Raw genomic sequence first — 72089 nt, forward strand, 5'->3', positions numbered from 1 at the left:
CTTGGCCCTAGGGAAAGGCTCCACCAATTCTGTGTCCCTGAAATACAAACCCATGAATAAGGCCAAGTAAATCAAAGACAGTTTATTCACAAAGTGCATTCTTTATATAGTTTCAAATAAAGCCTAATAAACTAAATAGCAATTGGAGTTTCAGAAATGTTAAAATGGACTATACTAAGAAACCAAAACCAACCTTTTAAAATCATTAAATAAAATAAAATGCCATTAGCTATTTTACTTACACATTTGTAGCTTATAGGTCTGTGAATATCCTGTCTTCTGCCAAAGTGGACACTGTTATGCCTAGCCACCATGGATTAAAGCCTAAAGTCTTCACATTCTTTACCTTAATTATGAGTAAAACCTTTCTAATAATTTATTGGCTTTTTAATATATAAAATTCCAATGACTGAATCCCAAAATAAAAATTATTTATCATACATAAACTCAACTGTTTATATTTTAGTTTTTATTAAATTTCAGCCTTTTGGCAAAACTTACAGAAGTAGACACAGTAAAAGTGATTACATTTCTGTCCAATTAAGCTGATAATAATCACTTCGAATTCTGATACAATACCAACCATACCCCCAAATTTCCTAGGCTCCTAACAAATCAATAACAGTCTAAGTCTAGAAGACGTAAAAATCTATTTGTGGGCTTCCCTGGTGGCGCAGTGGTTGGGAGTTCGCCTGCCGATGCAGGGGACACGGGTTCGTGCCCTGGTCCGGGAGGATTCCACGTGCCGCGGAGCGGCTGGGCCCATGAGCCATGGCCGCTAAGCCTGCACGTCCGGAGCCTGTGCTCCACAACGGGAGAGGCCACAGCAGTGAGAGGCCCGCGTAATGCAAAAAAAAAAAAAAAAAAAAAAAAAAAACCTAGTTGTGTTCATTTAAAATCAAAAAGACCATTCCATTTCCTAACAAAGAGATAAGCTACCAAATGATTTTATAGAACCTCATTTTATTTTTCATGATTAGTCTACTCCTTGTTTTGAAAAAATCTTTTATATGTTATACAAGAATTCTTTTCATTTAGGGTTATAGTTTTTGTTTAGCTTACACACTGAAAATTCTCACAAGCACCTAAGAAAAAAATCCACAATTAGTGCAAAAAGAGGAAACAATGTTTAAAGCATTCCTTCCCAGTACAAACATAACTAAGGTTACTAAATGCCAAATTTTACGTAAATATATAATTTCCTACTTTGCTTTCTGAAAGACAGCAAATACAAAAATAGTTTAACGTTAGGTTTAATGAGATTTATAGCACATCTATTATTAGTCTTATTTTAACTGCAAAAATATTTTAGCCACATTTAGAAAAAAATCAACTCACAGAGAATGTAACTGTATTTCTAAAGGCCAGATGCAAGAATACTGATTCTTTTCCTTAGAAGTAGAATACATGCCATAAAGCTTATGGAACAGTCACTCTGTAGGAATGAATACATTTAAAAAATCCTGGTTAATCTGTGGGGAACTCCACATTTGCCATTTAATAAAATTGCATCCATCTGTAAGGCTTTGGTATAGACAATTCACAGCACTTCTATCATTTATCTTTCTTCTTTGCCCCATCCTTCTCTAGTGCCTCTCCCTGTTCATCTTTCTCCCCTTTCATGTTTACACTTGCGCCTCCTCCTTGATTTTCCCCCTTAGAATCATCAACAATTTTATAGTCCTCAAGCAGCGTGTGTCCCGTTTGTTTTGCAGTTTTCTTCACCATTGCTTTGATGCCAACGTTGTCAATATTATAGGCAGTTACACCAACATTGATGGCAGAATCTACTGCATTGTGTGTAGCTTCTCCTGCGGTATGCCCATATCTTTAAAAGAAAGATTAGAGAAAATACAATGAAATTACAAATATAAATTAAGATCTTCTGAATTAGTATTAAATAGGTGACATGATTAGCATGTTATCCAAAAGCAAAATCAAAAGTTAGGTTTCAATTTAATTAATAACTTAAAACACAGTAAAGAATAAAATCACACTGTGCCAAGGCTGTTATTTTCTCCTTTAGCAAAAACACTGTGAAAATAAAGTGAGGCTGAGATTAATGTAATAGACTGTTTATGCTGAAGAATAAAATGTAAATTATAATAAAGGTTGTTAATCAGTCAATATTTCCTTTTTTATCTTCTTCTGGAAATATAAGAGAATTCTAACTGAAACAACTATAGGTCACTATAAATGGTTTTGAGTTCTACCTTAACTAGACTTTGGTTAAGTCTTTCAAACTACTGGAATCTGAGTTTGTTTCTAAGCAGAGATTCTACAACACCCTTCCTCACTCCACTCCACCCCACTGCAGACTCACTGGCCTTCTTTCCGTTCTTTGAATCCACCAAGCACACATGCGCCGCCCTATGAACTTCGTACTGGCTGGTATCTGCCTAGACTACTCTCACCCCAGATATGCATGTGGCTAACTGCTTCACCTTCTTCAAGTCAGCTATTATCCTCTCAGCATTTAACCTATTTTAATTGCCTTATCTCACATGCCCTACCCCACTGCCAATCAATCTCCCCCTTAAACTTCTTTCTTCTATAACTTAGTCTGCTACATACTATAGAATTTTTTTACACCCATTGTTTTTGTTTTGCTTACTGTTCGTCTCACTAGAATATTTTTTGTTTGCCTTACTGTAGATTATAAACCCCATTAGAGAAAGATCTCTTTACTTTGTTCATTAATGTATCTTAAGTACTTAGAACAGTGCCTGACATCTAATATTTGTTGAATGAATTAAATGAGGAAGTCCTGCCCTATCCATCTAAGAGTTTCTTGAGTTCATATGTATAGCAAAGGGCTTGGGAAATTACAAAGCATTACACAAAAGTAGCTATTCCTGACCATAATCAATACCATTGATGGTGTTTAATACCATTTCCATAAGAAAATAATACAACTTGAGGTCTTATACAAGGACACTAAAACTTATCCTATTTCTTGTTTTACTCTTTACCTTTTTTTAAGTACCAGGCTTTTAAAGCTTTTCTTGTCCATACATTTCCCCAAGTAGAGGATTGCTTAAGCAACATACAAGAAGAAAGAGGCAAAATTTTACAATTTTCTCCAGGACACACTGAAGTTTCCTAGATGCACTGAGACCCAATATCTGGACATCTTTTCTAACACTGGATCTGTCCTCTGAATTAACAAGTACTCTATTACTATTAGCCTGGCCTGAAACAGTGGCTTGTGATTCTATTGGCTTATTCATGCTTGTCCTTTTTTTCAACTTCAGTGTAGAAATATGAAATCATCTTATTGTGCTTCTGAATGATATCTCATTCTGTCCTTTGCCTAATGTTAATCAGAGCCAGGGCACAGCAGAGCCTACAATCTGTCAAACCTTATGTTTCTCAGCAGTTGTGTTTATTTTTTAAGTATATCCTCACTTATTACCTCTGCTTCCCAATATGCCCTAAAACCAGGATTCCTGGCAGGTACCTACTCTCTTCTCTTGCTTGGTAAATAACTGTTCAGTTCCTTTCTTTATTCAGATTCAAACTACACAGTTAAAGACTCCTAGAAAGCCTATCTCTAGCAAAAATTTAAAAAAATAAAGCTTATTTTTTATTCTTACTTTTTCAAGTTAACTATAATTAGAGCTTATTAAATTAAATTTTATATACTAAGTAATCTACCAATTTAAGAATAAAAAATGAATATAAAGAATGCTATAAATAAGTCAATGGAATTCAATTTTCAATTTGAATGAGACTTTTCTGAAATTTCTCCAGTGCATTCAGTAATGTATAGCAAAACAGCATACTGGCAGTGATTCCAGATTTCACTAATTATAGCAAAATTTCAATCACAACTTTCTAATAAATCTGCCTAAAAGTCAATTTACATGCAACCTTCAAAACTATTCTTAGAAATATTAACCTTAAATATTTAAAATAGACATAGCTTCTTATTAGTCTATCCATCAAAGGCAGATGGGTTATGAAGGACCTTGTAGGTGAAGCTAAGGAGTTTAAACTTTATCTTGAAATCAATGGGAATGGCATGACCAAATTTATGTTTTAGAAAGATCTAATACAGGTTGCACTGTTAACTGTAAAGGTTTAAGACTGAGGAACAAGTTAGGAAACAAGCTGTGAGCTGGATGAAAAATGATGAAAATCTATTCTAAGGTAGTGCTATGAGGCTGAAGCGAAAGGGATGAATATAAAAAACAACAAGACTCAGGGACTGAATGGCTGTAGTGGTATGTAGTTGGGATGTATGAGCCTGAAGATTAAAAGTTAAGAGGAAACATAGATTTGAGAGTTGCTGAAATACAGGTGGTAATTGTAGCCACAGATATAGACGAAATTCACAAAGAGCAGAAAAGAGAGGACAGAGTAAAACCTTAGACAGAAGCAATATTTAATGAATGGGGGTGGAAGACAACCACGCTAAGAAGTATCTAATAAGACAAAACTGAAAGATGAGAAATGACAATACTGTTAGGAGATTTGTAGACAGCTGACCCACCAATCTCACTAAGCATTAGGTCTTGGAGAAAGATCAGTCAGGAGGAAAGGCTACAGTAAGCATGTGAACAGATTTTATCCACAAAACATTGTGGAAAATATCTAAGATGTAAAGAAGACATGTCTTTCAAATCTACAGGTGACACAAAATGGAAGGCTAATATGACACACATCAAAATCTGAAGCCAAAATTATAGATTTAATGATGGGTCAAAATCAACAAAGTGCAATTAAGAATAAATGTAAACTTTTTATTTAGGTACAAATATCAATTGTCCAAAAATAAGACAAAGGTCCAGATTTTAAATAAAAGGTTCATTTTTTAAAAATCCAAGTTTGGACAGAGGTCCTGAACCAAGATGGTGGAGTAGAAGGACATGCTCTCACTCCCTCTTGTGAGAACACCAGAATCACAACTAGCTGCTGGACAATCAGCGAAAGGAAGACACTGGAACTCACCAAAAAAGATACCCCACATCCAAAGACAAAGGAGAAGCCACAGTGAGACCGTAGGAGAAGCGCAATCACAGTAAAATCAAATCCCATAACTGCTGGGTGGGTGACTCACAGACTGGAGAACAATTATACCACAGAAGTCCACCCACTGGACTGAAGGTTCTGAGCCTCACATCAGGCTTCCCAACCTGAAAGTCCAGCAAAGGGAGGAGGAATTCCTAGAGAATCAGACTTCGAAGGCTAGTGGGATTTGATTGCCAGACTTTGACTGGACTGGGGGAAACAGAGACTCCACTCTTGGAGGGCACACACAAAGTAGTGTGCATATTGGGACACAGGGGAAGGAGCAGTGACCCCAGGGGAGACTGAACCAGACCTACCTGCTAGTGTTGGAAGGTCTCCTGCAGAGGTGGGGGCTGGCTCTGTTTCACCATGGGGACAAGGATACTGGCAGCAGAAGTTCTGGGAAGTACTCCTTGGCATGAGCCCTCCCAGAGTCTGCCATTAGCCCCACCAAAGAGCCCAGATAGTTTTCAGTGCTGGGTTGCCTCAGGCCAAACAACCAACAGGGAGGGAACCCAGCCCCACCCATCGGATAAAAATTTTACTGAGCTCTGCCCACCAGAGAAACTGTCAGCTCTACCCACCACCAGTCCCTCCCATCAGGAAACTTGCACAAGCCTCTAAGACAGCCTCATCCACCAGAGGGCAGACAGCAGAAGCAAGAAGAACTACAATCCTGCAGCCTGTGGAACAAAAACCACATTCACAGAAAGATACACAGGATGAAACGGCAGAGGGCTATGTGCCAGATGAAGGAACAAGATAAAACCCCAGGAAATCAACTAAATGAAGTGGAGATAGGCAACCTTCCAGAAAAAGAATTCAGAATAATGATAGTGAAGATGATCCAGGACCTCGGGAAAAAAATGGAGGCAAAGATTGAGAAGATGTAAGAAATGTTTAACAAAGACCTAGAAGAATTAGAGAACAAACAAACAGAGATGAACAGTACAATAACTGAAACGAAAACTAGACTAGAAGGAATCAATAGCAGAATAACTGAGGCAGAAGAACGGATAAGTGACCTGGAAGACAGAATGGTGGAATTCACTGATGTGAAACAGAATAAAGAAAAAAGAATGAAAAGAAATGAAGACAGCCTAAGAGACCTCTGGGACAACATTAAACACAACAACATTCGCATTATAGGGGTCCCAGAAGGAGAAGAGAGAAAGCACCTGAGAAAATATTTGAAAAGATTATAGTCAAAAACTTCCCTACCATGGGAAAGGAAATAGCCACCCAAGTCCAGGAAGCACAGAGAGTCCCATACAGGATAAACCTAAGGAGAAACATGCCGAGACACACAGTAATCAAATTGGCAAAAATTAAAAAAAAAAAATTACTGAAAGCAGCAAGAGAAAAATGACAAATAATATACAAGGGAACTCCCATGAGGTTAACAGCTGATTTCTCAGCAGAAACTCTACAAGCCAGAAGGGAGTGGCATGATATACTTAAACTGATGAAAGGGAAGAACTTACAATCAAGATTACTCTACCCGGCAAGGATCTCATTCAGATTTGATGGAGAAATCAAAAGCTTTACAGAAAAGAAAAGCTAAGAGAATTCAGCACCACCAAACCAGCTCTACTACAAATGCTAAAGGAACTTCTCTAAGTGGGAAACACAAGAGAAGAAAAGGACCTACACAAACAAACCCTGAACAATTAAGAAAATGGTCATAGGAACATACATATCGATAATTACCTTAAACATGAATGGATTAAATGCTCCAACCAAAAGACACAGGCTTGCTGAATGGATACAAAAACAAGACCCATATATATGCTGTCTACAAGAGACCCACTTCAGACACAGGGACACTTACAGACTGAAAGTGAGGGGATGGAAAAGATACTCCATGCAAATGGAAATCAAAAGAAAGCTGGAGCAGTAATACTCATATCATATGAAATAGACTTTAAAATAAAGAATGTTACAAAAGATAAGGAGGGACACTACATAATGATCAAGGGATCAATCCAAGAAGAAGATATAACAATTATAAATATATATGCACCCGACATAGAGCACCTCAATACATAAGGCAACTGTTAACAGCTATAAAAGAGGAAATCAACAGTGACACAATAATAGTGGGGGACTTTAACACCTCACTTACACCAATGGACAGATAATCCAAAATGAAAATAAATAAGGAAACAGAAGCTTTAAATGACACAACAGACCAGACAGATTTAATTGGTATTTATAGGACATTCCATCCAAAAACAGCAGATTACACTTTCTTCTCAAGTGTGCACGGTGAATATTCTCCAGGATAGATCACATCTCGGGTCACAACTCAAGCCTCAGTAAATTTAAGAAAATTGAAATTATATCAAGCATCTTTTCTGACCACAACGCTATGAGATTAGAAATGAATTACAGGGAAAAAAACATAAAAACACAAACACATGGAGGCTAAACAATACGTTACTAAATAACCATGAGATCATTTAATAAATCAAAGAGGAAGTCAAAAAATACCTAGAGACAAATGACAATGAAAACACGATGATCCAAAACCTACAGGATGCAGCAAAAGCAGTTCTAAGAGAGAAGTTTATAGCTATACAAGCCTACCTCAAGAAACAAGAAAAATTTCAAATAAACAACCTAAAGGAACTAGAGAAAGAATAACAAACAAAACCCAATGATAGCAGAAGGAAAGAAATCATAAAGATCAGAGCAGAAATAAATGAAATAGAAACAAAGAAAACAATAGCAAAGATCAAATAAACTAAAAGCTGGTTCTTTGAGAAGATAAACAAAACTGACAAACCATTAGCCAGACTCATCAAGAAAAAGAGAGGACTCAAATCAATAAAATTAGAAATGAAAAAGGAGAAGATACAACAGACACCACAGAAATACAAAGCATCCTAAGAGACTACCACAAGCAACTCTATGCCAATAAAATGGACAACCTGGAAGAAATGGACAAATTCTTAGAAAGGTATAACCTTCTAAAACTGAACCAGGAAGAAATAGAAAATATGAACAGACCAATCACAAGTAATGAAATGGAAATTGTGATTAAAAATCTTCCAACAAACAAAAGTCCAGGACCAGATGGCTTCACAGGTGAATTCTATCAAACATTTAGAGAAGAGCTAACACCTATCCTTCTCAAACTCTTCCAAAAAATTGCAGAGGAAGGAACACTCCCAAACTCATTCTATATGAGGCCACCATCACCCTGATACCAAAACCAGACAAAGATACTACAAAAAAAGAAAATTACAGACCAATCTCACTGATGAATATAGATGCAAAAATCCTCAACAAAATACTAGCAAACAGAATCCAACAACACATTAAAAGCATCATACACCATGATAAAGTGGGATGTATCCCAGGGATGCAAGGATTCTTCAATATATGCAAATTAATCAATGTGATACACCATATTAACAAATTGAAGAATAAAAACCATATTATCTTCTCAATAGATGCAGAAAAAACTTCTGACAAAATTCAACACCCATTTATGATAAAAACTCTGCAGAAAGTGGGCATAGAGGGAACCTACCTCACCATAACAAACGCCATATACGACAAACCCACAGCAAACATCATTCTCAATGGTAAAAAACTGAAAGCATTTCTTTTAAAATCAAGAACAAGACAAGGATGCCTACTCTCACCACTATTATTCAACATAGTTTTGGAAGTCCTAGCCACAGCAATCAGAGAAGAAAAAGAAATAAAAGGAATACAGATTGGAAAAGAAGAAGTAAAACTGTCACTGTTTGCAGATGACATGATACTATACATAGAGAATCCTAAAGATGCCACCAGAAAACTACTAGAGCTAATCAATGAATCTGGTAAAGTTGCAGGATACAAAATTAATGCACAGAAATCTCTTGCATTCCTATACACTAATGATGAAAAATCTGAAAGAGAAATTAAGGAAACACTCCCATTTACCACCACAACAAAAAGAATAAAATACCTAGGAATAAACCTACCTAAGGAGACAAAAGACCTGTATGCAGAAAACTGTAAGACACTGATGAATGAAATTAAAGATGATAAAAACAGAAGGAGAGACATACCATGCTCTTGGACTGGAAGAATCAATATTGTGAAAATGACTGTACTACCCAAAGCAATCTACAGATTCAATGCAATCCCTATCAAACTACCACTGGCATTTTTCACAAAACTAGAACAAAAAATCTTTAAATTTGCATGGAGACACAAAAGACCCCAAATAGACAAAGCAGTTTTGAGCGAAAAAAACAGAGCTGGAGGAATCAGACTACCTGACTTCAGACTATACTACAAAGCTACAGTAATCAAGACAATATGGTACTGGCACAAAAACAGAAATACAGATCAATGGAATAGGATAGAAAGCCCAGAGATAAACCCACACATATATGGTCAACTAATCTATAACAAAGGAGGCAAGGATATACAATGAAGAAAAGACAGTCTCTTCACTAACTGGTGCTGGGAAAACTGGATAGCTACATGTAAAAGAATGGAATTAGAACACTCCCTAACACCATACACAAAAATAAACTCAAAATGGATTAAAAGACTAAATATAAGACCAGACACTATAAAACTCTTAGAGGAAAACATAAGAAGAACACTCTTTGACATAAATCACAGCAAGATCTTTTTTGATCCACCTCCTAGAGTAATGGAATAAAAACAAAAATAAACAAATGGGACCTAATGAAACTTCAAAGCCTTTTCACAGCAAAGGAAACCATAAACAACACGAAAAGACAACCCTCAGAATGGGAGAAAATATTTGCAAACGAATCAACGGACAAAGGATTAACCTCCAAAATATATGAACAGCTCACGCAGCTCAACAGTAAAAAGAAACAAACAACCCAATCCAAAAATGGGCAGAAGACCTAAATAGACATTTCTGCAAAGAAGACATACAGATGGCCAAGAAGCACATGAAAAGCTGCTCAACATCACTAATTATTAGAGAAATGCAAATCAAAACTACAATGAGGTATCACCTCACACAGTTAGAATGGGCATCATCAGAAAATCTACAAACAACAAATGCTGGAGAGGGTGTGGAGAAAAGGGAACCCTCTTGCACTGTTGGTGGGAATGTTAATTGATACAGCCACTATGGAGAACAGTATGGAGGTTCCTTAAAAAACTAAAAATAGAATTACCATATGACCCAGAAATCCCACTACTGGGAATATACCCAGAGAAAACCATAATTCAAAAGGGCACATGCACCCCAATGTTCACTGCAGCACTATTTACAATAGCCAGGTCATGGAAGCAACCTAAATGCCCACAGACAGATGAATGGATAAAGAAGATGTGGTACATATATACAATGGAATATTACTCAGCCACAAAAAGGAAGGAAATTGGGTCATTCTTTGAGACATGGATGGATCTAGAGACTGTCATACAGAGTGAAGTAAGTCAGAAAGAGAAAAACAAATATCGTATATGAACGCATATATGTGGAACCTAGAAAAATGGTACAGATGAACCGATTTGCAGGACAGAAACTGAGACACAGATGTAGAGAACAAACATATGGATACCAAGGGGGGCAAGCCGCAGGGGGGTGGTGGTGGTGGTGTGATGAATTAGGCGATTGGGATGACATGTATATACTAATATGTATAAAATGGATAACTAATAAGAACCTGCTGTATAAAAATAAATAAAAGTAACAAAAAACCAAAACCCAAGTTTGATATGGGCCAATAAAGTAACAGCTACTATAAAGATATACTCTTTTGTCTTCTGTGCCACGTTTATCACATTCTAAATATGACCAAAACAAGAGAGGCAACCCTACTGTATTTAATCTGGTCACAAGACCTTTGGAATATTAGATTCAATTCTGGGTTCCATATTTTGAGAACAACACTGATGAAGGAAGGATCTGGAATTCAAACTATATATGGAATTGTTAAACTGGGAGTATTTAGTAGAGAAGAAAAAATAAGCGAAGATATAATGATTGTGTTCAAATATTTGTATAGTTACCATATTGAAAAGATTAGACTGATCCTATATAACTCCTGAGTAGATGTTATACAGAATTCATTTTGGGTAACGTGACATCTGCCAAAGGAGATACCCTCAAATGGATTTGAATTTGCCCCTTCACCCAGTGCAAATTTAAGGGGAATTTTAATTAAAGTTCATTAAATAAACCAATAAAATATTATACCTTATAAGAGTAAATTCTTATAGGAAAATATTTTTACTAAGCTTATTCTTCACAAATGTGTTCTAAGATAAAATATTACTGAGGGGAAAAGAAAAATGCACCTAACTTACTGACGTTATATTATTTTCCTCTAAACAATTTAAAGTGGAAAAAAAGGAGCTTAAAGGTGAACTTTAGAAGCTATGTAGAAGAGTGATGAATTATTTAATAGATACTATACTGCAATTAAATATAGCAGGTTTAAAGTTACTTAATTGCTTTTCATTGTTCCTGTAGGTCTTCATGTTCCTAAATCTAAAACAGGACAAAAGTATTAATGTAACCAAAAAAATAAAGTCTTAATAAATATTTCTTATACATTTACCTTAAAAATTTAGGAGAGTAATTAATTATATAGATCTTTAGGTAAATCATTCATAATCAATGAACACAGTCTTGAATCATAATCAAAACCATAAAAGGCATGGAGAGTATACTTCTCTAATACAAACTGCCTTTAAATAGCCTAGATTAAAACAATAATCCTCTGTATTGGCTTATACTACCAGAAATCAGATAAAGAAGTTTATATAATATTGGGTTGGCCAAAAAGTTCGTTTGAGTTTTTCCATAAAATGTTACATGACTACTTGGGGGAATAATTTCTCACAGACAATAAGAATACACATTTTCCAAAAATAATGTTTTCTTTACTATATACCATCAGTTGGATGAGAGCAGAAAAACACAAATGCTCACTCTATCAAATAATTTTCAGTGTAAATAAATGTAAATTCATAAATGTAAATAAATATAAATTTATGTAAATTATTGAGAACTAAATTAAATGAAAGAACAACTAGCTTTTCCAATTCTTGAGTGATAAATATCACTGAGTTATTACTGGTTTAATACATGCAGTTTCTTCCCCTAAAAAGCAATTTCTACTTCTGAGCCAGATTATTCATAAGTGAGAAAACAGTATTACTTGGACAAAACCTGTTATTCCCCACTGTCCCTCCCATCTTTCCAAGTTTTCTGATTAAGTTACTGCTAAGACTAAAGTACCCTTATAACTGGAAATACAAACCTACTTAACTAAATTCTCACCTGCTTTTTTTCACTCCATGAATCTTTGGAGGAAAGGATAAAACTAGCAATGTACACCATAACAGAAATCAATTAGCTCAGAACCACTGTTAAAATACCCTATTTATCATATTAAGTTCCCCTCACTAAGGACAAGAAATACAAAATCTACACCAAAACCTGTACTTCCTCGTTATGTGAATCTCAAACCTTTTAACAGGGCTCCACTTAACTGTACTTAGGTAAGCATTTTTTCTTTTCATTCAAGTAGGAAATGGACAAACCCAATAAAGCACTTCCTACTTAATCATATGACTGCCTATTTATCTGTGCTAACATATGATAATCTGCAAATAACCCACTTTTGGTCTAAAAGACACTTCTGACTTTCTCCTACTCTTGCAACAAAAGAAGAAACTATTTTCCTAATTAGGACTCATCCATCAATGTAACCTGAAAGGCATAACAAAAAGAGTGTTAGAGGTCAATGCCACAAGTAGCAGGAAGTGAGCTGGGAGACTTGAGTTTTACATCTCCACCAAAATTTCAGATCTACTCTGCATTTTCTTTTCCAAATCCTTTGGTAAAATCGGCACTCCAAGATGATATGGCTGTGTTGCTTTGATTCTAAGGTATGCATGCCCCAGACTGAGCAGATAAGATCAACTCAGGCTGGAAATTAAGTTAGTATTTCCTAAACCAAAGGTAATTTATTGTGGTGGGAGGGAGTCTAAACACATGCTAGGTAGTGTGAGAAAATAACTCTAGATACTAAACTTGCACAGATATCCCATTAAGGGCAGTGTTGGCCCAGCACTGTTCTCTGACACTGCATGACAGAGGGACCTGGCTTACATCCCAGCTCTACCACTTACTAGGGGTACAATTCTTAACAAGTATTTAAGGCTCTATGCTTTTGGTTTCTTCATCTGTAAAATGGAGATAATAGTGTTAAAGATTAAATAATACACATGGAAAGCACTGAACAGAATGTCTTATATATAAGTATGAACTCAAATGCTGTGAGTAAATAATTAATACAAATAACCAAGAGTTCAGAACACCATTATTTTTTTTCTTCTAAATAAAATTAAATATTAAGATCTAAACTAATTCATAGCTAAGAAAGCAACTCAGGTCCTTCATATTAAATTTAAGTTTAGCCCTCTAGTACTTATAAAGACAGAAGAGCTAAAATCAGAAAATCCTGTTCTCAAGTCTTATCTTTAATACCACTTATCAGATAAGCTTGAATAAATCATTCATTTCTATGTTTGTCTATTTCTTAATGGTATATCTTCTCATACCATCTGTCTATTCCAATACAGATGCACAGTGGTAGATTCATAAGGTGTGAAAATTTAACATTCTTTGTATATAGAAGGGGCTAGTATTAACAAAGTACAATAGTTTAATTATAATTCAAGTTTTCCCCGTCTAAACTATAGGCAAACATCACCCATCAAGAACATGCAGTTAATAAGGCATACAGAAATTCCAGGCATTAAAAAAAAAACTTAAACCTATTCTTTCCATTAATGATGAACCAGTATTTATAACAGTAATATAAGGCAAAGTCACAGTAATACTATTAATTTGCTAAAACTTTATTCTTCTCCCTACTTAAAAATAGCAAGTGAAAAAAACTGTTTTATCAGATACTTAATAAAAATAACTACACAATCATTTTAACTGTCCTAGAGTTTTACAAATGCTACAAGAGATTTCATCATTAAAATGATAAAATTCAACTTACTTGTATCTGACAGTTTGTACAGTTTCTACTGAAACATTATTAACAATGCATTTAGCTGCACATTCCAATCCTTGCCAGACAGTTGAAAATCCTGCAAATACATTTAAAAGTAAGTAAAACCAGCCCTCAGCAAAAAGATCTTCCTCAAGTTTTAGACCTTTATGTTACCTTGAACACTGCTTGCTGCTACAACCATAGCACCGTCCAGGGGAGACTTCCCATTTTTGTCTTTTTTAAGAGATTCTGGAACAAGTTTGCTTCCATGCTTCTTGACATGTGGAGCTAATTCCTTTCCAACACAATTTGCTACAGTACAAACTCCGTCAACTAATATAACCATAAAAAAACAAAAACAAAAAAACTTAGCAAAAAGTGTATTTTTCCCTTAATTTTACCACTCTCACTTAGCAAAATTCTTCCATGAGCATCTAAAGTTGTTTTACTGTATAATGTTACCATTCCTATTTAAAAAAGAATGAAAACAGGGCTGGTTACTTTTTAAACAAAGGCTATTGCTTAGTTTAAGGATGTGTTTGTAGAGATTATTGACTCTTAAATATAATGTTCTTTTTGGCAATTTGCTTAGAAGAGAACCATCCACCTTTTCTATCTGCAATGCAAGACTGGTAGGTCCAACTATCATGTTTTCCAGCTAAGCATATTCATACTTTTTCTCCCTATCAGCAAATACTCACTGAAATAGTAATAAAGTATTTAAGTCTATGTAAAAGTAAACAAACCAAAAATCTGACTCCAAAGAATATCAAATACCAAAAAGATAGTCTTACTAGATTTTATGACAATCCTCTAAGGAGCTATCTGACCATCTTAAAATACCAAACTTTAGAGCTGTGATCCTCAAAGGAGAGGGGTTTAGAGGCATATTACTAGGGAAGGCTGACACCAGAATCACTAAGTCAGCTTTATTCAAGACAATACATCCCTCACTCTTGACTCTCAACTGCTTATGCAGTGAGTTGTCCTTAAAAGAATGTGTCATATTCAAGGATAGCAAATACATTCCTTTTCAAATGCACAGACACTCCTCTCTCCAACACAACAAAACAACCCCTAACCAGTGTTTCTCAGACTTTAATATGCAAATAAGAATCACCTAAAGATCTTATAAAAATGGAGATATTGAATCAGTAGGTGTGTCAAGTGCCTGAAATATTTCTAAGGCTCTCAGGTTGATGTTGCTGGATTACTGATTCTACCATTAGTAGAAAGGCAAAACTGCTTTGTCCTAATTCTTTACTCTTAAATTTAAAACATTTAAATGAGATTTAGATTAACCTGGACTAAGAGATTATTTTTATTTAACTGAAAAAAAGTAAAGGAATCTAAAGTTACTGTACCCAGGAACTGACTGACTTTCGCTGCTCCTCCGGTAGCCTGCTTTGCTATATGAAGTCCCTTGGTCACAGCTGGACTAACTTCTACTGGTTTTTCTTCTGGTTGAATCCGTTCTCGCAGTTTAGAAGCGCCTTTCTGGATGGCTTTGCCAGTAAACTCAGCACCTTTAACCAAACCCCAACTCACCCAGGAAGCACCTTTTTAAAGGAAAATTTTGAATTGCACAAAATTAGGACTGATTATACCTTTAAGCCCTTTAACAAATAACTGATCAACAGGAAAAAAAAACCAAGGAGTTCAATATTCAAATCCCAAACATGCCATAAATTTTCAAGCCAACTTTGTACTTGTAGTGTTCTGCCTGTAATATATACCTTTTCTAAGTAAATTTGTCTTTCAATACTTAGGTCATATATCACTCAACAACAGTTCTGTATTACTCTATGCTGTCACTACAACTTGTAGGCATCTCTATATATTACTTACCACAGTATACTACTGTTAGGGACTAATTTTGGGTTTTGGTGCCATTACGATGGTATTTGGCTAGAAGACCCAGTATCCTTGTTCTTTTTGCCTTAGTCCAGGCACCACTTTTCCCCCACAAAGCCTTGAAGCTGACAGATACACCAACAACCTATATCTCAAATACCAAGGCAGAACTTTTGCTTGTTTCCTTGGGGCTAAAGACATAAGGCAGGGGGTTCTGCTCCTTCCTCAATCCCAAATCCCTTGATCTCAGCACCTTTTAATTTGCACTTTAAACCTGAACGACAAAGACATGAGAACTCCCAAAAAGTTCAGGAGAAGAAAAACTCTAAAAGAAAAGAAGATTGAGCTATTTCTAGCTATTTCTCATGAGACTAGGCCCTAGCCTTTTGCTTTGCTCATGCTTCTTGCAGCAAGAATGAAAGAAGCAGAGATTGTCAGAGAGAAAGCAGGGTGACAGAGACTTCTATAGTGAAAGGAAAAGGCCTTGAGCCAGACAGCATGTGGGAAAAGGAGAAGTGGGAAGGAGATGGGAGAACCAAGAAAACCAACACAAGGAGAACAGTTTTCCCTAAGAGGGGGAGGAAAGTGTTACCCTCCCCTGGGGAGAGTTACAATTTTAAATATCTCCTCCTTTTTGGCTATACCCTGAAACAATGAGCTTTTAAAAATACTTAAGTATGTTTTCCAAGATCTGTGCCATGGTTTTTATATAATTACTTCAGCCCATTAGTAAGCAGGCATCCAATGATGTGAAAACCATACCCATTTATTTAAAAATGCGAATGAAAAGTACCAAGTAGTAATTGATTGGAAAAATTGATGTGTTTCTCTTCCTGTTTCAGACAACATGTCCACTTCCGGCTCCAACCCTATCCCCACTGTCCTACCCTTGGCGGAGGATCAGGGCTCAAACCCAGGCAAACAGGTTCCAGCCAGGAGTTCACATAACAATAAAGGGACTGAAGATGTCTAGTCAAGAAAAAAATTATGTGTTTTTAGAGTTAACTGATAGATTGAAAAGTGTTAGGTGAAAAACAGCTGAACTTGAAGTTAAGGAAAACTAATCATAAAATAAATGACAATGAACAAAGGAGAGCTCAAGTAGACTATAATCTTACAAAGAAACTATATCAAACAAGGGGGATGGAGTCCATCGATGACTTTCAGAAAAATAAGTGGAAGTGAGATAAATGAAAAGTCACAGGACTAATAAAGAGAAAAACTAGATGTTAATTAAAAACAAGACATCACCACGGAAGAGATAATTAAAACTGTAGAGGCTGGGACTTCCCTGGTGGCGCAGTGGTTGAGAGTCTGCCTGCCGATGCAGGGGACATGGGTTCGTGCCCCGGTCCGGGAGGATCCCACGGGCCGCGGAGCAGCTGGGCCCGTGAGCCATGGCCGCTGGGCCTGCGCGTCTGGAGCCTGTGCTCTGCAGCGGCAGAGGCCACAACAGTGAGAGGCCCGCGTACCGCAAAAAAAAAAAAAAAAAAAAAAAAAAAAAACAAACTGTAGAGGCTGCAATAGAAGATACAGAAATACAGTATTTCATTGGTAGCTATTAAGATCTTTTAAACGGCATGTGTAATGCCAGATATAGATTTATTCTATCCATGTCTGCGTCCTACATATCCAGTTAATGCTGAGATATAGCAGGCAGTGAATGAATGCTGAATAAATACGAGGTTGGCAGATGACATACAATGACCTAATTCAAACCTAACCCAGTGGGGCCACTATTCAGTCCACTGCCACCAATCTTCTACGTCCTCCCAAATTAGCTCATTAGACTCCACTCCATCTAAAATGTGTGGCAGCTGCCTTCTTAAAGTGTAAGTCTAAGCTTCTCAAACCAATTTTCTACATGTGTAAATTTTAAGCAGTTTTTTTTTTTCACCTCTTACATTCATAAAGTATAAGACTATAGCTTTTACTGATCTTTACTCATCATTGGGCTAAGGTGAATGAGCTCAGTTTAGATCCCTGGTTACTCATCTTTGTACAGAACCTACATGAGTCAGGTAGAAATAGTTTCTTGACAGACCAGATAACTTTTTCTGCAGTACATCTTGGATATTTCTTACACCTTTCTCTGTAGCTTGTACCTTAAGTATGCAGTGAGCTAGCTGTTTTTCATGCTACCTATTAAAAAGCATATAAGGAGACAGGTATTCTGATTGGCAGTTAAATAGTTTTAATGTTACTCTTAGGGCTATTGCTAGAACTCTAGCCCTGAGGATACAGGATGAAAAGGAAGAGAGTTACAAGCCTGAAGACACTAAGGTCCCAGTAGTAAAGAAGGTCTCTCAGTGTTACCAGAAGGTAGTTTGGGCTCGTTTTCAAATGATGCACTGCCAACAGTTCTTTTGAAATCTCTGGAGAGATCTCTCCTCAGCGTTAGCTGGCTCTCCGGATGACCTACTGCTTCGAATAGAACCAGTGTGTGGAATCTGTATGGTATCTAGGAGTCCTAAGATTTTGTGGCCCGTGGTATTTTCCAAAGATGGTCAAAAACAGTATCTCCTATTCCACATATTCTTTCAACATGACCTTGACATTCTTCCCATTGAAAAGTGGGGTCTACATCACATTCCCTTGAATCTGGGCAGGCTTGTTACTTGCTTATAACTAATGATGCTGGAAATTTCCAAGAGTATGTCAGAAATGGTAATGCAGCTTCTGCCTGTTTGGTGGACCATTCACACTTGAACCCTGAGCTACTATGCAGATGCCAGATGAGCTTAAGGCTGCTATGCTGTGAGGAAGTCAAGAGGCATGGAGAGGTCATGTGTAGGCAGTCCTAGATCTTGAGCTCTCCTAACCCAGATGCCAACTTCAGTGTGACTGAAGGAGCCTTCAGGTGATTCCAGCTCCCAGCTACTGAGTCACTAGTCGGCCTTTGAGTCTTCCTAGCTGAGGCCCTGACATCATGAAGCAGATGCAAGCCATCCCTGATAGGACCTTTTGGAATACCTGGCCCACAGAATTCCTAAGCGTAAATAAATTGTTGTTTCACATCATTAAGTTTGGGATGGTTTGTTACACATGGATACTATACAGTCTTATAGCAGTATAAACTCAAAAACTTAATCACCTTTGAATTTAGTTACCTACATGTGTGTGGATAAGGGCTAATTTTCTGAACACTGACCTAATAAACAACTTAGCAGCCTGTAAAGTTAGGGTGCAAGGTAGTAAGAGTGAAGGTTTTTCTTTACAACTTTTTTTTTTTGATGTGCACCATTTTTAAAGTCTTTATTGAATTTGTTACAATATTGCTTCTGTTTTACATTTTGCTTTTTTTTGGCCGGGAGGCATGTGGGATCTTAGCTCTCCAACCAGGGATTGAACCTGCACCCCCTGCATTGGAAGGCAAAGTCTTAACCACTGGACCACCAGGGAAGTCCCTTTACAACTTCTATAAAAATCTCTTTCAAGGACAAATTTTAACTGTTACACATATATTTGAAAATTTGGCTTTATCTTTTCTTCTTGTCTCAAGCAGCTCTTTGACACTGGGCAAAATATTTTGTTTGCTCCTAGCTACTTAATCATTTTTCACTTATTTTAGTTTGTTCGTTTTTCATGTTAAGGATTTCCTCTGCTTTAGACACCTCCATTATTTTAATGAGTATAAACCTATAAACCAGAGATGGAAACCTTTATTGATAGTCTATTAAATAACTAGTCAAGATCCCCTTACTGGGTCATGAATCTGACTTACTGAATAATAATGACTGGCAATGTTTTTTAAAAAACAAAATATAAGGTCTCAATCTGAGAGCTACTGTAGTTAAATTGTTAACCAATTAAAGTATAAACACATGTGTCAGTAATGATTATTTTGTTTTTAAAATAAATGATCTGAAGCCCTTTCTAACCATAATTAAATAGTAGGGTCTACTTCCCAAACAGCTTGGCTATAATTCTCAGGTCTCCTCATGCCTGTATTGCCATAAGGTTAGGGGAGTGCTACTTTGCTTCCAAAGACGGATGAATGTCATTTTTTTGGTGGAGAAGGAGGAAGGAGAGGGGAGAAAAAAAGATTAAGGGGGAATTTCAAAGGGGAAAGGAAAATAATTTTATGTTCAGAGCTATTCTGAAACTTTGGAGATTCTTGAAGCTTTTCACTATCAATTTTCCCAAGAGTAAAACAGAGAATAACAGACCAAGAAGAACTTATACCAATATGACAATATGTGACATTCAAAGAGACTAGTTCCTTCTATTTTTAAATATTTATAAACTGATCATTTAAAACCAAAACATAAAATAGTATCTTTCCAAGTATTCTCTAATGGGATTCAAAGGTTTCACATTATGCAGGCAAAAAAGTTAACATTACTATAATACCTGACAAAATGTTTTGAGCCACTTTCTCACTCCATTCAGGTATTTCCTTTGCTTTTTCTTCTGAAACTGGCTCATAAGGTACAATGTGACTCAGATTAACTTCTTCACTTGAAGTACCTTTGGTCTAAACAGTAAAAATATTTCAAAATGTGAAATAAATACTAAGAGGAGGAAAAATCGTAAGTATTTTATAATAAAATATTAAGCCAACAAATACTAATTAATGAAAATATTTCCAGGCAACCTAGTTATAAGTACATTTTATTACATAAAGTGCAATACCATAACCACCGTGAAGGTGAAAACTGTTCTTGTCTTACGTTAGGTACCATTGGTAAGTAAGATTTAAATACCAACATACCTCCAATACAGCATTTATCAAATTATATTTAAATTGATTAATTTTTTTCTTTCTTTGACCACTCTGAGTTCCTTCATAGAGCTATCACCCCCTAGGTATTGGTATGTATGCATACAGTACTCAGTAAGGTTAAAAGATTTCTGTTAAATGACTCAGTCAGTAAGGAAGAATGTATCCAAATAAACTGGTTTTGACAGAAATGAAGTAAAAGCAAATAAAAGTATATAAACACAGAATCTACCATTCCATTCGAATGGAAATGGGAAACACAGAAATACTTGTACTTTGCTAATTTAACAGCTAGGGCCAACATTCAAAATCTCAAAAGCTAAATTTGTTTTCATTCTAAAAACTTAGGAGTAGGCTAACTCAGACCTCATTATAATTTGCAACTTCTATCTTTGACCATGTGCCAATGTCTCTAATATATGAAGAGCTCCTAGAAATTGTGAAGAAAAGGACTAACAACCCAGTAATAAAAATGGACAAAGGACATAACTAGACATCACACAGAAAACAAAATTCAAGTTACCCTTATGCATTTGCTCAACTTCACTCATAATAAAATCGATGCAAATTAATATATTCCAATATATTTCTCTCATCATCGGATTGCCAAAACATAGACCACCCACTCTGTTGAGCAGGCTGTGGGGAGATAGGTATGCTCCAACTGGTGCAGTGCTGAACAGTATACTCCTTAGGGAGGGCAATGTAGCAAAATCTATCAAAATTACAAATGCATTTACCTGTTGACACAGTAACCCCATCTCTAAGAATTTATTTGATCAATTACCTGCAGATGTATGAATCAATGGCTCTACAAAGTCATTCATTGAAGCACTGCTTGTAATACCAAACAATCACACCAAACACCCCTCAATAAGAGACAGATTAAAGAAACTACGATATATTCATACAATGAAATATAAGGTAAAAAAGACTGAGGAAGTTCTCTATTTACCCCAGACTTTATTATAAAAAAAAAATATATATATATATATGTAGGACACTCTATATGATGTTCCCTTATGTATAAGAAAGGAAGAGAAATAATTACAGATTTTGTTTGCTTTTATCTGCCTCAAAAAACCCAGGAAAGAAACACAAGATCCTAATAAAAGTAATTACCGACAGTGGCAGGAGGAATGGTGTAGACAGGGACAAAGGTGGGAGTAAAGCTTTCCAAAGATATATATATTTTTTAATATAATTAGATTTTTTTTTAACCAAGGAATTAAATTTTTAAAAATGAAGTTCTAACTTCCATTTTGGACTCCCAATGTCCTCATAAAGCTGGTCTAAGATGCTCAACATAACCCACAGTGACAGTTGGCAAGTAAAAGTAGAATATTCATGTGATATTCATTAATTCCAAAGACAATTACTGAGCACTTATAATATGGAATACAACAAAGAACAGTAGGAAACTGTTTATAATTCAATACTCACACAATGTTACTTTCTTTCACCATAGGTTTGCTTATTTCACCTTCGGGACTCATCTTAGCCATAGTGCCTTCCAGGAGGAGCCTCCTTAACTGCTTCCACACCACTCATCTATGTGGAAGGTACAACCTAGCGTTCTATACAACTTATGTACTTTCATCTAATGATCACATTGGGTAGAAATTATCTCTTTGCTAATCTGTCCTCCCCACTAGATGGGAAATATTTTGAGATGAGAAATTAAAAATTTTTCCCACTATGCTCATCTTTCTAGCACTCAATTAATATTTCCTAAACTCTAATCCAAATTTACCATTTGGAACATATCACAAAATCTAAGAAATGAAAGAATGACTAAATGTATTTTTTAAAAGCCCATTTTCTCTGTTCTGCTGACTATTCATGAAGAAATAAGGAACTGAATAAAAATGGTAGTGTAAGGAAAAGCATACCCAGCCCCAAGATCTTGGTGTATATAGGAAGGTGGAGAATAACACAAAACAAAAAAAATACACATCATTAACGTAATTATAAAAATCTTTCAAATAGTTGCAAAAAACTATCCCCCCAAACATAGATTATCTTTTAAAACAGTTTAAATGACAACTACTTGGAAAGGGAGATATTACAGCTGCTTATAATCATTTTACCAGTGACCACTTTGTACATCTGCAAGTTGCTCTGCTTCAGTAAATGGGGATCTTACACATAATTTAAACTGGTGAAAGGCACCATCAGAACAGAACACACACGCATACCTTGCTCATCTTGCACTTCCTCTACTAACCTTTTTCCCCCGTTTTCCCTTATGACGCACATCCTTACTGCCTGGGTCCAACTGTCTCCCATCAGTGCCACTGGCTTCCTTCAGTTGGTTAGAGGGGCATCTTGGTCTTCCAGGGATTTGGAATTCATTTGCTCCTTCTGCCCGGTCCCAGTTGGCCTAGGGAGTAAAGGCCTAAGCTCAGCTCAAATTCACATTTCCTCTAAGCTATGGTACACCATGCTCCAATAATATACCTATTCAAATGACAGTGTTGTACAACTACTTTTACTGGTCTTTCTCTATACTTTTATCTCATCACCAAACCTCAAACCTTTGAGGTCTTTGGCTCACAGGATATTGCTTAAAGCAAATTTCAAAAAAACAAAGTATAAGAGATAAACTTATAGCAGTAGTTGGTACAAGTGATCGTTAAATCAGATGCAGCTACATTTGAATTTAGTTAAATAATAAATTATAAGTTTTAGGAAACACATACAAGACTAAATGAGTTTAAAGGCAATTAACAACTGGGAGATTGGGATTGACATATATATACTAATATGTATAAAATGGATAACTAATAAGAACCTGCTGTATAAAAAAATAAATTCAAAATTTCAAAAATAAATAAATAAATAAATAAAGGCAATTAACAAACCTCATGTCCAGTTTAACTACTCTGCATTGTTGGAAGGCTGATTTTGTTTTTCCATTTTTGCACTCAACACTAAAGGTAATCTGCTTGCATACACTTTGCTGAATGAATGCTTAAGAGTAAAGGCAAATCAAAAGTATAGCTAGTAACTAGCTTTTGTTTCCTGTTGGGAGTTCTAGGACAATACAGAAAACTAAAAATAACATTCAACCAAAAAAATAAAACTAAACAGAGGAAGTAAACATATAACCTAAAGGTCAGTTTAATTTCTTTCCTAGAGCCCAGTAATATAGGCCAAATGAATGTAGGGGTAAAGGGAGAAACAGCTCCATAAAAGGTCTGGGATACTTAAGGAATGTCACTTCATTCAGCTAGTAAACAGCAAAGCTTATTAGACTTAAACCCATATCCATCTGACCATGTTGCTGCCTTTGTAAACTCCTCTCCTAAGCACATCGAGGCTGCACACACTTCTGTATGGGGGTCATGGGTTTTGTTAACACAGCTTAAATATCTAGTATTTAAGACCATGTTGATCACCAGGTCACTCTCACACACAGTTCTTACAACGTAATGCTGAGATGACCCTCTGACCTTTAACTTAGCTGGTGATCTCCTCCCACCACCTTTGATCTTAACTTTTTAATACAGGTATGGATTAACAGTGTATTCTAGTTCCTCAGAAAAAAGGAACAAATCTTTCATGACTGAACTCAAAGGAAACCATTTTGTGAAATCCTTCCAGACCTCCTTTCACTTTTTTTTCCATCACCTATCATACTGTACTGTGGTTATTCAACAGACTGTAAGGTGCTCAAGAATGGGAGTTGTTATATATGTATCTTTATAGCCTCCTCTGTTCTTTCTCCCCACCCCATCATTTAACATAGAACCAGGTTAAATAATGAATTCTAAGTATCTGCTGACTGAAAGAGAAAATAAAAGATTACACTACCATGCTGTCAATCTCCTTCAACCTCAGATAACTGTCAGTATTCACAATCAAACATATTTTCCCCCTCTTGTCCTACGTTAGGATGGGCAAGAACACTTAAAGAAAATATCTCCATTATACTCTATTTCAACTCCCTATAACAGATCAGCATGTGGGCAGAGGAACTGGGCTAAATAAGGCAAGTTCACAGGATGACCAACCGTATTTTAAATCACATTTTATTTTGCCTTCGTTCATCATGAGAACAAAGACAATTCCCTCAAACAAAACCTGTTCCTCAAGTCATACCCCTAAAATGTCCAATATTACCCAGATGCTAATGCTGAAATTACCGTCACTTCACCATTTAGTCCCATTGGCCCACTTTCCCAACTGAGAAGTAAGACAGTGGTCATAACAAAAGCAAATATTCACAGAACATTACTACTTGCTAGCACTGATTTAAGTGTCTTAATGTATTAACTTTTAATCTTCATCACAGCACAATGATGTGGATGTTATCATTATCCTGACTTTATGATAAAGAAACTAAACTATAGAGAAGATCAACAGCTTGAGTTAAAAGGCATTAAGCAAAGGAGTTCAAATTCAAACAGAGGTAATCTGACTCCAGAGACCACAATCTTAATCACTATTTACAGCCAATTCCCAACTTGTATTTGTGAATACGCAAGCAAATTATATACTCTCAGTTTCCTAACTCTGATCACATTAGAGCTTATTACAGTTTCTTTAAAAGCAGAAGTGCTTATGTTACAGTAGGTTTACATCCTGAAGGTGATCGCACAAGTTACCTGGAGCCGAAGGTCAGACATTTGTCTTAATAGATCCTCAAAGAGTTCTCTATCATCTTCTGGTAATTCAGAAGACAAGACGACCCCCACAAAGCATCCTGATGCTTGTAACATTGTATCAGGAAACATGTAGGCTCCTACAGTACATTTAAGAACTGGAGATCTATCAGGAACTAGAGGATACAACCAGTCACAAACCTGAAAAGGTTAATTTAAAACAAATCAATTAATAGAACTAGGTTTTCACCGAGGTTTTAAATATTGTTATACTAGCAAACACACATTTTAAAGTTTGAAATGCATTTTACAAGGCTTTCTAGAACCATCAGCATCGACAAACCCCCAATAAAAATCAGCCATTTGCTAGTCTGATCTCCCTGCAAAACACTCACAGGAACTGTGCTAAAAATGTTATTGCTCCACTAATTATATAGTCTTAAAACTGGTGCCCTTAAACAGCCCACTGTTAACCAATAATGAGTCTAGCTTTAAATAAATGGTCAAAGTAAATTAAGGTTTTCTTTATTATTCAAATTAGACATCCCTTTGTGGAAAACAATAAAATCAAACTGTTTCCAAGTACTCCAAATGTATTTACTGATTTAATCCTCTTGGTTGGTGTTGTCATTTTAACTACAAGAAAACTGAGGCACAGAGAGGTTAAGTTGCTCAGAGTCAACAACCAAAAAGTGGGGCTAGGGTTTAAGCACATGCTATCTGCCACTGGAGAAACTAAACAATTATTTTAATTAGAAACCCAGCATTCAAAATGTTGAATTTTCTTTTAACTAAACCCAACCTGATCTGACAGAGCAAGAAGATTAAGTTACATTTATGGGTTCACTATCTATTGTGAAGTTAAATCAAAATGACACAAAGCTGCCCTGCAACGTCATCTGGCGACGTCAGATTATCACAATAAGACTTAATTAAGCTCACCTCCTAGAGATCTAAATTCAGAAGAAACTAAGTTTAAATCAGGATACCCAAATTATTCATTTCCATTATTCTTTGAGTGACCAGAATATAACTTCACCCCTCACCCAGGACACTCTCTTCGTAATATTAAGAAACTTGGGAGAATAGATTATCAAAATACTGTGCAATAAACATGAGTCAATGGGATTAAATATTTCATATAAATGATGGAAAACCCTGGTATACTATCATCATCTCTGACCAACAGAATACGAATGTGCAGGGATTAAGCACTCAAGTCTGACTCTTTCCTAGAAAGTGCTTAACAAACATTTTCAAATTCTTTTTTTTAATGGATTCTCTCTTTTTTTAGTCATCTCAAAAGCCACTCTCCAACTTTTATAAAAGTCAAATTTCAGGCAAGTTACAATAAAACTGATTACTGTATTTTCCAAAGTATGATATATAACCATCTGTGGTATACGAAATGACTTCAAGTAATATACAAACTAGAGTAGCAACATATTTTAACATGTATTAGGGAAAAATACGGTATCTTTCCCTCAATTTCACAGTTGTTATTGTTTAGGAAAAAATTAACAAATGAGACATTTAAATAAAAATATGAATAACAAGTGTTGGATTTAACAAAAAAAATCATAATGGTTATACTTAAATGACTAAAGATTGGGAAAGGTTTCTTTTACTTTGCCATGATTTCTCTAAGATTAACTACATTCTGTTCACCTTGACTGAAATGGAGTATCCTCAAATCTTCTCAAATAAAACTTTATAGACCTTTCTCAGGCTAGATTATTACAGATTGGTGAGCTCATCCACCATAGGCTGACTTCTCCCAGTTTCACTTTCAGAGGGCAATCTCATGTCCAAGTTCCCTATGAACTGACTATAAATTTAACAGGTTTAAAAAGTATATTAAAACTAAAGTCAAGAGAAAAATCGTTTTTAGAAGCCACAGAATTCTAGTCTGCCTATTTAAAACCAAATTAATTTCTAATTTCCTAAATAAAGCAATAGTGATTTTTTTGCAGCGTAAAAAAAATTACATCTAACTTCTAATACTTAGTTGTTTCAATGTTTGTTTTTTAGAACAAAAAAATTCAGTAAACACCTAACTCTCTTTACGGACACTGCTACAAATATCCAAATACATGTAAGTGAGAGCCCCTTAAAAAGACTCAAACTTTGGGTACAATTTTACTTTTTATTTAGGACTCAAAATAGGAGATGTTGGAAAGGTTAAGCACAAAATTTAAAGAACTAAGACAGAACAAATTTTTACTAGAGAACAAGTCATTTTAATGGTTGAGCTCATGAGCTCATTCTACATGTAGTAGAATGTTTCTGATGTTCATTCCCCGCACCTCCAGTAGCCCAGGCCCCAAAGGTTTTTTAAATTCCACTTTTCCTCTATTACCAGATCAGCAGAAAGTATTATATCTTTTATCAGCCCCCTCCCAATCCCAATCAAAAAGCCTACTCTTTTTAACCTCAAGGCTTCTTTTTAAAAATAACTTATGGGATTCACACTATTTTTCCTGTCCATTAATGAAGTTTTCCTTTCAACAATGCCCCCAAATACCTCCTTCATACATCCCTAGTAAGTCTCCAACTATCTTTAAACAACCTTCAAGTTGACTCCATGTACAAGCTGCATAAGAACTGAAAATAGAATATACCAAGAGAGAAAATAAATCTGGATAACTAGTACTGTAACTAAACCACATCATCTGGACTCTGGATAAAAGCACCTGCCTCGCTCAAATAGTCATCTCCCTTACATGCAAACCCTTTTGTTATACCCAATGTATACTGAATCTGTACTTCTACAACCCCATCTCCCTGTACCAATGTCCACTCTTAAAAACAGATTGATATTCGACCATCACCTTCAGAATACCTTACAAATTCCACAACAGTTTCCTAACAACCTTTATTTAGCACCAGTCTTTGTTCTTGGACCAAGGGCATTCTGGTAAATTTATGTGCTTGGAAAGTTAGAACTGCATCTTAGATGATTGTCACAGTCTCTACTTGTAGACCAGGGTTTCTCAACCTTGGCATGACTGAAATTTTCAGTTAATTTTTTTATTGATGAGAGCTATCCTGTTTAGATGTTTAGCAGTACACCTGGCCCCTACCCACCATATATGCCAGTAGCAGTAGCACAATCCCCAGTGCCAGTTGTGACGACCAAAAATGTCCCCAACTACTGCTAAAATATCCCACAGTGGGGAGACTGGGGGTGGGGGGTATTCCTACTAGTTGAGAACCACTATTCCAGACACTGGATCTAGCCCAGTTCAGCCCCTCAGCTGAGGCTTACAGTTACACATTCACACGAGTTACATAAATCCCTTGTGAAATCAAAGTTATTACGTTTCTTCTTCAGATAAAAAATTACAAGTTAAGGATGAATATTCTGATTTCCCTCAGGTCCTGTATTCACAAATTTAGTACTAAAACAAGAGTTTACATCTAAAGAAAAGGAAAAAGAAAGGCTATCAAACACATAGAGGCTCATGGCTCATAAATTTCATGAAATATATTTAAAAAGGAACTAGAATTTATAATAATCTTCTTGCACTTACTGTCTTGGACACATTATAAATATTTACAAATAAAAATAATATATTCTACACATATTTCAAATTATGTTTACATTTTTCTTTGGCTTACCTGAAGAAACCCAGGAGGACGGTTTAGAACTGTATCAAGAGAATTATCCAAGAACCTCACGATTCGAAGGTACCCAGGATATGAAGGTGCACTAACCTCCCCTGCAGGATTTACAAAAAAAATCTGTACTCCATTTGGTATCAAAATCAACTCATCTGCATCTAGCCCTAAGGTCTCAAGAGGAGGTGGCTGAGAATGATTCCTATAAAAGTTTTCCCCAACTGATGAGAACTCTCCAGATTCTGTTCCATAGGATACAGTGTAGTGACCTTCAGCAGCCTGAGGAGTATAAGCAGGAGGTGCTTCTGATGGATGACTTTGAGATGGTAAGGAGAAAGTACTAGGTGTAGAAACTGGTTCTGTACTTGTAGTTGGAGTGTTTCCATTTACTTCATTGTGCTGAGGAAGTGAATTAAAGGACTCAGGCTCCAGTGACTTTTCGGACATATCTTTAGGTGGAAATTCTGGATGTAACTTGGGCACCTCCTGAAGATCATTCTGTAGAGAAGTGGCAAGACCCTTCTCTAGAATTTCCAACCTGGTACGTACGTTCTGTAGTGTTTCTTTCATTTTCTGTTGCATCTGTCTAGCAGATTCCCACCCAGGACCTATGTGTTCGGGATCTGCTGATGAAATGCTGATTCCTCTGAGCAAGTGCCCTATTCCTTGCTTATAGTAGTTCTTTGCTTCTTCTTTCTGACCTAATTCATCTGTATTCAGTCCTTTATTAACAAATAAAAAGGCCTTCTTGTATGCTTCCTTGATGATCTTAATTTCAGCAGGTTCTCCATCTTGTGGCTCTTGTTCCATTTCTGCAAAACAGGAAATATATTTTTAATTACCTTATTTAGCTCTTTGTTTACTTATTTATTATCAGTTTCTCCTACCTGAATATATTTCAGAGGATTGGAGCCTTGCTTGTCCGTCCTGTTCACTGATGTATTCCCTAAGCCTATTATTAGATCTGACATAGAGAAAGCACTCAATATGTATTTTTTTTTTTTCTTTTTGCGGTACACGGGCCTCACTGTTGCGGCCTCTCCCGTTGTGGAGCACAGGCTCTGGACGCGCAGACTCAGCGGTCATGGCTCACGGGCCCAGCCGCTCCGCGGCATGTGGGATCCTCCCAGACCGGGGCACGAACCCGTGTCCCCTGCATCGGCAGGCGGACTCCCAACCACTGCGCCACCAGGGAAGCCCTCAATATGTATTTGTTGAATGGATAAATAAATAATACTCTTGGTCCTAAATATCTTTTTTTTTTAACATCTTTATTGGAGTATAATTGCTTTACAATGGTGTGTTAGTTTCTGATGAATAACTTTTTAATTAAAAAACATAAGAGAATAAGCCGGAACACATCTGTTGAATAATTTTCTTGTTCCAGTTTCTTACAAGAAATAAAAGTTTCCTGTACCTTTAAGGTCGGAACAAAAAAGTCTCACTCTAAAATTCATTATAATTCCAGATTATAGTAGCTAATTAAAAATGAGGTTGAATCGTGCATTGGAGAGGACAGAAATGAGAAAAAAAATGATCTGAGTGAAGCTTTAAAGTACCCAACTTCCACTTAAAGTTAGCAGGTTACTCACATGCAGTTAGCCCTTCTCCCTCCCAAAACTCCATTAAAATGACTTACAAGATTATTAAAAAAGCATAACCATTCTTTTCAATGAGAAAAAGGCATGAACAGGTACTTCACAAAACAGGATATTTAAATGACATGTGAAAAGGTGTTCAACACATGATTCCCTCAGGGAAATGAAACTAAAATCCATAACATGACTACAGCTGACCCTTGAACAGTAGGGGATCCACTTATACAAGGATTTTTTCAGTAAATACGGTACTGTATTTTCATTTTACAGCTCTTTAAATTAACTAAGTATGGGGGAAAGTGTGTTTGATTAGAGATCACATTACATGGAATCAAAAGAACTGGGGTCTGCGTCCTGATTCTATCCAAATTGTTTCAGCTTCCTGCCCTTGGATGAGTCATGTATCGATTCCTTTGTGTTTGAGGCAGAGACAGCAGCAGAGGGACTTCTGACCGTGTGGGGACTGGCGCCCCTTATCCCCTGTTGTTCAAGGGTCAGCTATATATACTTGTCAGGAAGCTGAAACTGAAGACTGACGAGCATTAGAGAAGATGGCAACTGGAACTCTCATATACTTTGCCGGTGGAAGTGAAAAATGCTACAGCCACTATGGAAATTTGGCATTTCTACCAAAGCTACATTCACCCACTCTATGACCCAGCAATTCCATTTAGAGGTATATAACCAAGAGAAATGAATGAATATACACACCAAAAACATGTACAATCATATTCATAGCAGCTTTATTCACAAAAGCCAAAAAATCGAAACAACCCAAATGCCCACCCACAGGAGAAGGGATAAATAGTGGCATATTTATATTATGCAGTAATACGCAGGAATTTTTTTTAATCGATGCCTGTAACGCTGATGAATCTCACCAATTGCACAAAAGAAGCCGCATACAAAAAACTTCACATTGAGACTACTATACTATACTATATGATCTTACAGGTAAAGTTGAGGAACAAGCAAAACTAGTCTATTATGATAGAAACAAAAATAATGATTACAGGTGTTGGTATAGACTCGGAAGGGACACGAGGGGACCTTACAGGATATGAAAATGCTCTCTATTTTGATCTGAGTGGTGATTACATGGGTGTATACATACATTAAAAAAATCTGTAAATCTGAGATTAGTGCACTATATTGCACATTATATCCTTTAATAAAACAAATAACAAAGCCGTAACTCACAAAGAGGGAGGATGAAGAGTCAACAGGGCTTTGTTTCTGAAAAAGGAGGAAGACAAGTAGTAACTCACAAAACAGATTTGAGAAAGCTGAAGCCTACACTGTCAATCGGGAAACCAGAGAAACAGCCCCATTTATATCTCATCACAGAACCTCCGAAAGGCACAGGAACTGATGGGATTCAATCTTCCTCTGGAAGAGGGAGTAAAGGTAGAGCTGAAAAAAGGACTGATTCAAAGCTGATTTACAAAGTAGACCTTTAGATCTCTCCTATACCAAGCACCCCAAAACACTATTTCTCTCCAGCCCTGAAAGAAGATTGGATATTTTAATTCAAAAGAGCATAAAATAAAATGTCTCAGGACAGGGAACTATCAGACATGATTAAGGGTAAATATCAAAAGCAGGACGATGAAAAATTAGTTACTGAATACTGAGACCTGCAATCTTTTCTCCCCAACTTGGGTCTTAGAGTTCAGGCAGATAGGTACCACTCCAGAAAAAAGATTATAGTGTCTTCTCTGAGAAATCTGACCACCACCAAGAGGAAAAACCTACAGAAAGTGACACTGAGAGTTCCCCCAGGAACTGTCCAAGCAACTAACTCTTCAGAGAAGCCATGGTTGATAGGTTCTACCCCAGAGTCTCCAATTAACATTTTAGTGCCCCAATCTTATACATAAGCAGAGAGCTAAGAATCAGAAAACTGGTGAGGAAAACGTCTAATATGAAAGAAAAGAAAAATAAGAACAATGCAATTTGGTTGAAATGGATAATATGCAGGGAGAAGAACACTTCCAAAAAACCTTTGTATCAATATAAAGAAAAAGAAAATACTGCATCCATGAAATAAAAACAGGACATACACGTACGAAAAAGGAAAAAGAACTAAAGGAGCTTTTAAAAATTGTATACAAAATAGCTGGAAAGAAAAACTCAGTAGAGGGATGAGAAGACAAGTTTAAAAAAATATAGAAAATTTCTGCAAAGCAGAGCAAAAAGACAATGAGATGAAAAATAGTAAAGAACAGACAAGAAAATTAGAGAGAACTCAGTCTAGAAGGTCTGACATCTGAATAACAAAACTTCCAGAAAGAGAGAATAGATTAAAAAAATATATATCAGGGATAGAAGAGCTGAAGAAACATTTCAAAGAATTTCCCTGAACTGGAAAGCACGAAATCCCAGATTAAAAAGACCCATGAACAAAGGATGAAAAAACCCCCACAACCAGGAAATTTCAGAACATTAGGCTCAAAGGGACCATCTTAAAAGGGCTTATCCATAAAAATAAATAAATATAAAGAGAAATAAGATTGCTAAGGAACTTCTTAAACCCAACAGAAGTTACAAGAAAATAGTATAATTAATTTATGACTCTGAGTGAAAATAACTTCCAAACCCAGCCAAGTGACTGCTCAGATATTACACCTTCTTTTTCTTGGATTCCATGTTTGATGGAAGTAATCACAAGGCTGATGACACCAGTTCACAGATGACAATTACGCAAACAGTTCTCACTGGAGGAGAAGACAGAACTCCAGAGATGTCTTCAAGCAACTAACATTGACAGAATACCTAATGTGTTCTTAAGTTTTGAGAACAGATCTATTAGGTTGGCCAAAAAATGCCTCTGGTTTTTAAGTAAAAATAAAACACACATTTTTCATTTTCACCAAGACCTTTATTGAACAACGTATTCACCCTTTTGTTCCACTACCTTCTGCCACTTTTCAGGCAACTTCGTAATTACATCTTCCCAAAACTTTTTATCCTTTTGAGCAAAGAACTGCTCCAGGTGTCTTTTACAGTCTTCCAGGGAATTGAAATTTTTTCCATTAAGAGATAAAGACAGAAATGAATGGAAATCCGAAGGTGCAACGTCTGGTGAATATGGTAGATGAATCAGAACTTCCCAGCCAAGCTGTGACAGTTTTTGCCTGGTCATCAAAGAAACATGCGGTCTTGTGTTATCCTGATAGAAGATTATGTGTTTTCTGTTGACTAATTCTGGATGCTTTTCTTTGAGTGCTGCTTTCAGTTGGTCTAATTAGGAGCGGTACTTGTTGGAATTAATCGCTTGGTTTTCCAGAAGGAGCTCATAATAGAGGACTCCCTTCCAATCCCACCATATACACAACATCACCTTCTTTGGATGAAGACCAGCCTTTGGTGTGGGTGGTGGTGGTTCGTTTTGCCTGCCCCATGATCTCTTCCTTTCCGCATTATTGTACAGTATCCACTTTTCATCACCTGTCATAATTTGTTTTTAAAAAGGAATGTTTTCATTACGTTTAAATAGAGAATCTCATGCGGAAATACAATCAAGAAGGTTTTTTTCGCTTAACTTATGTGGAACCCAAACATCAAAATGATGAACGTAACCAAGCTGGTGTAAATGATTTTCAATGCTTGATTTGGATATTTTGAGTATGTCAGCTATCTCCTGCGTGGTATAACGTTGACTGCTCTCCATTAATGTCTCAATTTGATCGTTATGAACTTCAACTGGTCTACCCGACTGTGGAGCGTTGTCCAGCGAGAAATCTCCAGCACAAAACTTCGCAAACCACTTTTGACACGTTCGATCAGTCACAGCACCTTCTCCATACACTGCACAAATCTTTTTGTGTGTTTCCATTGCGTCTTTACCTTTCTTAAAATAATAACCATAGTATGCCAAAAATGTTGCTTTTCTTCTCCTATCTTCAATATTAAAATTCACCAATTTTGATAAGCCTTTTTTTAAATGCACGCTGATATGACAGCTGTCACATACAATCTAACAAAATTGTTTTGAATGAAGTTAAAGACAATTAAGTGCTACTAGAGCCATCTTATGGAAAAAACCAAACTAACCTTTTGGCCAACCCAATAAATAACTGTGGGAGGACTCAGGGTTTAATCAGTGGTAAGTACATGGTAAACTAAGGAAATAAAAATCAAGACAATTATTAACTCCAGGGAAAACAAGATGCTGAGCTAGAAAGAAAAGTAATCATGTACAGCATGTTTCAGTTTTGATTAATGTCATAATAATGTAAATAATGAATCTTGATACAAGCAAAATTATAATACAACCATATTGAGAAGATGGGAAGATGGATGGATATAAAGTTTCTGTGCCTGTGGTATAGGATAGAAGACCTAAAATTTCATCTTTCCTACTAGGACATTAATGGACAATGCCTAAAACTGAAAAATAAAATAAAGTAGCAATATAAGCATCCTGTTCACAGATTTAGACAGAAAGACCAAAAGAATTGGTAAGAAAATTGATACATGCTGCCTTTGGGAGTAAGGGATGAGGCTGGGAGGGTGGGACCTCTGATTTTCACTGCAGGTCTTATAAAAATATCTAATTCTTAATAATATGTACAGGATAAAAAAATTAATTACTAATTTTTAAAAAGTAAACTGAAGCTTTAGAGCAGATTGTCTAACAGAATTATAATGTTAACTACATATGTAATTTTAAATTTTCTAATAGCCACATTTAAAAAGTAAAAAGAAATCTCAGTGATGCTATTTATTTATCCAAATACAGCCAAAATATTATTCCACCATATACCCAATATTCAAATTAATAATGAGATAGTTTACCTTATTTTTTGGCATTAAGTATGAAACTTAGTGTGTATTTTATGCTTGAAGCGGATCTCAATTCCAAGTACCTTCATCTCAAGCGCTCAATACCCCCATATGCCTACTGTGGATACTGCAGTTTTAGAGACTGTCTTCCTGTGATCTCATTAAAAATTATAGTAACAGGATAAGGCTGTTTTTGCAACAACTTACATTATAAAAGGCATCACCAAAACTGGCCTAACCATACTTTCTAACCTGAAAAAGAAACAAACCATTGGTCAGCCTTATCATGCAGTGACTTCATAGTAGTTGAGAGAATATATATATATATATTCAGTCTCCAATTTAGAAAACATCATATACAATTGACCATAATCAGACCTCACTTGCCCTACCTTGAATCCCCTATCAAAATCATATTTCCTTTCCCTGGAATTCCTCTTTAGAAGAGAATGTCGGGGGCTTCCCTGGTGGCGCAGTGGTTGAGAGTCCGCCTGCCGATGCAGGGGACACGGGTTCGTGCCCCGGTCCGGGAAGAACCCACATGCCGCGGAGCGGCTGGGCCTGTGAGCCGTGGCCGCTGAGCCTGCGCGTCCGGAGCCTGTGCTCCGCAACGGGAGAGGTCACAACAGTGAGAGGCCCGCGTACCACAAAAAAAAAAAAAAAAGAAGAGAATGTCGGTAGATCTTCCCTTAGAAACCACGGGACAGGAATTCTGCACTCCACGTCCCTTAGGGTACAAGGAGGCTCAGAGTTCAGAAAGCAAGACAGCAGAGGTTAAACAGGCTTTTGTGAGCTGATCTGGGAATTTAACCAGCATTTTTAAGTTTTTCCAATTGACTTGAATAGGGCCTTGAACAACACTGTGACCTGGCACCCACTTTTTTGCTACTTGCTACAGGATACCACTACCACCAACGCACAATTTACAGAGCGTTTAATGTGTGCTGAAGACTATGCTAGATGTTTATCTCATTTAATCCTTACAAACAACTCCTGAGGCATTGTTACTATCACTAGTACTTTGCAGAGGGAAAAAAAATTGAGGTTTGCAGTAACTGCCTTATATCACATGTTTCTGAAAGACCTTGGAGCTAATAATTATTTTCACATTTTTAAAGGGTTATAAAAACAAGGATATGCAGCAGAGATCATATGTGTCCCACAAGCCTAAAATATTTTACTATCTACTGTCTGGTACTTTACAAAAAAAGTTTACTAACCCACTGCCCTAGGTTATAGTTAAATAGTCTGATTCCAAAACTAATCCTCTAAACCAGGGCTTCTCAACCTCGGTTTGACTGACATTTTGGGCTGGAAAATTCTTTGTCATGGGAGGCTGTCCTGATCACTGTAGGATGTTTAACCACACTCTGATCTCTATCTACTAGATGCCAGAAGCAGCACACCCTCCACCCGCCATGTGACAGATCAAAAATGTGTCCAGACATTGCCAAATGTACCCTGGCAGCAAAATCATCCCCCGTTGATAACCGCTGCTCAAATGGTCTTTAAATTAGGGAATGTGTACCCCTAGGGCACATGAAGATTTGTCAAGGAACATGTTGCAACAACATATATAATCCTAAGAAAAAGGCTTCCAGATCCCTGTACTTGCATTTAGTACTCCTCACTAAAACTGACCTCCCTGGGAATATGCCTGCAGTTCAGCTATCATACTGTTGTTTTTCCTCTTCCAAGCTCCTTTCAATCTTCCCACTTTACAAAACTTCACCAAAAATACCTCTCACTCATTCCTATTTTTACTATGGTGTATTCCCCAGAATGGAAAGGCATGGTACTATGAAACAGCCCAAAAAAGTCAGAGGTGTCAATTTCAACTGAGGAACGACTCCAACTATCAAATCTCGTTAAGATATAAATTTCCAGTAAACTTCCATTTTTCATATTTATTATTTGTCAAAATCCATCAGGTATTATACTGTTCTGACCAACTATTACTACTTGTAATAATTCAATCCAGAAGAAAAATAACTCCTAGAGTTACAGTTAAAGGAAATTTTTAAAATTTGGTTTCAACTTACACAAATATTTTTATTAAAGACATGTATGACAGAATAAAAAGCTGTCAGGCATAAATAAATTACATTAAGATAATATCCAGTGGGGGTGGGTAAAAATCAAAGTACAATTTCAAGAAAAAGGAACTGTGTAAAATACCATGTATTTTAAAAATTGATGGTGATGGCTATAAAAGTGCAATATGATACTCCTTGAGATATAGTTGAGTGATGTACCAATTTTATATTAAAATGTCAGTATCTATACCACGTGGGAAACTGCATCCTTTCCAACTACCTGAAAGTATGATGTAAAACATTATAAAACAACCTATCGTGTGCAAGGGAGATAGTTTTACAAAAATTATTTTGGGGGTTCGCAAGCAAATTAAAAACACCGTTCTAAAACCACTCACTATTATATTGCAAACACAAAACACACATGGTCTGTGGCGCTTAGAAGCACAGTAATTCACTACCTCTTATTAAGCTCTTTGGATGTGCTTGGCACTGTTCTACGCTCCATTTACTCCTCATATCCTTGGAGGTTTGATCTGATTTAGAAAATCTTTTACAAATATTGAGCAGCTTGCTCAAGAACTAGTAAATGAACTAGTAAATGGAAGAGACAGGCTCAATAGATATTTGTCCAGAAAATGAAATGAAATGTCCGATTCCAAAGCTAAACCTCCTGCTTTGCTTACAAGTTAGCAGAGTGAGGGAGGTGTGAAGGGTACTTGGAGTGTTTCATGGTAGACTTAGGTCTTAAGCCTTAAAAAAACATAACATTTAAAGGCAGAAAGAAGTCACGATACAGGAACCCAAGGTAGAAGCAATATGACCTTGCATATATCTTTATTTCAAAGCTTATTTCACACAGTGTGCTGAAAGCTTTCCTAAATAATGTGTCACTGAAGGAAATGGGAGCTATTCAAAGGGAAGGCACGCATGTGTGTGCACACACGTGTGTGCATTGGGGTGGGGGGGTGATTCCATGGGTCAGCTGCTGCTGAACAGCCTTCCTTGCTGGGCATCTCTACTCTGAAGAGAAAAAAAAAATAGCAGGGAGAAGAGCCTGTGTATCTTTCCGGTGAAATGCAGTTGGGAATCTCAACACAGAAAGAAAAAAGTTTGTACTAAAATATTATATTTTTATTTTGTCGTTGTTCTGGGATTTGCTTTATTCTCAGTAGCCTCTGAGAAAATGCATTTCACAGGAATAGGACTATACGATGGTGACTTTAGAAAAAACAATGTCTACCATAACCTTAACCATAGTTAAGTGTTTATCAAGTGTCTTGAAAAGATAAAAACTATTATTACATGATTTGACGCTTGAATTTTTAAAGCTGGGGACAGAAAAAGTCTTTGAAATGTCAATCTGAAGTATTAAATAAAACAGTACCTACACCACTATAACCATCTTCAATCACAACCAAAAGCTGTCTCCAGATACCAATGGCACATTTATTTTCAAACGTTCTAATAAAAGAAGTAAAATATATTTGTTTCAAATATAACCGTGTGTGCGCGCGCGCTTTAAAAAAAATACTGAGGAGCAAAGGTTAAATTCTGAACCAAACCCTTGGACTTAGTTCAATCCCATAAACACTGAAAATAGTAACAATCATGCTAACGGTCAACATCGTTAGTAGTCTTTAATAATACAACTACTCATCTCCCTAGAAGGAGCATCAGAAGTTGCTCTAATGCCCGCCCATCTGGCCCTTTACAAAACAAAACAAAACAAAAAAAGGAGCGGGAACTTCTTCCAAAGACCTGTCTGTAACTGCCTCCTGTAGCATCCCACCCGACTCTGGCTTGCTAGAGGAACTACACACAATGACGTTTCAGAAAGCCCCACAGGTTAAGAGACGACACACATAAAAGCTTCCTATTTCAAACACATTTCATATAAAGTCACCAAATGAGGTCCTTTAATGTGAACGAGAGCGAATCAAAAAAATAGCTCCATTTATAATTGGGGGGGGCTTTCTTATATTACCTTTTTTTGACTTGCTTTTGGAAATTTCAAAGAAAACTGCTGAATCCCTAAATATTTAAGGCAACGTAATTTCACAGGCAACAACAATCTTGAAGGCAAATCCGTTCAATTACAATACACTAAAGCAAATCTCGAGCCTTCTCAAGAGACAGAGTAAAGCAATTCATTACAATTAGAGAGTGCAGAACTGGGCCAGCCCTACAGGAACGCAATAATGCCGTGTCACGAAACTGCGCATTCCAAGAGAAACTTCTTCCAGACACAGAAATGAAGTCGGAGGGACCTGCTGCAGTGCTCAATCCCTAATAAACTCGAACAATCGTATTCGAAGCAGTAAAATCGCGAGCTATCCGTTCCTAATGTTGACCTTTTTGGAAAGAAAGACTATCGAACTTTCACGAAGCTGTAAGCGCTGGGTGAGGGTGAATAATCAATTCTCAGAGCCAACGTAAACAGCGGGGGTGGGGAAGCAAAAACTGATCAATAGAGATGCAGCGGGAGGACTGCGACCGAAGCGAGAAAGGCGGCGCTCTGCGACAAACAGTAAATAGAGGAGGGGGAGTAGGGAGCGCGAAGGTTCCGTAAACCTATGCGATGGGGGTTAACTAAGAACAACTTCTCAGACTATTCTCTCCCAAAATTGCTCCCTTCCAGGAAAGTTTCATCTCCGAAACTTGGATTGGGGGCCGCGGCCTCCTCGGCCCTTCCCGCCCGGCCAGCCCGCGGGCTCGGGGCGCTCGCACAAACCCGCCCGCCCGCCTTGGGGGCCCGCGCAGGGGCGACTCCCTCCAGCCGGCCGCAGCCCCACCTGTGCCTTCCAGACCTCGGGCGCTTCGGCACCGGCCGAAAAGCTCCCCGCCCGGCGGCCGCAGCCCAGCGCCCGCTCCCTCAGACGCGGCGCAGCCGCCGCCGAGCGCTCAGCCGGGACCAGCCCGCGGTTCTCGGCGCCCCGCACGCTCGCGCCCGCACGCCGGAACTGACAAAGCCTCCGGAGCCGCGCGCCACGTCACGTGGCCGCGCCGCACGGCCCGCCAGCCCGGCTCCCGCGTGACCCTAGCGCGAGCGCGCAGCCCGCGCAACTCGGCTTTCACGGGAGGCCCAATCGGGCTTTTGCCCGGGGGACTCGTCCCCGCCTGCCCAGCATAAATTTGTCCACTCTGACCTTCTAAATGGTCTCTGGGGAGACGTCAGTCCACTTCAAACCCCTGAGTCGCCGTAAAACTCTAGGGCGAGAAAAGGATGGAGGGCGGAAGGCCCAGAGACAACCACTTGAGCCAGCGGCTCAGCGCGGACCCCCAACCCTGGTCTCCCGGCCACGTCGACGGCCCCGCGCTTGCGCAGTCTCTTGCTCCCCGCGGACCCCAGGTGGCTGGAGGGAGTGGGCGAGAGCGGTGGGCCGTGAGCGCTCTGACGGCTAGGGGGAGCCGTGTACGCCAGAAGTCTGTAGCAGCACGGCAAAAAAGAATGTTAAATTCCTGATTCGTAAGGTTAAATAGCAAGTGTGCCGATACCATTTATGATTATGGAAAGCTAACAGGGGAAAATCAGACTAAACATACTCTACTTTTCGTCAGAAGTTCTTTAAAGTTAGTAAGATAGCATAGCTGTGTGGACAGGGAATGCTACCTGCTTTTCCGGTGCTACAAGGATCAAGCCAAAGAAGCAAAAGCCCCTGCCCCCGCCCATGAGCCCTAAGGGGAGTTTAGGATGGAGAAAAATCAAAGCGGTCTATGCTTTGGATACTGGCCCTAGATAGTAAAGATGCATATCTACGGAATAATGAGCCCAGACTCTTGCATCTTCCCATAGAGAGAAAAGCACTAAGATCATGAACTTTAGACCTCTGTTCTTTGTGATTAGCGGTAATCTTTTGAAGTTCTACCAATTTTTTTTAAGCAAAAAAAAAAAAAAACCAAAACCAAAACCAGAAAACCCCACAGAACTACTCCTACATATCCTGGTTCCTCCCTCATCTCTTCAGAGCAGTTCCTCAGAGTTATCTGAGAGGCTGTGTCCTAGGCCACTGTCCTTAGTAAGAGCCCTGAATAAAACTTAATCTGGAAACTTTTAGGTTGTATGTTTTTCTTCAGTCAACAGATGTCAGATTTTACACTCTTGAACAGACCTGCTTTAAAAAACTGTATACATATATATACATACATATATATGATGTGCCCTGAGCTCTTAAGACTAAGTGACTTGTTTAAGGATGGCAGAGACTTAATTCCAGATGAATTGTTACTCCCCTCAATCAAAATTAATTAATGATGGGGAATATTGGATGACTGCTGTGGGGGAGGCTTTTAAATTTAAAATCTGGTAGTTCCACTTGGTAGTTCTCTGGAATCCCAGAAAGATAACAGCCAACCATTCCAAAGAGAGAAACCTCTTAGGGGTGTATACATTAACACAGTGGTTTTAGATGATTTTGCTCTTATACACCTTAAAAAGAATGCTGAAAAACTGTGACTGTACCTTCTCCCTCATTGTTAGATTGAGCATCAAAACTTCTCATCTCACTTAGAGAGTTGCAAGGGATGCAAATTGTTTTATTGTAAATTGACATTCTAAAATTAAACAGTTACATAACTTTGAATTGTAGCCAGTGGAACCTAAATACCAGATAATTTTATATCCATCATCAGTTTTTAAAACTATATTAACAAGCTTTTCTTTAATAAGAGGAAATTTTACATCATTCCTTTTCTTCTTAAACTCATATCTCCGTATCACTTGATGATATTTTGTCCCAATATTAATTTATTCTGGTTAGATATGACCCCCCAAAATATAACCAGTAAAAGAAAAAAATGGTAAAATGTACATCATCAGAATTAAAACCATTTGCTCTTCAAAAGACATCATCAAGAAATTGAAAATACAACCTATAGACTATGAGAATATATTTTCAAATCATCATATTTTACATGTATTTCAAACATACAAAGAACCCTTATAACCTAATAATTAACAAGATAAGGAATATAATTTTAAATGGGCAAAAGATTTGAATAGGCAATTCTCCGAAGACATATAAATGTCCAGAAAGCACATGAAAAGATTCTCAGTGTCATTAGTCTTTAGGGAAATGGAAATCAAAAACACAGTGAGATGTCATTACTTACCCACTAGAATGTTCGTAATAAACAAGATAGATACTAACTGGTGTTGTACAGAGATGTGGAGAAATTCAAACCCTCATGCATTACTGGTAGCAATGTAAAATGATGCAGTCACTTTTTGATAAACAGTTTGTTTATTGAAAAGTTATACATAGACTTACTATATGACCTAGCAACTCCTCTCATAGGTGGAATTGTGTAGACATATGTTTTCATTTTACTTGGTTCAAAACATCAAGTGATGATGCTGTTATAAAACTCTTTTCACTCCTATTTATTTAGTTTGTTTAGGTGGATAGAGTTTCTCAGTTTTCACATCTATAAATATTAAAATTGAAATAGAATGGATGTGAATTCTGTCTTGTTCTGGAAATAGAGTACATATAATACAAACAATAATACAAATACTTGTATACACAAAGTGCACAAGTGTACTTGATAGAAATGTTCATAGCAACATCATTTAAAACAGCCAAAAAGTGAAAACAATCCAAATATCAATCAACCAATGAAAGGATCTTTGAAAATGTGGTATATCTATACAATGGAATATTGCTCTATCCCCAAAATGAATGAAATAGTGATATATACCACAACATGGATGAACCTCAAAAACACTATGCTCGGTGAAAGAAGCCAGACAAAGACATATATTTCTGTTTCAATTATTTTTTTTTTTGAAAGAGACAGAAAGTAGATTATTGGTTGCCTAAGGCTGGGGTTAGTAATGGAATTGACTGTAAATGGGCACAAGGTGTTCTTTTTAGGGTGATGAAAATGTTCTAAAATTAGATTGTGATAATGGTTGTACAGCTCTGTAAGTATAATAAAATTCATTGAATTGCACACTTAAAATGAGTGAATTTTATGATATATAAATTATATTTTAAACAGTTTAAAAAAATATCTCCTGCATTGACTATGATAATTATTTATATTATATGTATCCTACATTTGGATAAATATTTATTGAAGAGTATATATTTGTTGGAAATATATCTTGATGAGGTGAAAGCGACACTTTTTTTCAATTAATTCATCTATTTGCAGATGATTATCATTTATTTCTAGAATGGGATAGAATTCAGCATCAATTCTATTCTACTTTTAATATTTAAAAATGTAAAGCCTGAGGAACTCCGTCCACATTAAAAAAAACAGAATTAACAGAAGGAATTTTATAACTGCATTGTCACTCAATTCTTCGAACTACTTCCAAATCATATGCCCTGAATCACTTTACAATATATCATTCAAATTTGTTTTTTAATCCAATAGATCCTTCTGCCATTTTTTTAAATTAAAGAATTGGAAATCACTTGACTGCAAAAATATCTGTCACCAAGTGGGTATAGTTATTCACTTCCTCAGTTTCTGGGAAGAACACCAAAAAGACTTTACTAAGATTGACCATCTGGTACCACTGAGGCCCCAGCATCCTTAGTAGTGCCACACTCAAGGTAGTGACTGCATCCCACTAGTGGTGGCTGGGCACAAGAAGGGAGCCTCCACCTCCCTGCCACACACCCAGAACTTAGCTTCAGCAATAGGTCGCTGGAAGCAGGGGGAGATATGCCGGTGCCCTGCCCCCTCCCAGACAGACAGCCCTCCCACTGCTAGCTGTGGCACAAGGGAGCCCTTGTGCTCTGTGCTGTACCAGTCTGGAGAGGAGTTTCTGCCTCGATGAGCTGGGAGGGTAGAGGGAGGGAATGGCTCTTGATAATACCACAGACTGTCACTGTTCTTACAGAGTTTTAGATCTTTTGAGGAGTGGTCTGCAGAGCGCTGTTGTGCCAGAATTGGAACTCTCAATAAGCTGTTTTAATCATCTTACTGAAAATGCACAAAAATCTAAAATCATGTTGAAGTTTACATCTCTGTGTTTTATCCTATATAACTTGATTAATTTGGCACCCCCTGGAAAACATTACCCCTGTATTTTAAATGATCACCATAATGTGTGTTACTTGGTTAATTTTCAGGCTCCTTTACTTGCATAGGCTCCTTCCAAGGCAGCCCTTGAAATGTGCTCACTTATATGTTTTAGTAAAACTCACAGAAAGAAAAAAGATTTTATCAACAATCAATTAAGACCGCTGACTCTTTACACTTGAATTCCCTTCCTGTCCTTGGTGTTGACATGGCTGTAGCACTTCTGGGATGTGGGTAAAGAGAAGTTGAGTTGGTTGTACATATAATTATGAGATATGTTTATAGTCAATTCTGTGTATGATTATGTTATTGCTAGCCATCCTGTTGTAGTACTGACTTCCAGGAAAATTCCTGCTCTGCTGGCTTACCTGTTGCCCTAACATAAAGATGCCAGCTCAGGGTCATATTGCTCTGTGAATGTATCCTACAGCACACTGCATCAAAAGACTGGTGGAGGAGAAACAACGTTTGAAATACATGGGGCCAGAAGCTAATCTATTTAAAATTATTCCAGTCATCAGACCTGTAAAAGTATAAGCAAATAATTCCATTCTCATCAATGACTAGTCAGAAACCTATAGTAGTGGTTCTTATAAACTTGGCAATTGTAAAAATTTATGACAGTATCAATATTGAATTGTGAAGATGAAATAAACTTTACTATATTTTTAAAACTTATCCTAATAAACCATGCTAGAGGAAAAGAACGAATTCTCTATTTTTTTAATGGAACGTATTACAAAATATTTTCATATGAACAAGTAATGAGTATAGAGCCAAGAAAAGAAAAAAAGAATCACGGGATATGTTAAGTACTTAATAAAAGATTTATGTTATTTTTCTGGATTTTGTGATGTCTGGACTATTTGTCAGCTTTTTCAAATTTGTAATTTTGGTATAAAATTTGTAACTTTGGTGATTTATTTTTCATATTCTTAATAAATATTCACTTTTGTTTCTAATTTTGTTTTTTCTTACAGAAGTCCACCCAAATTATAAAAACAGCAAGCACCACATAACTGGATCTTCCCCTGCTCCTACGGCTGAAGAGGTACTTGAGATTAGCAGAAAATAATTGTTTTTATTTTATTATATCTTGCTGAGATAAAAATAAAAAAGGTCAGAGAGTCAAAACAGACTGATGAGAATCAGAGCTTTTATCTAGTATTAAACTTTACTATTATAATAATTTAAAAGAATACAAGTGACTATGAGACACAAGCTAATAATGGAGATTTCTGAAACCACCAACCCAGTCCCCCGGGTTTTCCCACATCACCTAGGAACACACCCTGGGGCCCAGATCTACCCTTTGAGATCACCAAGTAAGGTATGCCAGGTATCACATAAAGGGAACTATTTCCGTTATGAACTATCTCCAGTTTATACTTAGATAATTATATGGCTAACACTGACATTGCCCAGTGGGCCATTCCATGGACAGCCATAAATTCCAGGTTTACTTACTTTAAACCATCTGCACATACCATCTCATAGACAGGACTTTCCACTGCCTTTGCACCACTGTATACCTTGGCCCAATTAGCATGTTTGCATGATTTGATTTGGTCATTTTCACCTGGGCATCCAAAGTTAGCAACAATTGGTTGTAGACCCGCTGCTAATACATAACTTCCAATTGATTTTCCCTGTCTCTCGTTCTCACCAGATTCTCCTCAAAAGTCATGCATTCTCGGGGGATTTCCCTGGTGGTACAGTGGTTAAGACTCCATGCTCCTGATGCAGGGGGCCTGGGTTGGATTCCTGGTCAGGGAACTAGATCCCACATGCATGCTGCAGCCGAGAGTTCTCATGCCGCAACTAAGAGTGTGCATGCCGCAACTAAGGAGTCCACCTGTCACAACTAAGACCCAGCACAACCAAAATAAATAAATAAATATTTTTTTAAAAAGTCATTCATTCTCTAACAATAGTGAAGAATTGGAAGAGGCAGGTGAGGTCTTTAAGTGAAACTACCATTTTTTTCACACACTCTACACTATATCTGATTTAATAACAACCCCCCCCGCCCCCACCAAATACTCCTCTTTTTCTAAGGCCTTTACCTGAAATATGGATGTCTAAGACAGGGAAAGATGGAAAGCCCTAAGGTTGGTTTAGAATGGTTTAAAGGCGATTTCTCCTCAAATAGTATTTTGACTTGTCCTTTTATTTGGCATTCTTGAGGTTTTTACACCCTGGGCAATGCGCTGGAATAAGATTTGGGGAGGTGAGAGATGTGCGTTTTTTAATGCAAAGTGGGAGGAGTTTGTTTTGTTTTGTTGAGAAGTTCTAATATGAAAGTAGGAAAAGAGATATTAGGAAGTAACACATAAGAAATTAAAATCTGGAAATTGATTATCTGGAGACTCCTTTATCCTTGTAAAGTCTTTGTGTGCCTCGAGTGGTGTGCCTGCCCCACTTTAAAGATGTTAATACAGGGCCTCCCTGGTGGCGCAGTGGTTGAGAGTCCGCCTGCCGATGCAGGGGATACGGGTTCGTGCCCCGGTCTGGGAGGATCCCATGTGCCGCGGAGCGGCTGGGCCCGTGGGCCATGGCCGCTGAGCCTGTGCGTCCGGAGCCTGTGCTCCGCAACGGGAGAGGCCACGGCAGTGAGAGGCCCGCGTACAGCAAAAAAAAAAAAAAAAAAAGATGTTAATACAAATCACATACTTGTAGCTGAGTGCCTAGGACCACTAGTGCTGGAATCCGAGTGCCTGGGCTGGAAGCGACCTTCATCTCACAGTTGCTATTACTTAATCACTCTGAGCCTGTTTTCTCATCTGTAATATGGAGGTTTGATAATAGGACCTACCTCAGAGGGTAGTTATCTAAAGTAACTGAAGTAACTTATTTATAGTTGGTGCTCAATAAATAGTAATAATGACATTTGATATTCTTCTCTTACTAAAATTCTTTAATGATTAGCCAAGAGTGGCTTTGTCCTAAGCAAATCTGAATAATTTTTTAAAGTGTAATTTTATCTTCATTAAGAGTGAAGTTATTTTCTTTCAATCAAGAATTTACTTCAGAGGGAAGGAAGGAAGGAAGGAAGACCTGGAGGGAAAGAGAGGCAGGGAAGGAAAAGAGGGAGAATAGGGATCGGGGAAGGTAGTGTTGGAAAGGAGGAAAGTTAAATAGAATTTTAGGAAAATCACTTAGGTATAAATTCTAACAACAACAAAAAAAGGAAATGTGAATACTATTTTAACTCTGTCACAGTGCCACTAATAAAAACAATAATATTACATAGAATTATTTTGATAACACAAGTGTTCTCAGAAGGAAAATCTATCGATACTTGTTAGTGAATTTTAGGAATGATATATGCCTATTTAAGTATTTAGGCATGTCATAGCCACTATAATTATAATTCCTGGGTGATAATGTAGAAGACTTAAGTAGAAGCCAGCATTTTAGTTAGATGAATGTGCTAAAAGTTTTATAAATTATAATAGATTCAATTTCATCCAGGTTGTCCAGCTTGTTTTATCCACATGCTGAAAATATATTGTATTTTTCTCTTCATCTATTACATGATATTGTCAAGGGGGTTAGAAAACCCAAAGAATGTATCACATAATTATGAATATCATGAAAAGGAAAAGTGTCCAAATTACTTTAGACATGAAGTGAGTTAGTTATTAGTGCATACCTCTCATGAACTGATCTAGCTTATCACTGGTGATATAACCTAATTGGTCCAAGCTCATGCTGAAATCAGTAGGATGACTCAGTATAAAATAAAACTCCTGGTAAGTGCATTATGTTGAGGACTAATGTGATAATATTCTAAAAGTTCTACATGGGGCTTCCCTGGTGGCGCAGTGGTTGCGAGTCCACCTGCCGATGCAGGGGACACGGGTTCGTGCCCCGGGCTGGGAGCATCCCACGTGCCGCGGAGCGGCTGGGCCTGTGGGCCGTGGCCGCTGGGCCTGGGCGTCCGGAGCCTTGCTCCGCAACGGGAGAGGCCGCAGCGAAAAAAGTTCTACATGAGGCTAGGTCTATTATATTATATTTTTCTTTGTTAAACTGTTCATCTATAAAAACATGCATTTGATAAAAGATCAATAACTGTGATGTTCTTAGTACAGTATACTTTTCCTCTTGCAGACCAAATAGTGGGTGATGGACAAATGCAGCATTTTAAAAATTGAATAGGGCTTCCCTGGTGGCACAGTGGTTGGGAGTCCACCTGCCAATGCAGGGGACACGGGTTTGAGCCCTGGTCGGGGAGGATCTCACATGCCGCTGAGCAACTAAGCCCGCGTGCCACAACTACTGAGCCTGTGCTCTAGAGCCCGTGAGCCACAACTACTGAGCCTGCGTGCCGTAACTACTGAAGCCTGCGCGCCTAGAGCCCGTGCTATGCAATGAGAAGCCACCTCAATGAAAGGCCACCGCAATGAGAAGCCCGCGCACTGCATCTAAGAGTGGCTCCCGCTCACCGCAACTAGAGAGAGCCCGTGTGCAGCAGCAAAGATCCAAAACAGCCAAAAATAAATAAATAAAATAAATAAATAAAGATTGAATAATAAGTAGATACAAGTAATTTCTTACCCATAGAGTTAGAGATACATATGTAGTCTTTGTAAATTCCATATTTCCATATAAAGTATACAGTCTGTTCTTTAGCAAATACATAAACATCCTTTAAAAAATCTATTAATTAAACTATGGAAAACAATTCCTTTAACATTTCTTACTAACCTGATTTGGCTTAGTTCTGGTCAAATTGATACTTTTTAGATTATAAGGAGGCTAATGACTTGCTCAGTAAACTACCTTATTTCCTAATGACTTGCTCAGTAAACTACCTTATTTCCTATATACTTGTATGCATATTAGGTGGAGTTTTACACCAGACACCAAAGTTCTTATTCTGCCTGGCTTCAGGAAACATAAGCCACTTATAGTCAAGGTGAGACCCAGAGGACACAGGCAAATGAGATGAATAAATGAAAGAATACTCACAGCATTTTGTAATACTGTTACTGTATTAGAAGTGAGCAAAGGTTGGCAACAAGTGGAGTGAGGAATGAGAAGCAGTGCACACTGAGAAGAGAGGAGAAGACAGGCAACCTGGTAGACTGACAAAAAACCCAGAAGAAAAAAGTTGCCTCCTTTTGCATTTGAAGCTGTTTTTGCTATTGTGATGTACGAAGCCTAAATTTCCTGAATCCTTTAGTGCCGTTTGCCAAAAAATGCATTGTGTTTTGTTTTTGTTTAATTTTGGCTAGAAATTTTGGAAAGAGCCTCAGTATGTCTTGCTTACATGGTCCAGAAGAAGACAAATATGCGAATGACGGTGAACTGAACTAAATTAGGGAAAGCAAAGGCTCAGAAACAGGGTGTCCTTAAGACTGTAACCCCCTTGGGAATGTCTGGACATTTGGATGAGAGCATCAGATTTTCTACAAGAGGTGGAGATGGAGACTCAAAGAAAATGTCAATGCCCTTCAGTCAAAGACTAGCAAGAATACACCTGAAGTTTGAACTTCTGTTTCAACACTGCTTGACTTTTTGTAGGAGAAACCTGTAAGTGGAATGTGAAAGAACCCCTTGATAAAACAGCAAAGCAGTTTCATTTTCTGCATTATTAAAATGGTGATTACATTTAAGTATTCCATGTATACTTGTAAAGGTTTTCCAAGTTCTGTGTAATTACGGATTACAAGCATCAAGGGAAGAGGATATCTTTAGTGCTGGTTGGCTAGTTAGACACGGCTCCCTTCCCCTTCTTGAGTATATCACCTATGGGGAAGCTAAGAAGAAAAGTGTGTGATGAATTGCTGGTAAAATCCACTGAACACCACGAATTCATTGTTGGACAGCCTCGATTGTCTTGGGGGGATTCCCCTTCCAGAACAGCTAATTCTTTTCTGGCATATTCAGGCAATTTGGATAGAAAGATCTAGGTCCAGAAATTCCATCCTCAGCACTCTCAGTACTTGGGGCTGACGCATCCCAGCCTGATGGTCCCCAAAACTGATGTTACAGCAGATGACACAATACTTGACACAGATCTGAATGCATCAGTTCATAGAGAGTTCAGAAGCAGAGATGCTATTCATGGAAAAAAAAAAAGAAAAGTCTGCTATTTTATGAAACTTTGCAAAAATACACCAAGGGTTACATTTTACAGTTAAAAATTTCAAACAGTTCTATCCAGAAGTTCTTTCTTTGTTGTTCAATCATATTTATTTCCTGAACAGTCTGTGTTTCTTAGTCTTTTTTGCATGTTTGGATTGCTAACTGATGATGTTGCTTTAAAAATAAAGTATCCTTTCCTAAAGTAATACAAACTTTAAGCAATATTATCTTCCTAATAGAGCTGCAAATACTTGGTGCCATAACTAATAGATGAAGATGAGAAATCTAATAAATTTGAATTAATTTTTTCCTAGAGTCCCAGTTTGTCTGGAACACTTAAGTATTGTTATTACCAACAAAAAAAGTTATTGGCTAGTAAAGAAAATCACATTCAGGACAGAAGCAGATCTTGAGAATGCCTATTTCTTTTAAAAGAGCCAGTTCTGCCATCCAAAAAATTTCTTTATTTTAATTTACATATAGACAAGTCCCATGGTGTCAGATCACAGCATAACTAAGCATCACTGAACTTTATTTAGTCGCAAGGCTTGATTGCAACAGTGGGGTGCTTCTTATGCAGTTCTGAAGTGACAGAAATTAAAATGCTAACAAAATCAAGTTTAAAACAGCCCACAGAAAACTGTGTATATATTATGCCTACTCTCAGAATCTATAAATTACTCCATCAGAGTAAGTTAAGTAAGGACTTTTGGAATTTGTTTAATTCTTTTAGATAAAAACAGTTTGGGGCTTCCCTGGTGGTGCAGTGGTTGGGAGTCCGCCTGCCGATGCAGAGGACGTGGGTTCGTGCCCCAGTCCAGGAAGATCCCACATGCTGCGGAGCGGCTGGGCCCGTGAGCCATGGCCACTGGGCCTGCGTGTCTGGAGCCTGTGCTCCACAACGGGAGAGGCCACAAAAGTGAGAGGCCCGCGTACCACAAACAAAAAACAAAAACCAGTTTGTATTAAATTTTTGAAAAAATAAATTTGGGGCAATAGTAATAAACATCATTTTTGTGAAGCCCAACTCTGTGGACGGTCCTCTACTGGCCATTTTGTTTCAACCCCACCTCCCCAACAATGAATCAATAAGGAGGCAATTGTCAGATGAAGAAATGGAAGCTCAGAAGGTTTATGTAATATATTCTAAACACAGCAAGTATCTGACAAAGCCAAGATTCCCAAAGATTTTCAGAATTCTTTTGTTGAAATTAACATTTTGTTGAATAACTACGACTGTATGTCCAGTATGAGTAGTTTCCATATAATATCTTTGAATTCCTCCAAAAACCATATGGAATGAGGTTTATTTACATTCAGTAACATGATCAAAATCTCATGGCTAGTAAGTGGTAGAGGTATAATTTAAACTGGAATCTTTGACTTTAAAACATCAGCATTTCCTACTATAACAGTGTCCTGTTGGTTATCTAGTTCCCAAGAGGTGACATCCTTTGGAAGAATCTGAAACGTCCTACTAAAGAAAATTTTACCAAGACTAGAAATTTGGTGGTATCTTCGATTTAACTCCAAAAATAAACATATCCTTGAACCATGAACTCTCAAATGGGCTCATGTTAGAATCCTTACCAGTATTACCTACTACCTACATAAACTTGGGCAATTTACCCTCAAAGCTTCAGACCTCACCTTTCTATAATTGGGATAACAGTAACTACTTTGGAGGACTGTGCTAGCCATTAAATAAGATAATGTATGCAACACTCTGTACCCTACAAACAGGCAGCAGTTTGGAGTGGTTAAGAGCAGAGACCCTAAAACCAGCTGCCTGAGTTCAAGTTCTGAGTCTGTCATGTCGGCTCTGTGATCTTAGGCAAATTTACTTTACCCATCTGTATCACCATTTCCTCACTGGTAAAACGAGGTAATGATAATAACTACTTCATGGGTTAGTATGTGTAAAGTGCTTAGGAAAAAATTGTTCCATTAAATTAAATGTGCCTGGCATATTGTAAGCACTATTTTTTTTTTTTTTTTTTTTTTTTTTTTTTTTTGCGGTATGTGGGCCTCTCACTGTTGTGGCCTCTCCCGTTGCGGAGCACAGGCTCCGGATGCGCAGGCCCAGCGGCCATGGCTCACGGGCCCAGCTGCTCCGCGGCATGTGGGATCCTCCCAGACCGGGGCACGAACCCGTATCCCCTGCATCGGCAGGCGGACTCTCAACCACCGCGCCACCAGGGAGGCCCCTGTAAGCACTATTTAAGACCCTGTTAAATTTTAAAAATACTTTGAACATAGTAGATGCTGAATATGTAGATGCAGAGTAGCCACTTTTCAGTTACTTGGGTGATTTAAATATTATACAGATACAAAATATTATAATGGGACTTCCCTGGTGGTCCAGTGGGTAAGAATCTGCCTTCTAATGCAGGGGACTTGAGTTCGATCCCTGGTCGGGGAACTAAGATCCCACATGCTGCAGGGCAACTAAGCCCGTGTGCCACAACTACTGAGCATGCAAGCCACAACTAGAGGGAGAAGCCCGCATACCGCAATGAAAGATCCCGCACGCCACAACAAAGATCCCACGTGCCACAACTGAGACCCAATGCAGCCAAAAATAAATAAGTAAATAAATAATTAAATAAATGTTAGAAAAAACAAATTTAAAAATGTTACAATATATATAAGACATATTATAATATTACATATATATTATAATATTACATATATTATATACTTAATATATATATATATTAAACTGGAATTAACATTTTTGATCTTTGGAGAAGATTCCTTTATTGCTATTAAAGGAACATATAAAACTAAACCAGCAGCCCCAGAATGATTAGTCTTGTAGCTACCTTAATAAGTTCCCTGGAGTTGGGGAGTGGGGAGGAGAGGTGGAGAGGAAGGGATTAAGCATATTTTTCAGATTTGGAGGTTAAGCAACTGATTGTGCCTCTAAGTGCTATTTACTGAGATGGGAGACACTGGAGAAGGACTGCACACAAGAGAACGAACAACTGTTTAGTGTCTCCCAGGTACCGAGCATTGTGCTAGGCACTTTGTATACATATTGCATCATTTCACTCTCAGCATCACCCTACGGGTATTACTCTCTCCATTTTATAGATCTGTGAAAATCTTTGAAGTGTGTTGTGCCATATAAGCAAGTGAATCAGCTTGTCAAATAAAAGAGTTTTTTACGTAAAGTGGTAAGAATCCCCCCCACCTCCTACCCTGCCCTTAAATTCTGAAATTTACATCTATATTTGTTTTGTTGTGTTGGAATAGTCACTACTGAAACCCAAAGCGACCCTTTCCTCTTATCCCTGTAGTCTTTTATTTAATACCTCCATAGACAAAGAAACTTTTGAGATGTGATGCAGGCTATAAAACTTCAGTAATAACTTGGAAATCTGTAGTTAGATTACTCTGCCCAGAAATGTCATGGGAATTGCTGTATTTCTCTAATGCTTGCTTTAGGCACAGACATACTAACATGGAGCTAAAATTCACCGTGTAATAATATTGCACATTCACTTAGTAATGTTACCTGTATCAATTTCAACATTAATATAATGTAATTGGTTCCAGCTGAAAGCAAATCAAAGTATATGTTTCTACTCCAATCTTCTGAATAATTCATGCCATCTGCATTACCTCAAACATTTGGGAACAAAATGCATTAAAGTAAGCAGAACCTCAAATGGTCAAAAGAATTTGTCTTTTTAGGGGTGATATTTCTTAACTTTCTAACAAAAAAGACGTCCTGAATCAGAACCCTTGATGTTTTCAAACAAAAGCACCACTAGAGGAAATTGTCCTTCGTTTTAAAAATTTACTATAGTGCAAATATCAGGTAGAACCACATGAAGCGCTGATACAAGCACTTTCATATGGTTCCACCTAACAGATCATAAATAGTTCATAAATCTCAGGGAACATTAACTACGATAGTTATTTTTTAAATCCTTGCATCCTTCAAAAGTCCTCTTTCATTCTGATGGAAAACCAAAACTGAAAGCTTTCTAAACTTTACTAAGTATTTATTGCTACTATTTACTTTTTAAATTATATTACAATATTCTTATAATCAAGCTATACTGATTACAATAGATATATTTACAATCAATATATTTGTTCTTTGATTTTAAGATCAATTCTTGATATCATGAATATCAAGAATAAATATATTTTATGCTGTGTGATGCTCCATGGGTGTCAGCATGCTTGGGCAGATATCACCTTGTGCGGTCCCTATGACCCTTCATTTTAGGTGGCTGTTATTATCACTCCAGCCCTCACACCAGACACGTGGCAAATACTACTCACATCTTATGGAAGAGGAAACAGAGGCTCAGTGAGGTGACCTGCCATGAAGGGGCTTGGCTAACCCAGGTCTCAGGAGTCATAGTTCCTGAGTGCAATATATTTGCTACTTCTCTGTTAAACAACCTGTCCAGCAGTGACTCAGTTATTGGGGGAAAAAAATGGATTCCAACACCACAGTCTGAAGGAGGCACTGCTGTCAGACAGGACACATCCCAGGATGTAGAATCCCTGACTCCTCTCTCCCCTCTGGGCTCTTTCTGTGCTTCAGCCCCCTTCGGGCAGCTTCCCCCTCGAAGTGACGAGGAAGCTCATGGCCATGGCCAGGTGGAAGCTGCAGGGGCCATAGAGTGAGCCCTTCCCTCACCCACAGGGGTTGCCTGGTGCCTGACAAAGCTGCAGAGCCTGCTGCCAACCCGAAGTCAGCAGCAGGAAAGCAGACCGTAATGTGGAAGAGGAAGACTTTTTTTTGAAAATGTGATTTTGTTCCTGGGGAATTTAAAAGTTAATTTTATTGCCACTGCTCTTTTTGTGTATGGCAGGTTATTTTCCCACGCGCTGGCACCAAGTGACCTCTTTATTAATTTTCTGTTGATGACTACGAAGGTGGTAGAAGGGCAGGATTGGCTGGACCAGGGCTCTGCATTCCTCAACGTGCACACACGTCCTCTGAAGGCTTTAAAAAAACAGGTTCAGATTCCACAGGTCTGGGGTGGGGCCTGAGATTCTGCATTTCTGGCAAGTCCCTAGGGAATGCCAATGGTTCTGGTCCACAGACCACATTTTGAGTAGCACGGCACTAAATCACTTCAAGCGATCCTTATATCCTGAAGGACCTATGAGAATAGGCTACATCTAAAGATTATTAATGATTTTTATGTTTTCTGAAAGCAACAACAACCAAAAAGAAAAACGAGCTGACTTTACTTTTCCTTTGTTAATTTTTCTATGGAAGTGTCTGAATGAAATAGAATTCTTTTTCCTAGTGTCTGGGAATAAAGTAGGTGTTGGGTTGAACAGGTGTTTCTCTCTTAGATACCCAGAGCCACAGAGAAATGCAGAGGCTACTTCCTCTTGTTTCACCCCCTTCTAGAATTTTCCCTTCTAGTCTTCTCTGCCTCTGCCTGATTCTTTTCTTTGTTCCTGTAAAGATTTAGGGTTGTTATCGGCAGGAGACAGACTGTAGCAGGAATGTCACAGTTGTTTTAGCTTGTGCAGTTGGTTGCATTCTTCTGAAATTAGCCTGAAATTAGATCGCTGCTCAAGAGAACCATAAAATATCAGCACACAATATCTTACTCCAAGTTACCCAGCAACTTTGGATCAGCCCTATCTAAATGGGCATGTCCAAGGCTATCCACAGTGATTCTGCTGCAGCTTCGTTTTTAAAAAATAAAAATACTTTTTTATTTTGAAATAAAGACAAAGAAGATGCAAAAATAGTGGTTCGTGGACTCTTCACCCAGCTTTCCCCCAAAATGACATCTCACATAACCATAGTACTTTATCAAAAATGAAATTTATACCAGTACAGTACTATTAACTCAACTACAGACCTTACTTGGATTTCACCAGTCTTTACATGCACTCTTATGGGGGGAAGGGCTGTGTACAGTACTATGAAATTATATAGATCCATGTAACCACCAGCACAATCTGACTCATTGTTAAATATTGGTATCCCCTAGAATTTTGTTCCAAGCTCTTTCCAGTTTTCATTTTTCACATGCTCCCTGGACCTTCTCATCCATAATTGTGATGTTAACTGTCTTTTGTATTTGGATAATTTTCAAATTGATAACCCTAACCTCTCTCTTGAGCTCTCTACCTAACCATTTCATGGCCTACTTCTGGACTCTTACTCAATATTTTATCTGCACTTTAAACTTCAACATATCCAAAACTGAACCAGTATTCCTTCATTTTAAAATGAAATAGTCCCTATATGGGCAAATAGCACCCTGTAGCCCAAGCCAGAATACCCAGGGATCATCCTAGATGCATCCATCACCCATGTTCCACCTCGACATAATAAAAGCAGTTGACACTCCTATGGCAGGTACCAACCAAAACTGATTAGCTTATTTCATCATGAGAGCAATCCTAAGCCTTGTCAGAAATGGCTCCAAGCTTCCTGAGGCCTGAAACTTGTATGGTTTTAGGAGTTCTTGTAAAGAAAAAGGACAAAAAAGTATAAGTACCAAGAAACCCTGCAATATGGTACAACATAGATGAACCTTGAAGAAAGACATTATTATGCTAAGTGAAATAAGCCAGTCACAGAAGGACAAATACTGCATGATTCCACTTATATGAGATATCTGAAATAGTCAAACTCATAGAATCAGAGAGTAGAATGACGGTTACAAGGGGCTGGCAGGAGGGCGAAGCGGGGAGTTGCTAATCAACAGGTATAAAGTTTCAATTAGGCAAGATGAGTAAATTCTAAAGATCTGCTGTAGAACATTGTGCCTATGGTTAACAGTACTGTATTGTACACTTAAAATTTTGTTAAGAGGATAGATCTCATGTTAAGTGCTCTTACCACAAGAAAATAAAATTTAAAAAAAAGAAAGAAAATTACAAATACCAAAATTAGTACTTACAAAGTAAATACTTGGACTGGTGCAAGTGAGGGGTCCTGAAAACTGACCTTCATTAGTTGTTTCATGATGAATCCCCCTATGAGGCAGTTGCTATTATTATTTGCATTTTACAGACAAAAGCTGAGGCACAGAAGGCTGCACACTTAACTTGACCAGGGTCCTCATGTCGTGGGAGGTCTCATCACCCCTTGGCCTCCTACATGATCTCCCAGCTACTAACCAAGCCCCTTCAGTGCATTTTCCATGCTGACCCTAAATGGACCTGTGCATGGTCCAGGTCTCTCTCCCGACTGGAAGCTGTACCTAGTTCCCTATTACCTTTAGGATTAGTGCTAAACTCTTCCGGGCTGTCTCTTGCACTTGATGTTTTGTGATGCTGAACTGATAGTGACTCGCTCCATACTCCAAGCCTCCAACTCCTTTCCACTTGCCCTTCCCTCTCCCATGCCCTCTACTATCTATCAATGCTCTCTATCATTTTTTCCAAAATAGAAATAATAGCATTATTAGTTATTTTTAGCCTATAGGAGTAATACATAGTTAAAAAAAATTTTAATTATACAGTACAGGGACTTCCCTGGTGGCACAGTGGTTAAGAATCCTCCTGCCAATGCAGGGGACATGGGTTTGAGCCCTGGTCCGGGAAGATCCCACATGCCACGGAGCAACTAAGCCCGAGTGCCACACTACTGAGCCTGCACTCTAGAGCCCGTGAGCCACAACTACTGAGCCCTCGTGTCACCGCTACTGAAGCCCACGCCTAGAGCCCGTGCTCCGCAACAAGAGAAGCCACTGCGATGAGAAGCCCGCTCACCATGACGAAGAGTAGCCCCCGCTCACAACAACTAGAGAAAGCCCGCGTGCAGCAATGAAGACCCAATGCAGCCAAAAAAAAAAAAATTTTTTTTAAATTAAAACAAATTTAACGAAATTTTAAAAAATGAATAAAATTATACAGTACAAAAAAAGCACAAGGAATTAAATAAAAGCCACCAGACCATAACCTCATTATCTGAGAAGAACCACTATAAACAAGTATAGTGTATATACTTTTCATATTTCTTACACGTTACTGTGTGTCTGAGTGTGTGTGTGTGTGTGTGTGTGTACGTGTGTGCCCTAGTCTATAAAACTGGGATATGTTACTGTGGTATTATTATTCTTTTCTATTTTTATCAATCTTCCAGACTCTCCCCCCAAATGTTTTTGTTGCCGTTTTAATGGACATCTCATTGATCACTAAGAAAGCCAAGCATCTCTTCACGTTTTTCTTCTCCTGAGAACTGCCTGTTAATATCTACCTACTTTTTATCTCTGCAGCACCAGAATCTAGTACAATGCCTACAATAGAATAGGTGGTTGATGAATATTTGTGGAATGAATGCGTGCACAAAAGACACATCACCTTGCTTTCGAGTGCCCATTGTGTTGGGGGTAAGGTCTCATTCTCGACTTCCTTACTCCTTGCACAGAACCAACGGCCAAATCCTGTGAATTCTACCTCTGAAATGTCTTTAAACCTCCCACAACTGCTGCCCTAGTTCAGACTGTTGTCATTTCTTACCAGGATTTTTGCAATAGCCTCCTCTCTCCGGTCTCTCTAACCTAATTCTTTCTCTATCTACGACCAGAGTTTTCTAAAACGCAATTTGTTCATTTCACTCTCCTGCTTAAAACCTTTAATATTGTCTGGAGAATAAATCTAAACCCTTGACAAAGACACCGGAGACCTTCCATAAAATGTGGTCTGATTTCCAACTCAGCCTCAGCCCTCTTCCTTCCCTCTCTGTACATCTGTGCTCCAGCCACACCACACTTTCAGCTGTTCTGGAACAGACTCTGCATTCCACAATTCTTTGCTTCTTAGATCTATTTCAGATGCCACAAGTACCATGGAAGCTCATCCTATCCCTTCAACACATTTATCACACTATCACAACCATCAGGACTACCACCACCGCTAACACCCTTGTCTTATGCACCGCCCTGGAAGCCTCTGTACTTCTTCATTATTTCAAAGATAATTGTATATGTCTCTTCTCAGTCCAACTTCCTGCCTGCATAGGAATTCTGGATCAGCAATTTTAAAGCATCAGTCAAATATCTGAGTATCTGTTATATGTAAAGTACTGACTCCATTTAGGATATGCAACTCAGTTTCCAGCTGAAATTTTGAATGCAGCTGAGTTCTGAAAATATATTATTTATAGAAGGCTGAAAACTTACATGCACTTTTTTTGTTGTTTTAAAATAGTGTAATTTGAGTTCCTCTTAGATCATGGGATCTGAGAGCAAAGGGGGAGTTAGATGTCAGTGTTTGCTCAGCCTTGTTAGCTAAGCAGGCAAAGGAGAAGCTTCTGGTTCCCTGGTGACATCTTCTCACTCATAGTGTGATGGTACAGTCATCAGGTGCAGCGGTCTATTCCAATTAAATATATACTAGAGAATTTTTGGTCCAACCACAACAATAGACACAAATATAAAAATTATTTTAAGATTAAAAAAAATACATTCTCTGGATAAGGATGAATAATCATATGCCTCTGCAAATTTACAGTGCATAATTTGTTAGTGCATTCCCTATTCTTGTTGCAACATGGTTTAGGTTTAAATATCATAAACAAGAAAAAGATTCAATATATTATACATATATTACTATTCATAAACCCTGACCACTAGTCAATGACTGTGGCCGTAAAACTTTAAGGCTTATTACTTTTCTTTCAAGGAAATGACCAGTCAAGGACATTTTAAACATGTCAACAGAAAGTATTCTTTCTTTTATCCCTTTCTTTCTCCAACTTGCATTGTACCGACATGCATCAGGAACTACGTTAGCTGCTGAAGATACAGGAATAAACAACACAGAAGCCCCTGCCCTCACTGGGCTTATATGAGCTTCCAAATAAACAGAAACCAAAGAGGAAGAAGGGCCATCAGAAAAAGGAACAGAGAGAATTTCAGCATTCAGATCGTGTTTATCAATCCCTGCCTGAAACAGAATGCTACCAAGCAAGGGCTCGTGTGCCCACGGTGCAGAAAGCCAAACTGTGACAGTGGGTGTTTGCAGCAAAGTAAGGGTTTATTTGCAGGGTGTCAAGCAAGGAGAACAGGCAACTCATGTTCAAAAGACCCAAACTCCCCTATGGCTTTCAGGCAAGGGTTTTTAAAGACAGTGAAAGGGGAGAGGGTTGTAGGATGTGTGAACAGCTCATGGACCCTCTTCTGATTGGTTGGTAACAGGGTCATGTTTCCGGAATCTCGATCATCAACCTTCTGGTACCAACCAGTCTGGGGTCTATGTGCTTGTGATCAGCATGTAGTCACCATCCTCCACCTGGATGGGGGTCTTAGTTTCTCCAGAACAACTCAAAGTATGCATCAGATTGTTATCTATATCCCTTTAGGACAAACTAGGATGTCTTGTGACTCTATTTTTCTAGTCATTAACGGTGTGAGTCTGCTCTTTGGAACTAGGGCAAGGCCTAGGAAACTAAAGCCTTTTTTCTACAAACAGGAAATGGGGGATATGGAGAAGCTTTTGTACTGGGAAAGCCCCCGAGGGTCCTGCTTTGTTTCAATCCCCCTGCCCCCACCCTTTGATACTTCAGTCCTGAGGGGAACAAGGGAAGGACAAGAAAGAGAATACAGTTTTGGATTAAGAGGTTACTCATAAACTCTGTAAGAGAACTCAGTTTTAGGAGGACTCAGTTTCAAGAATATTACTTCCCCACAATCTCCATGATTCCCAGCCAAGATATTTTTATTTGTCCTTACTTTAAAAAATTTGCCCACAGGAAGTTATTTCTAATGTCATTTATATGGCTTTCCTAATAGATTTGCAAACCAAAGTGTTAGAACTTAAAACATCTTGTCAAGGGGCTTCCCTGGTGGCGCAGTGGTTGAGAGTCCGTCTGCCCATGCAGGGGAGACGGGTTCGTGTCCCGGTCCAGGAAGATCCCACATGCTGCGGAGCGGCTGGGCCTGTGAGCCATGGCCGCAACATCTTGTCAAGATAATCAGTTGGTTACTATGTGTCACATGTAATATTTAGAGAAGTCCAAGCTATTAATATATTAAAGATATTTGTTTTACATTTTCTAATCAGTTATTACTGAAGCTAACATATAAAATCTTAATATATTACACTGTACGTTTTTTGAGCACACGTATAATGATTAAAAAAATAAATTGCAGATTTTTTTCTTTAGATAGCTGTATTTTTTTCTAAATTAAATCAGCTATTGATTTGCTTCCAAAGTCATTTGCCTCCCATCTTTTTTTCTCCCAACGATCAACATCTTGTCTACTTCACTGTTTATTAAGACTTTAAATAGCAAGAGGCCCAGGCAGAATGAAAAAGAAAATTATATTAAATTCATTTAGTCACTTGAAAGCTATCATAGAAGTTGTAGTAGGAAAAATAACAGAATTATTAGGAGTACTGCAATGGAGAGTTTATCTGACACTTGAGTTTTATACTCCTCGGGATAATAGGTATTGAGCTTTCACACTATTAGCAGACACCTTATATGTTATATGATGGCATATAACATAATTTGTCTCCAAATCTTATTGTGATCTCACCATTGCTTTTTTTGTTGGCTCTGAGTTTTCATTTTCAATTGGAACCATAACTCATCCCAGTTGTGAAGATTGCCTGGACTCTGGCTTGGAACATTTCCAAACCCAAGGTACCTTCGTCCCTGAAAATGTGGACGCAGAGACACATAAGGATCTGGTTTGTCATGCTTTACTTCAGGGTGATCCTAACATGACTTTATGTACTCTTATTATCTTTACTCCTAAAGGTAGAAAACAAAGGATTCAACTCTTAGGAACTATCCCTCTCATCTGACAAATGGGAAAATTTCTGTGTGCCTTCCCTTGCCAAGTTACCTCATTCCTCTCTCACATTCACTCAGTAATTCACCAAATATTCATGGATCCCTTATTCTGTGCAAGGCAGTGAACTCATCACTGTAGGAAGGACTGAGACATGGGTCCAGGTCTGACTCTCCGTCCCCTTGGTTTGTGAAGATGTTGAGGTCTGGTAGTGGATGGGACAGATACCCAGCCCTTAAAAACAAAGTCCCCCCCTTAAATACCTTATGAGAGAAGGAGGGATATCGTGCATAAATGAAATAATAGTGGTTAGTAATTATAGTAAAGTTTATTCCTTTACTCACTCGAGAGCAATCCTCTCTGGGCAAGTGCCTTGAGATTTCCTTCCGGATTTGAAGCGTGCACTTACAGAAGGAAGCTGAGGGCTGTTGCCAGTGCTATGCCTGTCGTGGAGGAGGGGAGAAGCAGGGAGTGAAAAGGCTCTTCCATTCCCTCGGCAAAGGCAGCGCCGCAGCTGGGGCCACGGTCTGCTCTGCTGATCCACGGCCTCCCGAGAGATCATGTGCTCCTCTGAAGATCTCAGTCTTAGCCACCAGCCTCTGGCAGCAGCCAGGAGATGGGGAAGACAGTTAAATGAACCACTTAATTTCATAGAATGAGGGTAAATATTTTATTTTTCTTCCAAATCAAGAATGTCTACTCAATTTAAACTTTTACCTGCCGTCTCTCTTCCTCAGAACCTGGACTGTGAATTTCTGTTTAACAAGCAGTGTCAGAAACTCCTTACCCCATCAGGCTCCTCAGCTGTAAAATGAGAAGGTAACAGATGTTCCTAAGGTTCTTTCCAAATGAAAATAAATATGATTTTTAAATCAATAGAATTTCAAGGGGCTCACAATTGACTGTTAAGAAAATGAATATAAAAAAAGCAGTTTGCATATTTTCCTATTGACCTTTTTTCTACCATTTTAAGGTTACTTATTGTTATTTATTGATCCCACTTTTGAGATTATTACTCCCTCCACTGGCATCCCTGCATTAAAACAAGCAAAAATTTAAAGGTTAATATCCTCTTCTAAAGTTTTAAACACACACACACACACACACACACACACACTATGGGTGATACAATATGGAAATGAAAGCCCTACCAAAACGTAACTCCAGTGTTTCTCAAACTTTAGCAAGTATTAGAATCTTCTACCTAGGTAGGTAAAGCAGAGCCCTAGAATGAATGTTTCTAAGAAGTTCCAGGTGATACTGATGCTGCTGGTCTGGGACCACACTTTGAGAACCACTGCTATTTAGCACTATTCCCTTGGAGACACAGCCCCAGTGTCTATTCTCTTCAAATCTCTTAAAGTCATGATGTATCTCAGGCAATCGTTTCTCCCCTCTCTTTGTCAATTGTCAGTGAGTCCTGAGGATGATGGTGTTTTTTTTTTTTTTTTTTTTCATGTCAAAGCACTTTCCATCTATTCCTAATCAATTGTGGGCTGATTTCTCTGTTCCCTTGAGTATTTCCTTGAAAGGACTTCAAGTCACTGTAAAGCTTGCATTTTAATATCTAGCATGAAACTTTCCTTTTTGTTTTGGCAGCAGATTAAGAACTACCACTAGCAAGCATATCCGTTTTTAATCCCCCAGCCATCGTGGTCCAAAACTTTTAACTCCTGTGTTTCCCAGGACAGGAAATAAATGGAAGGATGAGAGGACACTCAAACCAGGGCAGTGAGGCAGAGTGTTTGTCGTGCATTGAGCTCATGTTCCTAGAGGTACAGTGTCTCTTGTACCAAGTTTCCATCTTTGCTTTAAGCAGGATAGGAGCCCAAGATTGTAGAAGGAAGGATTCTGTTTAAAACATTTATTTTGTGGTATTTGGATAGATAGTCCTTACTAACATAGAAGCAGTTTTATACCTACAGGACTAACTAAAGGAAATGCTCTTCAATTAATCCTTCTTTGTAATGAATGTTCTCAGTCCCTGTCTTCAAAGAGGGATCTAGAGAATAAATTATCCTGGGAAGTTTGTGGTAGAGCACAGAAGGAGGAAGAAGGGGTGCTTATTTGCATGAAATAAAACCCATAATTTTTTTTAAAGTACTTAGATGACAATTTCTTAAAAAGCTGATACCGTATGCTAGAGATACGGGTACATATCCTATTCTCTTTTCATCTGCCAATATAAGGAATCAAGGCTGATGTCTTGTTAGAGTGCAAGCATTTCAACAAAATGAAACAAGACAATTCTAGGGGCTTATTTAGCAGCCCTCTTTCAAGATGATAAAGCAAGGTCCACTCCTCTGTTACAGGCCCCTTTCCCCACTTCCCTTCCTTCCCATAAGAGGGTCTTGGTGTTTGGCAGGAAGAGGAGTGACTCAGGAGGAGGCCAAGGGGAACAGAGAGCAGAGGGCTGCTGGTGTTGATTGCATGGCCTGGGATGATTTCACCTCAGTTCTAAAAAGAGCCAAGCTTTATTTGCAAACAAGCTTGCTGAAGCCAGCCACTCATCACAGGCTTTCCAAGTTCAGGCCACCCAGTGGGTCTCCCAGGTGCTAAAACATTTCTCTCCCATTCATGGTTGTTTATGACATATTTAAAAACCTGCATGTATGTTCGCAGTACGTGGTGGTGGTGGTGGTGTGTCCGGGTAAGGGTGACTCTGCTTCAGGATTCACTATCTTCTGTTGCCCTCTATCTTAGGCTTCCAAAATTCTTTTCCTCTAATGCTTCTGAATTAGAACTTTCTGTCAAATTTAATCTATTCAACAGAACTTCAAGCCTCCCTTTAAAATGACTTAAATATGTCAAATAATTTTTTTTTAAAGTCACTCACTTCATGACATCCTTGACATTTCACATTTCCAGAAACATTTATTGTATCTTACTAAAGAGATGTCACACAAAACTTACTCAACACATTGCCTTGGCTCTAGTGGCTGTGTTGTGAATTATTGCTGTGGTCAGAAGGTATAGTATGTCTCCATGACTTTTATCAGTATAGATTGACCAAAACATTTATTTTTCTATATTTCTTATATTTTATTTTATTCTTTAATTAGAATGAGGTACTAGAGTGGCCACTCCCTTTGTAAGTGTGAATATCCTCATTTCTATTGCCATTTATAATGCAAAGATAGATGTTTCCTATTTATTTACTCGGGCCAGGGGCATTATTTATTTATAGAGCTGATAATGTTACATGACTCCTGTGAACTGATCTGTATCAGGGTTTTGCTGTTGTTCTAAATTTTGCTTTCCATTTAATTGCAACCTTGAGCTAATACAGATGTCATTTGCTTTTAGCTTTTCATTAGGTATTCAGGTCAAGAAGATAACAGATCTCCTGTTTGTTTGAACCCTGTGTGAAAGCAGAACTTAGAATTCTTTCTAAGAATTGTATCTCTTCAAGGCTGAAGCTGCTGTTCTCATCAGTTTGATTTGATTTTTTGATCTAGATTTGATTTTTTTGCGATTTGTGATGTAGTTGTGTACACATACTGAGGAGTTGCTGAGACAGTGAACATAAAGGATTGGCCTCTACGATATGACTACCAGAGGGCCAGGAAGGGGGCTGGGGAGAGGACAGCTGTCAAGGGCTTGTTTTGCCTTTGCTGCTCGGGAAAAACGATAGCCTTCTCTTGTTGCCTCCCTTCTCCCCAAAGATTCTGTGAGTCTCATCACAGGAAAGCCCTGACACATACTCAGGTTTGCAGAGACCGATGCTTGATGACCAATGTACCTCAAACAGCTTTAGGCCCTGGCACATAAGAAGACTGATTCTTTTGAAAGGGAGCCAAACCAATGTAAACCAGAGCAGTCTTTCTAAACAGAAAAATGTTATTAGTCATGAAAGTGATTTTACCCCTTCATCCTGTAATCTCAAGTCTACAAATAAATACTGATGATAATGATGAGGAGGACGATGATGACTTAATCCCTATATATCTAGGGATCCACATTGCTTATTTTCAGAACAAAGACACATTCCAGAGGCAGAATTTAGCAGCAAGGAAAATTTTTTTTCTTTAACGTCTTTATTGGAGTATAATTGCTTTACAACGGTGTGTTAGTTTCTGCTTTATAACAAAGTGAATCAACAGCAAGGGAATTTTAAAAAGTGATTATGTTCTTTGCTTTTATTCATTGAAGAACATTAGATGGATATGATTTATAACACAGGATAGCACCGTTTAAAAGCCCCTTCCGGGACTTTCCTGGTGGCACAGTGGTTAAGAATCCACCTGCCAATGCAGGGGACACCGGTTCGAGTCCTGGTCCAGGGAGATCCCACATGCCACGGAGAAACGAATCCCATGCACCACAACTACCGAGCCCGCGTGCCACAACTACTGAAGCCTGCTGCCTAGAGCCCGTGCTCCGCAACAAGAGAAGCCACTGCAATGAGAAGCCCGCGCACTGCAAAGAAGAGTAGCGTCCGCTCGCTGAAACTAGGGAAAGCCCACATGCAGCAACAAAGACCCAACGCAGCCAAAAATAAATAACTTAAAAAAAAAAAGCCCCTTCCTCCACCCTTCAATTTTCCTGTGCTCCAGGATCTCTTCTGTGTTAGTGCTCTAAAACTGTCCCTCCAGCTCTGCCTTACACTGAACTTTTTTTCTTCTTTCCTGCTCTTGTTGTGGGAGGTACCTTGGCTTCTATTCCAGCAATCCAAAAAAAAAGAGGGAAAAAAAGGTCTTCTTTAAGGAGAAGAGAGAAGGGGACGCCTGGGCAGGCATTGTTTTTACTGGATTCCTGGATTTGGTTTTGGAAGTTGAGGACCAGGAAAGGCATCCTACTTCATAATTTTGATAGTTAATAATTTTTGCTGCAGCACAATAGCCACTTTTGATTATGCTATTAAATAATCTTTGCTGCAGCACAATAGCCACTTTTGATTATGCTATTAAATAATCTTTGCTGCAGCACAATAGCCACTTTTGATTATGCCATTACCACAATGCAACCACGTGTCAGATGCTGTATTTGTGTTTTATCATTTAAGTTTTACTAGCCCCGTTACAAAGAAGAGACGTCTGAGCTTTTGAAAGGATAATTAATATTCCCAGAGCACATTGGCTAAATGCAGGTAAGTCAAGATCTGAATTCAAACATTTCTTCCCCCAAATTTTGTGCATCTGCCACTAGTCACTATGCCTGTTATCTTAAAGGATTAATTCAAACGGAAACAAATCATTCATGTATGTCATTTAGATTAAATGCTGGTCAACGTGTAAAGGTACAAAACTATGATTAAGTAAATCATTATCCAGCAACTTAACAGACCTATGTAGCCCTTGAAACTTACAAAATAATGATTGATAAAAAAATTAAATGATGTTTATAATACATACAATTATAACCATTTAAAACTAAGCATGCACAGAATTAAAATTCATAAAAGTCATAAAGATGCAAAATATGTCTATTAAGGGGAAGGGAAAAGGGTTATATTTTTCTCTAAGACGATTTAAACTTTATATGACTTTTGTTTGTCGTTTGATGAAAGAGTGTCATTCCTGGGATTGTACTGACTCCGCTGACTACAAGCTTTGCAAATTCCAATTCAAGCTGGCAAAGCAAAACTCCCATTATTTTGGTGGATTTAGACAATTCCTGTTTCTACCAAAATGTACTTGAAGGTAGCAAAGCCTAACAAAAACAAACAAAAAAACCCAACAAAAAACCAAAACCCCAAATCCCTGCTCTTCTGCCCTGCAGGGGGCACTGTGGGCCTGTTTACATCCAAGACTCCTAGTGCCAGCCCCAAGCAAAGTGGTAAATTAGCGAAGTCTGACCTCTGCCTGCCTTGAGGCCCTTTCCTCTGATGTCGGACTCTAGCTTTCCCTGGTCCACCTGGCCACTCGGATAGTCATCCTAGTATAAAAGACTGGTGTCATTTCAAGTGTGACGTCTCTGGGGGTACTTGTGTCAAATCTCAAAGCCTCACTCTCCAAGGGAAATGGAGACCCTAAGCTAAACTGAATGGAGGCATTGTTAGGAAGGCAGGAAAGATACACTTAAAGCCAGGCTCCCTCTGCTGTCCCAAATCACCTTTTTTTGCTGGTGGTAAGACAGCCTTCCTGAGGACTGTATCTTTAGAGGAAAATGTTTTGGTTTTTTTTTTTGGTACGCGGGCCTCTCACTGTTGTGGCCTCTCCCGTTGCGGAGCACAGGCTCCGGACGCGCAGGCTCAGCGGCCATGGCTCACGGGCCCACCCGCTCCGCGGCATATGGGATCTTCCCGGACCGGAGCACAAACCCGCGCCCTCTGCATCGGCAGGCGGACTCTCAACCACTGTGCCACCAGGGAAGCCCTAAATAATTTTTTTTAATTAATTAATTTATTTATTTTTGGCTGCGTTGGGTCTCCGTTGCTGCACGTGGGCTTTTCTCTAGTTGTGTTGAGTGGGGGTTACTCTTCGTTGCGGTCCGCGGGCTTCTCATTGCGGTGGCTTCTCTTGTGGAGCACGGGCTCTAGGTGCACGGGCTTCAGTAGTTGTGGCACACGGGCTTAGTTGGTCCGGGCTCAGTAGTTGTGGCGTACGGGCTTAGTTGCTCCGCGGCATGTGCGATCTTCCCAGACCTAGGGCTCAAACCCGTGTCCCCTGCATTGGCAGGCGGATTCTTAACCACTGCGCCACCAGGGAAGCCCCTTTTAAATAATTTGTGTGAAATGTATCTGGCATCTGGGTGTTCTGCTGCAGGAGGAATTAAAAACACCTGTCTACCCTCTTTCCAGAAGCAGACTATCCTAGCTAGCCATCTTGTATCCCTTATTTTTGATTCTTAGTAGGTAACTGTCATGTTTTTGTTAAATGCAATAATAAGCACATTCATCAGATCACTGTTAAAAACAAAACTGAGATACTATCAGCTTCATTTCTGAGCAGCAGTTTATCCCAAATATACGTGTTTTCTCAGCTGACCTTTTTGTTCATTGTTTGACTTTGGAATTTCAAGAAAACAATATAAGTAAGAGAAATAACGTCAAAACAGCCCTTTTAATTTTCTTTCCAAAGCAACTTTAGATGATGCATTGCCACTTGTAACTTGGTCCCTTTTCTGGAGTGGTTTTCTTTGTCTTAGCAAACAAATAACAACAACAACAAAAATCTCTGACGTCTCTAAATACTCTATTTTTCCTAGAGCTTCTATGATATCTCTGTAGTGTAAGTAAATCTGAAAAGCTTTGTGGATAAATGTTTGAAAATGAATTTTATATCATTTCTAAAATCTGGCGAGGGAAATTATCTCTAAAGATATCAATCTCATTGACTTGGCAGCTTAATTAAACCTTAATCACCTTTTCAATATTTTCATTGTTGAGGAGTGCATGTTCCCATAAGGTAAAGAGTCAGCCATCTAGAACTTGAAAGATAAATATATAATTTTCATAAAGGTCCTGAAATCCTTAGACACTGGTTGAGCAATAACAGAATTAAATAGAACTGTCAGCACTGAATCTATCAGTGAGACTGAGAGTCATAGCCAGTGACCTGTGCTCCAGAGGGAGGAGCCTGGACCCTTGTGCAAGAGAGGGTATTTGAAAATGTCACTGTTTTAAATCTAGAGTTTAATACAGAATTTAAAACAATTGGTAAGATCGATTCACAGCCACTATTAGAGAAGTAGGGAGTAGATTATAAATTCTGAGGACAGGAACCCATGTCTCTCTTGTGTACTGTTGCATTCCCAATACCTAAGAAAGTTCCTGCCACAGAGTAAGTGCCCAATAAATGTTTGCTGGAAAATAGATGGGATGAACACAGAAACAGGAAGGGACAATAAAGCTTTATAGTTTTATGTACAGTTCGGATTCTCAGCTGAGAGCCTTCCCATGAATCCGAACTCTGCCCATTTACAGCTTAACAGTAGGAGAAGACTGCAAGATTGTTAGAGAGAAAATAGCAATCATTATTTCACTTTCATTCTAAATACGTTCTAAAAAATACTTATATAGACACCCAGCATGGATAAATATCAGGTTAATTTTTAGAAGTCAGATATAAAAACATAAACTAAAATGTTTGGTAATACTTATTACTTTGTGAAACATCCTAACAACTGCAAAAATATAATCAATTGATAAATTACAAGTCAAACATGGTAAGGCATTATATGAAAGAATATATTCATTCAAACTTTTTAAAAGTTCTACGAATATGTTAAATCAAAGGTAGCAGTAGGGGCTGGATTTGAGAGTATTTTAGAGGCATATCTAGAAAGCTACTAAGGAAATCGGAATTTGGGAGTTATGCCAGTTCTGTTCTGAGAAACAGTGTTTCATAATAGTAAAGTAATTCCTATTTATTATATGTAAAATATAATGAATTTCAGTTCTTAAATTATAAGCTTTTTCCAAAGGTAACATGCAGTGTATGTTTTTTTTTTTTTCCCAAAAGAACATAAGAATGTTGAGAAAAAAAATGGGTGTGCAATTTTGTTTTTACATAATTCAGATCCCTATGTCTCCCCAAAAGTGCACTTTCAAAGTGGAAAATGAAGAGGGCAGCTCATAGGAAAAAATGATTAAACAAAGTCTTTTTGATTAATGACTTAAATCAAAATTTGAATGGATATGTTTAAATCAGTTCCACCCTGAAACACCCTTAGAATACTTTGCTACAGATTATTAATTTATTCTAATGGGTTAGAATTTGCATTTTATTTGTCACATAGAAATCACTGCTATTGTTGAGCTGACAGATGGTCAATCCTCAACAGATTGCAGTTTATTAGAAGGAAAGAGGAACATTACACCCCAACGTATCTGGGGAACATGCCCAGCCCTGTTCCTCCAGCTTCAGAAGCTTTTCTCCTTTATTTCTCCCAGTGGGATTCAATTCTTTTGCAGTGTTCCTTCCTCAGGACTGCTTTGGTCTCTGCTTGAAATCAACAGAAACTTTAATCTGAAGGTCAGAAGTTTTCATTTTGCTTATTCCTCTTGTATTAGCAACACAAGAAATTTGTTTTTTTCTGTATTTCTTCAGTAAAAGGATACAAAGCCAGCTTCCTACAAAACACAGACAACTTAAAAATGGTTCAGTTCTAGTGGGATAAAATACTGACTGTGGATTCAAAGTAAACAAAAAGAAACAAAGAAAATATCTACTATTTTCATCACCTCAGCTATTGCTCAGAGTATTATTTCCAAATCGCATTTATACAGTACACATTAGTCATCACTGTTTATTTGAACTTGTTTTCATTAACTGGGTAAATAAATTTCCTGGTTATTTCCCAAAGGGCTGGCATAGCAACACTTGGTTAGACTGATCTCTCTAACTTCCTAGCTTCCTGTCTCTCTCTCCAGCCTGAATTACAAACTCTTCATTGCTCTCTTTTTAGCACCTGTTTCTGCCACCTTCAGTAAAAATTTGTAGTTTGTTCTAAATGAATTCTCTTGGGTTTGAAAGCCAAAAATAACTCATAACTCTAGCAATATATCATCTATATTCATTGAAATTGTAAAGATTTCTCCCAGAAAATTTCTACTTGAAAAACCTATCATCTTAATAATGTTCCTGTTATTCCCAGCACATTTCTAGAATTTTTAATCACTATAGTGTTCTTGCTTTATCAAGTAAATTAATATACAAAGGAAAGTGCTATGGAATCTATTAAAAAATAATCCTACTCAATTAAGGAAACTACAGAGAGAAATGATTCGTTTCCCATAATATCAAGAAGCAGAATTGTGAGCACACTGCTGCATAAATTAACTCTTCTTATCTTCTGGAAAGCAGAAGATCGTTCCTACAGATAAAGTGTTTCCTTCCCTCAGGAAGCAAGAAACAAAACAATAGATCCCAAATAAGGATGGATCTTGGGTGCTGATGAAATACTGGTAGAAAGATGAAGATTTCACAAACACTGGTACCAATCTGAGAGGTGAGTTCTCAAATCAAGGAAGGAGGGTATGAATTTGGTCACAAAATTCAACATACAATTTTA

At 38.0% G+C, this 72089-nt stretch overlaps 1 protein-coding gene across 2 annotated transcripts; it reads right to left on the reverse strand.

Annotated features, from left to right (window-relative positions):
- Positions 1–1237: 1237 nt before the first annotated feature.
- SPART (spartin) lies at positions 1238–40544 on the reverse strand. 2 transcript variants are annotated; one of them, XM_082602106.1, is made up of 9 exons: positions 40401–40544; positions 28830–29641; positions 25212–25409; positions 22829–22984; positions 20232–20355; positions 15389–15583; positions 14199–14357; positions 14031–14121; positions 1238–1828 (listed from the first exon to the last, which is right to left on the reverse strand). In XM_082602106.1, exons 2-9 carry the CDS (start codon positions 29637–29639, stop codon positions 1555–1557), a joined length of 2007 nt encoding a protein of 668 aa, XP_082458232.1. In that variant the 5' UTR covers positions 29640–29641; positions 40401–40544; the 3' UTR covers positions 1238–1554. The 2 variants fall into 2 exon arrangements, with proteins under 2 accessions (XP_082458232.1, XP_082458231.1); XM_082602105.1 differs by lacking the exon at positions 40401–40544 and adding an exon at positions 40047–40196.
- Between the last annotated feature and the right edge of the window lie 31545 nt (positions 40545–72089).

Source organism: Mesoplodon mirus (genome assembly GCF_964341445.2).
Source record: "Mesoplodon mirus genome assembly, chromosome: 17".
NCBI classification, from domain to species: domain Eukaryota; kingdom Metazoa; phylum Chordata; class Mammalia; order Artiodactyla; family Ziphiidae; genus Mesoplodon; species Mesoplodon mirus.

What these genes read in the sequence shown, in the direction of transcription:
- SPART (XM_082602106.1), bottom strand. Translation starts at nt 29,639, where the DNA reads ATGGAACAAGAGCCACAAGATGGAGAACCTGCTGAAATTAAGATCATC. An exon ending in TGTCTGACCTTCGGCTCCAG is followed by an intron (nt 22,985 to 25,211) that starts GTAACTTGTGCG and finishes TTTACTCCCTAG; the next exon opens with GCCAACTGGGACCGGGCAGA. An exon ending in GAAAGTCAGTCAGTTCCTGG is followed by an intron (nt 14,358 to 15,388) that starts GTACAGTAACTT and finishes TGGTTATATTAG; the next exon opens with TTGACGGAGTTTGTACTGTA.